The sequence below is a fragment of the Doryrhamphus excisus genome, chromosome 6 (genome assembly GCF_030265055.1).
Source record: "Doryrhamphus excisus isolate RoL2022-K1 chromosome 6, RoL_Dexc_1.0, whole genome shotgun sequence".
Taxonomy (NCBI): Eukaryota; Metazoa; Chordata; class Actinopteri; order Syngnathiformes; family Syngnathidae; genus Doryrhamphus; species Doryrhamphus excisus.
In genome coordinates, this window is record NC_080471.1 from 23,916,547 (window position 1) to 23,971,307 (window position 54,761).

At 44.0% G+C, this 54,761-nt stretch overlaps 2 protein-coding genes and 1 long non-coding RNA gene across 6 annotated transcripts in view; all 3 read left to right on the top strand.

Annotated features, from left to right (window-relative positions):
• Positions 1–3,783: 3,783 nt before the first annotated feature.
• Positions 3,784–16,257, top strand: siah1 (siah E3 ubiquitin protein ligase 1). The gene is made up of 5 exons (XM_058076258.1): positions 3,784–3,979; positions 10,291–10,347; positions 13,122–13,303; positions 13,751–14,047; positions 15,211–16,257. The coding sequence occupies exons 2-5, from the start codon at positions 10,338–10,340 to the stop codon at positions 15,580–15,582; spliced, it is 861 nt and encodes a 286-aa protein (XP_057932241.1). The 5' UTR covers positions 3,784–3,979; positions 10,291–10,337; the 3' UTR covers positions 15,583–16,257.
• A 22,296-nt stretch (positions 16,258–38,553) lies between these two features.
• Positions 38,554–45,038, top strand: LOC131131531 (uncharacterized). 2 transcript variants are annotated; one of them, XM_058076293.1, is made up of 8 exons: positions 38,554–39,107; positions 39,980–40,228; positions 40,893–41,075; positions 41,485–41,548; positions 42,642–42,729; positions 42,826–42,890; positions 42,962–43,016; positions 43,099–45,038. In XM_058076293.1, the coding sequence occupies exons 2-8, from the start codon at positions 40,047–40,049 to the stop codon at positions 43,221–43,223; spliced, it is 762 nt and encodes a 253-aa protein (XP_057932276.1). In that variant the 5' UTR covers positions 38,554–39,107; positions 39,980–40,046; the 3' UTR covers positions 43,224–45,038. The 2 variants fall into 2 exon arrangements, with proteins under 2 accessions (XP_057932276.1, XP_057932277.1); XM_058076294.1 differs by having other exon boundaries at positions 38,554–38,978.
• Positions 45,039–49,719: 4,681 nt separating this feature from the next.
• The window catches only part of LOC131131145 (uncharacterized), a 5,996-nt gene continuing 954 nt past the window's right edge, over positions 49,720–54,761 (top strand). Inside the window, exons 1-5 of one of the 3 annotated variants that reach the window (XR_009130155.1) lie at positions 49,720–50,120; positions 50,390–50,552; positions 50,633–50,745; positions 52,524–52,767; positions 53,557–53,634. This is a non-coding gene — a long non-coding RNA (uncharacterized LOC131131145). Of the gene's footprint in view, positions 50,125–50,389; positions 50,553–50,632; positions 50,746–52,523; positions 52,768–53,556 lie in introns of all 3 variants that reach the window. The other 2 variants (XR_009130156.1, XR_009130154.1) reach the window with 2 other exon arrangements.

A 54,761-nucleotide genomic window follows, 5' to 3' on the forward strand; every position in this document is an offset into this window, starting at 1 on the left:
TAATACAGTTTTTTTCATTCATTCATTCATTTTCTACCGCTTTTCCTCACGAGGGTCGCAATGGTGCTGGAGCCTATCCCAGCTGTATTCGGGCGTACACCCTAGACTGGTGGCCAGCCAATCCCAGGGCACATATAGACAAACAACCATTCACACTCACATTCATACCTATGGACAATTTGGAGTGGCTAATTAACCTAGCATGTTTTTGGAATGTGGGAGGAAACCGGAGTACCCGGAGAAAACCCACGCATGCACGGGGAGAACATGCAAACTCCACACAGAGATGCCCGAGGGTGGGATTGAACCCTGGTCTCCTAGTTGTGAGGTCTGCGCTAACCCCTAGACCACCGTGCCGCCCTACAGTTTTTTTTTTGTTTTTTTTATTTATTTTTTGAATTTTTGTCCCGTACCAAAGTACTCGGTGATATGACCATCCCATGACATGATGTGTACCATAGTAAGTGTCCACATAGTGGACAGTTGTAAATTTGCTCCACAGCTGGGCGGCAGTAACTCGTGCTTAGTTTCTGCACATGCGCTCTGTGACGGGTGTGCCGGATTCAGGCAGTAGTACACTTATATCAATAACGTAAATTTACAACAATAAAGTGGTACATTTCCGAGAAAAAGTGTGAAATTTATAAGAAAATTTTGCACATTTCCGAGAATAAAGTAGAAAATGTAATTCTTAATTTTCGTCACTGTAGCCCTAACACTCGGTCGTTCCATGACAACTTTTATGTTCAAATTTGTTGAGGACAATCATTGGTAAAAAGTCAAATGAAACCGAAGTAGCTCAGCAGGGTGCATTCAGTCTGCGTGTCTGAATTGCTCCCTACATTTGATGTCAATTTTTGAATGTTGTGATGATGAATTGATGACGTCATTTGGCGGTGGGAGGGAACAGATGTGTTACCGCTGCTCGCCGCTGTGGGGCAGTATAGGCTTGCAAAGCTCTTGGCAACTCTAAAGCTTTCCACCCTACACTCATTCAACTATATTGTTGTACATATTTAGTTACTTTTTGTTTATACTTGGGAGTTACATGAATTGGCTATTTAAAGACCTTCAATAGCATAAGCAATGTATCATTATAAAGGAATATGATTACAACACTGACTACACACTAGTATACGTACAAAACAATACTTTATTTGACACAACTTCATATCCCACAAGGCTGTCAGGGAAGCCTGCTCGCACACTTCCCTAACATGAAGCTACCCAGCATACCTTGCTGGTTATTGATGTGTACGAACTAGTATTTTTTTGCCATGATGGTAATCCATTGACACTGTTTTTCAAAAATGTATTACTAAGTCATCACTAGCCACCGCAGGAAGTACTGTACAGAAACTGGAAGTAAAAAGGGGTCGCTCCCATTGCTAGCATCTTATGTCTACGATATTGGGTAATAGGAATGTAAAGGTGAGAGTATGCATGTACAGGGGACTCTAACAATGCTTAAAAACATATTTATTTTATATTTATAACTACAAAAATATGCCCTTCCTAGCTATTTCATTTTTCCTTTGCTGTACTTTTATCAACGGTGCCATCAGACTGACAACTCTCACATGTTACTCAATTTCGACATTTCCTCGCCGCTCATCACCTTGCCCGACCAACTACAATGGCAGCCTGGGACTGGCCGTCGTTTTCCATCCTCAACACCTCAAGCACGAGATCATCGGAGGAAGTCACGTATGCTAAAAGTTACCATGTGACGATGTGTTCCCAGATGAAGGCTTTGTTGATGATTGTGATTTGTGAAGAGGTGGATTCATGCCGTTAAGCCGCCACCGAAGCCCCAAGTCCCGAATGCTCCGCCCGCCGCTGCTGTCTAGGAGCGGTAAGGAGCGAGTAAGATCCGGGTTTGGGAGTTTGTATTGTTCTTGTATGAGCTTCTGCTGCCAAACAGAGTTATGTGTGGAATTTGCTGACGGCGGTGGGAACGGTCCTGCCTCTCGGCCATCTTCTCACGCTTGTTGCTGGTCACGTCCACCCGATCCTCCTCTCTGTACATGAAACATCTCAGTCAGGGATGAGAACAGCTACAACTATGGATGTTCTTATGGCGCATCACAAAGTTCTATTCCAGTATGTCCCAACAGCTTAACATTCTGGGCTTGGGTCTCTTCACCTTTGGCCTGTCCCCCTGAGTACTGGGGCCACAATGAAAAAAAAAATACAAATCAAAGAGAAGAAAGAAAAAAAAGTAAATGTGGAAAAAAGGGCTAAATTTACGAGAAAAAAGTCATACATTTACAAGAGAAAAGTGGTAAATTCATGAGAATAAAGTGGTACATTTATGATAAAAAGTCGTAAAACTGTACAAGAAAAAAGTTGTACATTCATGAGGAAAAAAACTAAAATTTGCAATGAATACGGTAGTACATTTATGAGAATAAAGTTGAAAATGTATGAGAATTTTTTTTGTAAATTTACAAGAAAAAAGTGGTGAATTCATGAGAATAAAATTGTACATTTGTGATAAAAAGTCTTAAAAATGTACAAGAAAAAAAGTTGTAAATTTACAAGAAAAAATGGTACATTCGTGAGGAAAAAAACTACAATTTGCGGTGAATACGGTTGTACAATTATGAGAATAAAGTTGAAAATTTATGAGGAAAATTTTTTTGTAAATTTACAAGAAAAAAAGTGGTGAATTCATGAGAATAAAATGGTACATTTATGATAAAAAGTCGTAAAAATGTACAAGAAAAAAGTTGTAAATTTACAAGAAAAAAGTGGTACATTTGTGAGGAAAAAAAACTAAAATTTGCAATGTATACGGTTGTACATTTATGAGAATAAAGTTGAAAATTCATGAGAAAAAATGTTACATTTATGATAAAAAGTCGTAAAAATGTACAAGAAAAAAGTTGTACATTCGTGAGGAAAAAAACAAAAATTTGCGATGAATACGGTTGAAAATTTATGAGACAAAATGTTGTACATTTACAAGAAAAAAATTGTACATTTGTGAGTAAAATTATTATTTTATATATTTTTATATATTTTTAATATATTCATATTTATTACAAATATATCATAACTTTACAACCATGAAGTGGTATAGTATATGAGAAAAGAGAGCATAAGGTCGTAGATTTACAAGGAAGGTTGTAAATTTGAGAGACATTTACGTACATTTACGGTAAAAAAAAAAAAGTCTTTAAAAAAAAAGTGAAAAATGGTTGCCTCCAGGGAGTAGCTGGGGGCTGGGGGCTGGGGGGCTTGACTGCTTTAAAGGAATAAGATAAGTGTCACATAGACTGTATTCCCCTGAAGTAATCAGTGAGTTTGCACACAAGTAAATCTGATAGCGTTGATGGAGCACAGCTGACCTCATCTTGGATCTCATACAAACCAACACAGAACATCTATATATTAAATCATTACATGTAATATTATATATATATATATGGGTGTGTGTTAGACGTAATCAATGATATACTATAATGGTGTTATATATATATGATTAATTATATTGCATATATGGTAATGGTAATTGTTTTATTTCATTTGAACATGCATCAGATTACAATTGAGTGCATCCCATAATTAATTATAAAATATATGAAATTAAAATGCAAAAGTGTCCTTCAAGGTTGCCTTAAATGACTAAATAAATATCAGGTTCCCAGTAGTGTTAAAATGTGATCCGTGTCCTGGGGGGCATGATAATAAGAATAATGTAAAAAATCCTAAATGTAAAAAAGAACCACTGGACTGGGACGCGTGAGGAGCGCGCCCCCGAGGCAAACTTCAACAACTGTGCGCGTCCCCGAGCGGCTGCTACTTAAGGCCTGGCGTCTCGCCTCTGCTTGACGAGCAGTGCGAATGTGTGTCTATGTAGCTACCTAACTATCTAGCTAGCCGAGGAAAGACGGACTACGGTCGGCCCCCGTCGATCCCCTCTCCGTGTGATCGCGCTTGCGTCTGCTGCCAAATAAAGACTATTTCGTCCGAGGTAAGACGGCCGTGCCATGGATGGTGAAACGGGGGTTTTTCGAGTGAGCGTCCCCGGGTCAAAACAACAGCCCCCTGCTACAGCGGACGTTAGCTTGCCGTCATTAGCCACATGCTAATGTTAGCTAGTCGTGTCGCTAACTTGTTTGCTAGCTTCTCGTGTTACCCAACACCGCCTTGTGTGGCGTTTAAACAAACTATTGTTGTTATTGTTTGTGTTACTTGTGTTACTTCCACCGAACGGTGCTTGTAAACTTGCATGGTTAGCTCGGTAGCAGACACGTTAAGCTAACGCTAACCCTCCATCGGTACATGGAGCTAACATATTACGGCTCCTGCTCCCCGTCACGATAAGGCCTAGTATGTCTTTAACACGGTCGCTAGCTTGGTCCCCCTGGAAAGCTTTTCCTCTGAATTCGCTGCGGGTGACATCCGTCGACGTAAGCGTGTTGTCCAACGTGTCGGGGTGAGTTGCTGTTTGAGTTGCTTGTATGACAAGAGAGCAAATGATCAACATAGCGACTGTGGTTGCTGTGAGGGTCTTGGCTCCGAGCGGAGGCTTGAATGTCAGCTTTTAGCTCCGATGGAAGTGAAATCCGGATTTGAAGTCTACATGATCTTTTTAATCGGGTCTTGTAATTACGACCGATCGTAACACGCATGTGTAAAGATGAAGTCTAGGAGTCAAATGATATGTTCCAGTTGTCGTAAAGGTTGCGTGTATGAGTCCGTGAATGCACTTAAAGCAAACTCCAACTGTATTGTCCGTTCTTTGAGGCTTTGCTGAAATTATAATCATTTTTTTTGGTAGATGTTCTTTACACTGAAGAATTCTAGAGGTGGAATGTATCCGCCACACTTAACTCCACTTCCCTCGGTGTGTAACTGTCGAGCAGGGTATCTTGTTGCCATAACAACGGCGACTGAGCCAAGCATCAACAGAGGCGCTTTAACGCAGATGGAAGTGCTTTTGAGAGCAAACCCAAGTTAGAACGTGAACTAAAAGTGCATCACAACAGGTTGTTGTTTTGGTGGTAGTTGTTGTACTAGCATCGGTACCGGAGCACCGTGATCCTCTGTCGCCAGTTGTCTTCTCTTGTGACGCCCTGCAAGCGTGTGGCGTCTCTTTTAAGGCGGCACGGAGTTGTTAATAAGGCTGCAGTGTCGGTGTTGATTGCATATCATGAAAGTACAGGGAAATTGTCAATCTATAGATAGACTTTCTTTATTGTCACTGCACAATTCACAGCAGTGAAATTGCCAACGAAATGTTACTGCCTGGCTCCCGCATAATAATAAAAATAATAATTAGTGTTGTGCTGTCCGCCACCTATAGATTTGCCAGTGCCTGTTTGCCCTCACTTTATAATGGGACTGTCTGTGATGGAGGAGGCGATATGGATCCTAACCTGGCTTAAGACACCTCATACTACCTTCGTCTGCCAGAGAATAGGAAGGCATAGCGCCAAGGATCAAACGTTGTCACCACTGTGGCGAGCTCAGGTCTCACAGGAACTAGGAAGAGGGGCGCTCCAGCTTGCACAAGGACGTGGTCTTTACTTGCAGCTATCATCTAAGCCAGGGGTGCTCACACTTTTTCAGCATGCGAGCTACTTTTAAAATGAGCGAGTCAAAATGATCTACCCACTACAAAAATGCAAAACATCTATTTATTTTCAAATGTATTGAGGATTATTTGTACGTACAATGTATGTTGATGTACCTTACATAACCAAATGAGCCAATATTGCAAAACACACATAATTAACTATTAACATTTTTTGTAATTACCTGAGTTTACTTTGATGACTTGCACTGAATTGAACCAGCCAGGGATGCATAGTCCGGACAGTAGCTGCTGATAGCCAGCCTCAAGCACACTTCCAAATGTTTATCAGTCATGGATAATATCCGTATCATAATATCCGTATAATATTCCATATCCGTATGGAAGTGATATGTTTTTTGCCTTTTTACTTGGTCCAGTTTTTGCCTTTTTACTTGGTCCAGCTCCTTCACTCATTTTAGTGACCATAAACTTTAGCGAGGGCTTTAAAATCTGACGCAATTCGCCGACTAGCTTAGCACTTTGCATCGTTGTTTACGCATGAGCGGTGACCTAAAGGTCAAAATTCAGTTGTCATCTGACTGGTTGTCCTGTATGTCAATCAAGTAACGGGGATGGATGATAGGCTGACATCGTAAGTTCTGCTGCACTTAGAGACGTTGTTTGATTTGATTGGTCGCCCGAAGGGCAACATTCAGTTGTCATCTGAATGGCTGCCCTGTATATCAATCAAGTGACGGCATTGATGCTGGGATGATATTTTTTTAATGTCACGCAGCGATCGACCAGCGATCGACCAGTACCACCTCCGCGATCGACCGGTAGCTCGCGATCGACTTAATGAGCACCCCTGATCTAAGCAAACGCTCAACAACGCGGCACAGAGCGACAAGAGGGCACTCGCAGTGCGAACAACAATCACAAGACATGTGGAACACATTACGCAACCCCAAAATAAACACCTACACTATGCGTGAACATACACCAAAATGGTATGTCTATCAACACGCCATGAGCATGTATTGCTCTTCTCCATGAGCAGCAGGTCACCGTGTTGGTTCCTACATTTCATACAGACACGACCGAATGGGACTTTCTCAACGTGCAGTTTGTTGAGGCGCTTTAAATGAACGCATGTTCTATTTCCCCGGCGCTGGATTGTCCGAGTCAACACGTTGCATCCATGCGTTTTTTTTTCTCTCCACTTGGACAGCATATCAAGCGTGTCCCAAAGCATTCCATGCATGATCGTCTTCCTCTTTTGGTTTGGCGGACTCCCAACAAACTAGAGTGCGAGTCGGGGAAAGCACAGCGTCTGTACGGGGCAACCATGAGATCGTGGTCACAACTGGTAGAGAAACACTTTTGATGATATGATGACAAATGTTACACTTTTACACCAGAAGCCCTCTGACAGAAGTGCTACACTTTAATACGACGTCTTTTAAAAGGTGATACGTGTGTGTGTGTGTGTAATTTGTGTGTGTGTGTGAGAGAGGTGCTCAGATGTTGGGACAGAGCCTATCGAGTGACCTCATGTGCCCTATTGATGGGGCTTTGTCATCATTCTTCTCCATTCAGTCTCCTCTCATTTATTGTCTTGCACATCTGAATTGGATTGCATCTCAAGTGCTGTTGCAATTCATGTGTTTCCACATTCACAGACATTTAGGTTTTGATGAGGATTTACTTATTTTTGACAAATAGACATTTGTCAGATGCTGCACATGCGTCCATGTACGAGATGGACATCAATTGGCTATGTAAAACATAGCGTCACCCTTGGACTTGTGATGGTTTTTACTATGGGTGTCCCAATCTGATATCACTCATATCAGTCCAATATCAATGGAAAAAAATGTCATCTGATTGTATCAGCCTGAATCTAAAATCTCCTATATTTTGTACTCTGATACCAGCAGTGCATTCCAGAGTATGGGTAGCACTTCTGTCCAAAAGTACATTTAAAAAGTACTATTAAACACACCCCAGAACATGCAGAGCCGCCGTAACTAGCTTGCACTCAGGCGCCGCCATCTTGAAACATGAGACGTCCGCATCAAATCCAGTTGATCTCGATATGAACCATGTGCTTGTTTTTGATGGCAGAATCTCCTTGTGCAGAGACTGAATAGAAGCTAGCAGGGGTTAGCTTAATTTAGGATGGCAAGTAGTTGTGTGCGTGTGCGACTCGGGCTCAATGAGTATATTTCCATATGCAGTCGGAATTGCATGGGTGACTACATCTTCCTTAATGACGAGCACAGGCATTCCAGTTAGTTGAAGATTTAGTAGCAAAGTGCAGTGGCAGACACCCCATTAGAAAACTTAGCTAGTTTGTTACCAATAAAGAAATGTGCTTGACAATTTCAGACATGTGTACTTAAGGTTTGTAGCTTCTTTTTTTTTTTACGAGACTCGGCTGAATTTAAATTTGATACAGTCTTATCATCATATCTTGATACTTCCCAAAAATATCGTGATATATGCTAAGGTCCATATTGCCTAACCCTATCGCCCAGCCCTCACGTGATTTACGATATCACCTCAATCCATATCACCCAGCCCTGTTTTGATTTTGTCGACAATAACATCTTTAATCAAGGTTAAAGTGACGTCAAAGTGAAGGGTTCGTTTATCCCCTTATTCAACATTTACATGAGTTTCTATACATTGCAAATTGGTTTCTGCATGCAAAACTATAAATGTGTTACATCTGTTTGGAACACAATATGATATCAAATTTGCATTATTTCTCACAGGAAACATTGATTGGGTTTGAGTTGGACCTTCTGGAACGAATAAATGACTATAACAGAGGTTTCACTTTGGAATGGCAGGCTCGCTCAGATAAAGGTCAGAGGTCATTGGTGAAAAGTACTTCATTTGTAGTGCAGGTTTTCTAAACTGCACGTCAGGGGTTGTAATGGAGGAACGCGGCCATGTGGATGCAAAACAGGGTTTCAGTTGAGACGTGGCGTCACGATGCCGCTAATTCAGTTTGCCACCTCATCTTTGTATTTGTGGGCTGCTAAAATAAGCATGTGGGTGTTTTATGCGTTTTGGGTTTCCCTTTGGACAATTTTTTTTTGAACAAATATGCTTGCTCGGCTTATGTTTTTCCAACATACACCCACTCATCACCATTCCAGTTCAACTAGGTTTTCCTAATTCGAACCCGTCCCACAATGTTACGCTGATTATTTATGTTTGACCGCAGAGAGGAACATGCTGGGGAAATAATTAGCAACTTTGTTGGGGTAGACGATGTCTACCGTCATGTTAAAGTACTTTGTCCCTGTGTTCCTCTCCTCTTTCCTTTCCTTTTGTGATGTTGGGCATCGTAAACTAAAGGCATGCTTACAGTACGTACCAATGACCTAAAGTTTAGTTTAGTTTTAGTTTAGCTCTAGTGTTTGTGATGAGATTCCGCCACAATTGAATGGTCCTCCAAGGAGATGCGTCCCCACATAAACGGTCCCCCTCCTCACGACGACAGCATTTCATCCACATGATGTCCATTTCCACAAGATTCCACATTTAACAGTAGATGCCGGTTATATTGGCCAATTGCGTTTCCGCGGACATAAAGCCCTACAAATGAATGCACAGGTAACATTGAGTCAATAAACTGTGTGCTTTTTCTTTAGCCATTGTGCTTCTTTTACAAAACCTTCTACTTTGAGATTTTCAAAGAAGTTTAAGGCCCCGTATCAAATATATTTCAGTAGTACAGTTTTCAGTCAGACCATAGCGACAATGTGACAGAAAGCCCTCTGTGATATTGTTTTACCGTCTTATCTTCTCCCCTGATACGCAGTGGCCTGATTTGATGGATAAATGCTCCACAGAAAGGATGTCAGTTGCTGATGTGGGAACATGGAAGTGCGATGGCTTGTTTGTTCCACCATCTCCTCCACTTGTGAGTGGGAACAGCCGGCTGTCGTTTGTTGCGGCTTCTGTTGGATCCTAATGCATGTTTCCCTAATGGGGGAGCCAGTGGAGTGAAACCCGATCCTCCAGCGTTGTGGTGTGTTTAGAGCGACTGTAGCAAATGTCAACATCGCTAAGGGGTTTCCATGGAGAAAGTGCGAAGTGACGAGGAGCTCAAATGTTTTACCGCAACTTCTTTCGTCCAGGGGAAGTTGAGTTGCATATCACTCCATATCCCGACTTGGACCGCCTTTTTCAGACCGTGTCAGTGTGTGGCCACATAGAACAGGAAAGGGCCTAAGTGTAAACCGCTTGGTGTGTCTTACAAGGGATTTGTTCTCAACTTTTGACATTTGCAAATGAAATAACTGTAACACTAGTTATGTTGCATTTAAAATTAAGATTAAGATATGCCTTTATTCGTCCCTCAGTGGGGAAATTTGTAAATCCAACTTAAACTACATCCTGTCCAGCCCAACCCATCACTTCAGAAGTGAGGATTTGCCTCCCAATTTACTCATTGTGTCCTCAGTGCATCTGTCGGGTATCATCGTAGAGGAATGTAGTGTCAAGCTCCATTTCCTGTCAGTCCAAAAATGTCATTCGGGATGGGCATTGGATTCAATACACATTGCTTTTTGTTGATCAGACATTTTGTTAGTGTTTTTGTTCTGAGTGCCGTCGTGGTTCTCTTGCTTCCAGATTTGATTAACGTTGTATTTGACACAATCTATTCTGGCCAGTCGGTTAATTGATCACAATACCAAGTTAATCCAGACGATCACAATTTGTCTTTCATTTCTCCTTTTTAGAGGTCACCACATTTCAAGAGAAGACGAAAGCCTTATTTGGAAATCTTATGGACGAAGGTGAGTGTTTAGTTTTTTTGTTATTTTTTATGCCATCATCAGAAATGAGTGAAATCTCTAGTGTGGGAACTGCAAAAAGTTCAAACTGACCAAGAAGCACTGCTGAAAGTTAGCTGAAAGCCCAAACTCTGAAGAGCAGAGAAGGTTTGCCTGAACAAACAACTTAACCATTTCTTCTAGGGATGTCCTGATGCGGCCTTCAGGATTGGGATCGGCTGCCGATCCGTTGTATTTTGAAGATCGGATAATATCGGCTTCTGTCATGAGATGGGGCCGATCCGGTTGCCGTATCACATTCATAACAAAGGGCCCCGCGCTAGCATGCTCCAACATGGCCACCTGCATGAGTATATCTTCACCCATTTAATGTATAAGCGGTGTTTCATAATGCCGGATGACGGGACAGATTCTGAGTGAAGACGGGAAGTACGTTTATTCTTGTAACCAACTCGTCGTACAAAGGTACCGAGGTTTGTTACAAAAGCCAAATGTTGTTGGTCATGCGGTGTAATCAAAAAGTACATTCAGCAATTCTTTTTTTAACACTTTAAAGAGCTACTTTCATAACCACATTCAATTCCACAAAGGCATGTTTGTAACAAAGCTTATTATTATCATCATCATTAATATTATTGCAAAGGGGGGAAGAATGTCGGTATGGGATTGGATCGGCAAGACTACCAAAAAACTCTGATGGCAAGCCAAAACACGTGGAGCGAGACATCCATAGTTTCTTCTTCTCGCCCTGCTGCAACAACCACCTAAACGCTCTAATTTGGGGGAATAAACTGCTTAACTACATTTGTAAAATAATAACCATCACAAGGAAATCCACTGTAAATGTTCATAATTGAATACAGGTTTGGGTATAAACATTGAAATCATGATAAAACCTCATCTTGTTTTGGATTACAGACTAAATGAAAACTAATCTGCGTGTCCACCCTAGCGTGCCTCCTAAACAAACAGGATATTTACTATATTTAGCCACCTAGCACATGCTCTTAAGTGCGGCGTGCTGTTTAACGGACTATTGTAGTGCCCGTTAGCCAGTTAATTTGTCTTCCTAACTACCAAGCTGGGCATAGAAGATGGATGGACGGACGTGTGCAGAGGCTGAAAAGTTACATCTGGTTATGACAAAATGTAAGGATTTTTTTCATTTAATTGAGGGACATTTTGTTCACAGTCACAAACAGCACGCACGCCACCGCGGTGAAATAAGTGTAAAAGGTAAAAAAAACTGATTGACATGTACACTTGAGTATATAGCAGGTACTGTAGACTGCAGACACCATTGACAATGATCACATATTCAGTGTTTAATGGATGAGGTTTTATCTTCAGTCATTGAGTCATCTATGCCATCAGTAAATGCTTCAGTGGAAGCCACCTGGCTTAAATGAATAGCCAATAAAAGGGTGGCCCTCCTGCCACCCCATCAGGTCGTAGCATTGTTCTTAAGGCGGATTAGTCGGTGCCCGCAAGGAGCTGCCTTCGCCGGCTCCATCAGTTGTGCATGCTAGCTGACTGTGACCCTGGCCTTGGCCCAGCTCCAGCTCCATGTCCTGTGCTAATTTAGTCCCATTGCTATTGCGTCTGCTACCGCTGCTGCTAGTATGCTTGGCAGCTAAAAGTGCTATTAATAGTTGCTAAGGCATTATCCTTATTGCAGCAGATGTGCAAGCGTAGGGATGGTGTGTGTGCATGTGTACACGCATTAACCTTGTCCACACAGATGCAGCCTGAAACCCAGATGTAAAACCAGATCTGTGCATGTCATGTGTTGCCTGAAGGCACTGGGTTACCCTGACTCCTACTGCACCAGTAGGCCACCCCTTTTGGATTTACATATTCTAATCCTGTCATCGAAGGATGCAAATATCTGCTTTTACGTTGACCTGTAAGAGTCTTAAAGTGGTGGGTGATTGAATCCTGCAGCTTTGGACCGCAAGCTTCCCTTGACTGTCGGTGTATGCTCTCCATATAGCCGTGCTATAACATCTCCAAATCTTTCCTTTCCACACATTTTCCATCTCCACATTTAATCTCTCCAGTGTGGCTCTCCTTGTGTTGTCCAAGTGTGGGCAGGGCTATTAAAGAATGAGCTATGCAGGGTCGCAGTTGTGTCCCCACTTAATCCTCTCTATGCCTAATTGAAAATTGTTCATTCCTTTATGTCTGTACATTAGCAGTACTTGGACTATGCATCTTCCACTGTGATAATGGGGCAGTCTAAGAGGACGCGTCCCAGGGCCAACTCATAAATAAACTGAAATATTTACAATTAATCCGTGTATCGGAATGGGCAGCATAGAACCCTCATTGGAGCACCTCTGACAGGAATGTAAAAACGGGAAAATGGTGGCAGGCATGGAAGAAATGCCATGCTAATAGCGGTGGAGGTAGCAGTGGTGTTCAGCATCCCACCATAAATGATGATGATGATGGCTGGGTTTGCTTGAGAGATGAGGCACTTTTGAAGCAAAGGAGCCTCTTGATTCTTGATAGGTAGCACCAACTCGTTCTGTGGCGGCCCCCCAGAAATGAATATCCATATACATTGCAAGAGCATGGCAGTAGTTCTTCCATCATTGTCATGGAACATCTGCCTGGGCCTGCCAACCTCAGCTTCTTCCACAACAGAGTTATACTTGGGAACTTTGATGTCAGCGTCGGATGCATGCAGCCTTGGAGTTATAAATAGCACGGAGAAGGAAGGTCTTTGATTGGTGACCCCCCCCCCCCCTTTTCTCTCTCTGACTCTCGACCAGAAATGAGTCGCCAGACTGCCACCGCGCTGCCCACAGGAACCTCCAAGTGCCCCGCCTCCCAGCGCGTGCCCACCCTGTCAGGGACCACCGCCTCCAACAGTGACCTGGCCAGCCTGTTCGAGTGCCCGGTGTGCTTCGACTATGTCCTGCCCCCCATCCTGCAGTGCCAGTCGGGACACCTGGTACGTCATCGCCAGTTCCTTGTTTGACAGGCCACATTGGGTGTGATGGGAATAGGAACAGTTCTTCATTCAAGATTTTGCTGCATTAAATATTTTATGGATGCATATTTCGGCCCGATGCTGTACTTTCAAAGTTTTGGATTTACACTGCTAAAACATAAAGTTTTTTCATTGTAAGCCCCATGGGGTGTCCTAACACTGACCAGGATCAGGACAATAAAACTACAAGGAATCCAAATATTAGGGGTGTAACCATTTATTTTAATAACCATGCGATTGGTATCGCAGTACGACTCAAGGGCGATACTGATTCATTTAGAACGATACCACGTGAACCGATTCAGTAACTTCTTAGCCCAAAATTCAACCGGAGCAAAAAAATGACTTGTGGTATTAAATGTAAAATATTCAGCATCCTCAACTATAAAGTCTGTGTGCTTATGTCAGGTATGCTCCAACTGTCGGCCCAAACTCACCTGCTGCCCCACGTGCCGAGGGCCGCTGGGCTCCATCCGGAATCTGGCCATGGAGAAGGTGGCAAACTCTGTCCTCTTCCCCTGCAAATACGCCTCGTCGGGCTGCGAAGTCACGCTGCCGCACACGGACAAGACGGAGCACGAGGAGCTGTGCGAGTTCCGACCATACTCGTGCCCGTGCCCTGGCGCCTCCTGCAAGTGGCAGGGCTCTCTGGACGCCGTCATGCCTCACTTGATGCATCAGCACAAGTCCATCACCACACTGCAGGTCAGCATTCAACTAGCCACCGTCCACGACGTCCCGACATTCGTACTGGGACTCATTGCAACTCATTCCAAGAAGGTTTCCATACTTTAGGTTACTAGTGGCGGTCTACCAGGAATACATTTGGACCGCCACAAGTTGCTGAAGACTTTAGGAGTGTGATTTCGTATCTACAGGGCAGGGCTCTCAGCATTTAGAAAGTCAAAGGGGAGTTCTATGCTCTATAATCAATTTATTCATGAAATCCATATCACACAAATTCATTTATCGCAGTTGGGTCTGGAACCAATTAACCCCAACGAACGAGGCATTGTGTCAAACATCTCTACTTGAAGATCTTCTAGTTGTTCTCAAGGGTTTAATGGGACCCCTGCTCTCAAACGGCAAAACGTAGGACATTGACTTTGTGCTCCTCCACCACTTTGATCATTGAAAGGCAGGCTTCTTGAGACGGGATCGGATGCGTGGTTCCCTCAGCCGTTACCTAAAGACTCCTGCCACGGGACCAAGATCAATACTTGCCACTCCAGCATAAGCACCGTGTTTGCAGGCGGAGTTGGGTATCGATCAGGCCAATATGGACTCTGCAGTGACTCTGCTCCTTGCAAGTTGTTGTTGTTGTTGCCATGTTGCATCATCGTCGTTCGCATAACGTGACGAGTGCTGCACGAGGGCCTCGATTCCATCTCTGCGTCTATGCCCTCACAAATGTAGCTCATCCTTTTAAAAACTCTAGTGGAGAGTTCCCAAAACTGAGGCTCGGTGTTTGTGTGTGGACAAGCTAAAAGTGTGCGTCATACCATACGTGTACCATATTAGCATCTTTTGACCCTTGCTCAACAGAACTAAAGTTAATGACTTGGGGGTGTTTTAAAGCCAAGGTAGGCGTCTTTTTTTTTTTTTTCTCTCTTCATCTTTATTTTGAACATGAAAAACATCCAAAGCACCACAAACCAACCAAAATCAGTATAAATAAAAATACCTATTTATATCTAAACGTACACATGTTGGAAAGGGAGGGTTCATTGAACGCCACATCGTGATGAACCGACGTGGGATCAGGTTTCCAGGCTTTTGATTGGCCAAAAGGTCCATGACAGACATGTGTGACGATGTGTGTCAAGTGAAGCCTGTGGTCTAAAATAATGTGTTGTGGTTTTTCCCAGGGGGAGGACATTGTGTTTTTGGCCACCGACATAAACCTGCCGGGCGCGGTGGACTGGGTGATGATGCAGTCCTGCTTCGGCTTCCACTTCATGCTGGTGCTGGAGAAGCAGGAGAAGTACGACGGCCACCAACAGTTCTTTGCCATCGTGCAGCTCATTGGGACTCGCAAGCAGGCGGAAAACTTTGCGTACCGGCTGGAGCTGAACGGCCACCGGCGCCGCCTGACCTGGGAGGCCACGCCGCGGTCCATCCACGAGGGCATCGCCACCGCCATCATGAACAGCGACTGTCTGGTGTTCGACACGTCCATCGCACAGCTCTTTGCCGAGAACGGCAACCTGGGCATCAACGTGACCATCTCCATGTGCTAAGAACTCGCCAGAAGAAGCAGGGGGACATGAAGTTCCATATGGATTGGGGGCATTTTGGGGGGGTGAGATCGCTCCCTTTCTCTCACTCTCCGTGCCGCACCCCTTGAAGACACTATCCAGTTGACTGTCTGGTCAGGCAGCCACCAGGCCAGGGGCGTGTGGGAGGGGCATGAGGATATAACCGTAGAGATGGCCGTAGCCTTATAAACGCAACACCGACTCCTTTATGTGGGATTCACACGGACAGCCGCAGTCTCACCGTATCCTTGGAAACATGCTCTCCTTGTCTGTTTGTCCCCCACCCCCCACCCCCGTCGGGCATCTCCTCACACTACACGACTGCCGCTCGATCTCACCACGGACGCCCTGCTCTCCGCTAGGCAGCAAGCTAGCCGCCTCGCCACACCGTTAGTTGTACCAGGCTACCGGGGCCGCGTCCCGCGTGATGGAAGTTATGGAGCTCCCAGGACGCCGCCACGCCACTCATGACTCTTGGATTGCCCCCCTCCCTCCCGGATTTGCCAATGCAAGTGATCACTATGGCAGACACCTGTGTGTATCTGGAGCTGTGTGTGTGTGCGTATCAAAGAAACAACGTGGGGGGGGGGGGGGTGCAACGACATTTCAGTTGAGTCAAGTTTAAGTAGATTTTTCTATGGGTGTACGCGTGCGTATGAATGAAAGAACGGTCAACAATTGGCCTGCCCCCCCCCCCCCCCCCCCCCCCCCCCCAATCTGAGCATCCAAACTGGACTCTGCCAAGGATGCTACCATCGTTATTCAATGGAGACGATCCTTAAAACTGTTTGGGTTTTTTGTAATGACTCTAAAACACGAAGGCGGTTGTAAAACTTGTGGTTAAACTTCGGTGTTTGTAGGTTAAAAAAAAAAATAGCAAGTTGTTTTCATCTTCATCCTCCGCCCGATTGGATGGTTCTTTTTCTTTCCTCCCCTTCATCTATTTGTAAAAGTTGTCGTCTTTTATTTTATACGTGTGAGCAAGGCGGGGGCGTCTCCCTCCCCCCCCCCCCCCCTCTCTCTTCATGTGGAGTCTCAGTAACCTTGCTGCTGTCCCTCAGCTTGACCCTCCCCGTGACCTTTTCTTTTAACATCGTTAAATAAATTTATCTTTTTCATACCTGGAGTTTTTTCTTTGGAAAGCTCAGCTGGATCCCAGCGGCTACATTAGCATATTTCGTTATTCTCAGGTCCCCTTTGTCGTCTGCAATATTCCGTTCCATCACCAACTAATGGTTGAACCTTATTTTGTTAAACGTGTTTCTATTCCAACAGATGCCAAGCTTGAAGTTTTCATACCAACACGTGCTGAGCTGCGTTGGTAAGTCTTTTTTTTTAATCAAAATGTCTATTCCAGCACAGGAGGCAGCTGCTTTACCTTGTAGTGTATCATGTCATGTACTTTATGCATACAAAGGAGCTTTATTGCTGTCCCATACTGTCCCATAAGCAACCCTGCTTTTGCTGCCCCCTCCTGGACAGACCGGAGAACTGAGTCTTTAAATGCTTGTTTTTTTTAAGTACGATGAAGACCTAGTGGACCAGCCATTTGTATTTTATATATTAATGTGCCAAGCATTATGTTTGGACTGTGGTAGGATAACTTATCGATAAAAATACTTTTATTTTACTGACGACGTGCTTGACGTCACATCCGGTTGGTCCCTTCCCTATTGCGTCTGGAAAGAGTGGAAGACCATTGCAGTTGTGCTTTGTTAGTCTGCTGCCATCCAATGTGAAGCATCATGGAGACTATGCTTATAGATATTTGTCTACAAGATGTTTGCCTCATGTATAAAAACATAACTCGTGCAGCTATGTTTTTAATAACTGCGTCGATTTCTACACAATGTACCAAATGATACGAGGCGGCTGTCGCCCTCTGCTGGAAATTCATAGAACTGCAGTATGAAAAGTAATAGAAGCGATTTATTGTTGTTTTTTTTTTTTTTTTTTTTTTTTTTTACATGTGCTGACAACAAAATCATGTGAATGTGGTGGAGGTAAGGCTTCTATTATATTACTGAAATTCATTTGAAAATGAACATGATTGTGTTGGAAGACTCCGTACACACGCTTTTAAAGACGAGGCTTGAATCCTTCTATGATGACGAGAGCAATATTTCTGCTCAGCCACAAGAGGGCGGCATCTTACAGCCAGTGGTGGCTTGTTGCTCGTTATACTGTATGTACTAATACCAACCATATACAGTAGGTTGGTAGAACTACAGTTATTGTACTAATACCAACCATATACAGTAGGTGGGTAGAACTACAGTTATTGTACTAATACCAGCCATATACAGTAGGTGGGGACCACTACAGTTATTGTACTAATACCAGCCATATACAGTAGGTGGGTAGAACTACAGTTATTGTACTAATACCAGCCATATACAGTAGGTGGGTAGAACTACAGTTATTGTACTAATACCAGCCATATACAGTAGGTGGGTAGAACTACAGTTATTGTACTAATACCAGGCATATACAGTAGGTGGGTAGAACTACAGTTATTGTACTAATACCAGCCATATACAGTAGGTGGGTAGAACTACAGTTATTGTACTAATACCAGCCATATACAGTAGGTGGGTAGAACTACAGTTATTGTACTAATACCAGCCATATACAGTAGGTGGGTAGAACTACAGTTATTGTACTAATACCAGCCATATACAGTAGGTGGTACCACTACAGTTATTGTACTAATACCAGCCATATACAGTAGGTGGGTAGAACTACAGTTATTGTACTAATACCAGCCATATGCAGTAGGTGGGGAGAACTTGAGTTACACTCAAGTTACACTTGGACTTTGAAGGTAACACACGGTGCATTACTTTAGTTCAGTAAACTCAACCCCTCCATCTTGTATGCATACAGACGGCCTATGATAATATCAACAATGGCAGCAAATACACTTTCATAATCAGCCCAAGCCCACACACCAACCATAAGCAGAAGGATCCCTTTCAAAGTAAGAGTCCCCACATAATCCTGGAGAATTCTTACCAAATTGATCTGTGGCGGTCACTATCAATTAGCGACGGGCCTCAATGAATGTCTTTTGTGGCTTTTGGCCCCAGGAATGGCAGATCATCCATTTATCCTAAGAGTACGACTCTGAGCCCTTTGGCAAAGAACGTGACGCCGCCATACCAAATCTCGCCAGGGAGGCGGGGGTTGAAGTGACGCTGTGGATTTCACACATCCTCTACCATCTGGACCAGTAAGTGTCCGTTTTAGCACGGTGGTAACCGCCATGTTTGCATTGAGGCGGCGTGTTGTTTCCTGTTCTAAAGGATCATCCACGTTCATGGCGGTCAGCCTCCTCTCACATACGAGCGCTTCCGGGCCCTCGCCAACTGCATGGACGCTGTGGACTCGCCTGCGGAGGCAATCACATCGGAGGTCCTCAAGAGCTGTGCCGCACCATTTAGAGAGGACCATGACGAAAAGTTTGGAGTGCCATCACTGGAGGAACTCGGTATGACTCTGGCGTTATTCACACCTACTAATTACTACTTTCATGAATGGAAAGTCAATCAGGTATGGACCAGCTGCAAACAGCGAATGAACCCTGCCAAAGGACTGAGCTCTTTTTGCTTCCTCCTCAGGTTTTGAGACAGAGAAACGGAAGCATTCTTGAGACTAGAGAGACACCTGGAGAGGAAGGTACAAGGACCACGTGGGTTATGTCGTTTCCAGGAAATGGCACCTTTCTCCCATCCTCTTCTAAATCTAACCCCTGACTTTGATGACCACACGCTATGCATGTACGCCGTACACCGCTCCATTGCGTCATTATCATGTGATACAAAGCAAGTCTCTTTAGTGAGGGTTCAATTCCATAGTCATTTATTGAATACACTCCTGACCACAATTTTAAGACGGGTTGAAAAATTGCATAATCTACACGAGGCACTGCGGCTTCTTATGGACGTACCAAGTAGAGCTTGGAAATACAAAATGAGCAAATGGACAAAAAATGTTAGCAATTTATTCCAAATTAGCATGAAAGTCAATTAGGCTGCTTAAAAGGCAGAAATCTTGGCGCAAATGTGGATTCACTCTCAAAAAAACCTCAGCAGCCCTGAGGTCCAGGATTCCATTGGCTGACTGTGAAGACACGGACCATCCTCGGCCCGAATGAAGGTTGTTACTGGGGCGGAGGTCAATAACCCAACAACCCTTTAAGAAGAATAAGAGGTGAAGGAAAGTTGGCTTGTCTGATGAGAACAAATGTAAGATGGCCCTGATGGTCTCCAACGTTACTGGCATGACAAGGAGATCCCACCTGAGATGTTTCCCGCACGGCACAGTGGAGAGGGGGGGGGCATCATGATCTGGGCTGCTTTTTCCTTCAGTGGACCAATGGAGCTTCAGGATGTGCAGGGGTGTCAAATGGAAGCATGCTACGTGGATGTGTTGCAGGGGGCATCCCTCGTCTGCGTGGTACTGGGGAGTCCACAGTAACTACTCTAAATGTATGTGCATTGGTTCCCCAGTAACTACTCTAAATGTGTGTGCATTGGTTCCCCAGTAACTACTCTAAATGTATGTGCATTGGTTCCCCGGTAACTACTCTAAATGTGTGTGCATTGGTTCCCCGGTAACTACTCTAAATGTGTGTGCATTGGTTCCCCGGTAACTACTCTAAATGTGTGTGCATTGGTTCCCCGGTAACTACTCTAAATGTGTGTGCATTGGTTCCCCGGTAACTACTCTAAATGTGTGTGCATTGGTTCCCCGGTAACTACTCTAGATGTGTGTGCATTGGTTCCCCGGTAACTACTCTAGATGTGTGTGCATTGGTTCCCCGGTAACTACTCTAGATGTGTGTGCATTGGTTCCCCGGTAACTACTCTAGATGTGTGTGCATTGGTTCCCCGGTAACTACTCTAGATGTGTGTGCATTGGTTCCCCGGTAACTACTCTAGATGTGTGTGCACTGGTTCCCCGGTAACTACTCTAGATGTGTGTGCACTGGTTCCCCGGTAACTACTCTAGATGTGTGTGCATTGGTTCCCCGGTAACTACTCTAGATGTGTGTGCACTGGTTCCCCGGTAACTACTCTAGATGTGTGTGCATTGGTTCCCCGGTAACTACTCTAGATGTGTGTGCATTGGTTCCCCGGTAACTACTCTAGATGTGTGTGCATTGGTTCCCCGGTAACCACTCTAGATGTGTGTGCATTGGTTCCCCGGTAACCACTCTAGATGTGTGTGCACTGGTTCCCCGGTAACCACTCTAAATGTGTGTGCACTGGTTCCCCGGTAACTACTCTAGATGTGTGTGCACTGGTTCCCCGGTAACTACTCTAGATGTGTGTGCATTGGTTCCCCGGTAACTACTCTAGATGTGTGTGCATTGGTTCCCCGGTAACTACTCTAGATGTGTGTGCATTGGTTCCCCGGTAACTACTCTAGATGTGTGTGCATTGGTTCCCCGGTAACCACTCTAGATGTGTGTGCATTGGTTCCCCGGTAACTACTCTAAATGTGTGTGCATTGGTTCCCCGGTAACTACTCTAGATGTGTGTGCACTGGTTCCCCGGTAACTACTCTAGATGTGTGTGCATTGGTTCCCCGGTAACTACTCTAGATGTGTGTGCATTGGTTCCCCTCAACTGGATAGTCAGGACACCCTTCCCCCGTAGCAGTTGAGACCTCCTGTGACCTAGGGAATTCCTAAATAAAAGGCAAGAGAGTGAAGGCTGTTTCAGAGTTGATTTGGAGGTTGTTACTGAGCAGACTTCAATCACTCTCCTTGCAAGTAAAACTATCCCAGTCTCTTTGTCCTCTTTGAGCAGCTTGCTTTACAGATGTTTGGTGATTAAACCTGACAAGTAGAATGGTGTGAAAGCGTCTTCTGTGGACATTAGTTACGTCGTTTGACACCATCCCGCTGACTAGCATAACAACCAACATTCCGCTTTCCTTCTTTTAGCCGTGATGTAACTTTAATGACACATTCTCGTGCCGAGCGATGACAGTATCGTGCTCCTTCGTGCCGCTCCTCGTAGCCATCTGCCCCCCCCCCCGCCCCCGCCCCCTTCTCTCCCTCCGTCTTAGTCTTCATCTACCGATCTCACCTCATGATGTAGTTGTGTTCATCTATGGTGGCCCCGTAGCCGGCCCCGCGTAGGTTTCCCGAGTTCCCCACCACGGCGCACCGCAGGCACCGTCCCGGATCCCACGAGCCATAGGGGGATCTTCCGGGAATCACCTTTTGAGAGAACATTTTTATCAAAGTTGTGTTCTTTGTCATTCACCTGAGCTGACTTGAAATCTAGTCGAGTAAAAACGAGACAATAAGTAGAGTAGAATACCTGGAACAACCTTAGTAGAACCTGTTGGATGCTGTGGGGTTTAAACTGGGGCTGCAGCATCTAGAGGGAGAGGAACATACGCTTAGGAGGTTATTCATCATTGGAGCCCTCCAGTCCTGACATAGCACCCCTATAGTCACCTTTACACTTTACACAGGAAGCTGCTCTAACTGCTGGTTGTGTGTACTAGGCACCATCAATAAATTACGTTTTACGTTGATGAGCATTTGGTTAAAATGAATGCCTCCCTCACTCACGGTGCGACAAAAGATAACGTGGAACAAATAGTGTAAATGCACTACGCTGACTATGCGGGTATTGTTGGAATGTTTTACAACCTAAATATGGTTATTCATCATTGGAGCCCTCCAGTCATGACATAGCACCCCTATAGTCACCTTTGCAATTTACTGTTCATCATTAGAGCCCTCCAGTCCTGACTTAGCACCCCTATAGTCACCTTTACACTTTACTGTTCATCATTGGAGCCCTCCAGTCCTGACATAGCACCCCTATAGTCACCTTTACACTTTACTGTTCATCATTGGAGCCCTCCAGTCCTGACATAGCACCCCTATAGTCACCTTTACACTTTACACAGGAAGCTGCTCTAACTGCTGGTTGTGTGTACTAGGCACCATCAATAAATTACGATTACGTTGATGAGCATTTGGTTAAAATGAATGCCTCCCTCACTCCCGGTGCGACAAAAGATAACATGGAACAAATAGTGTAACTGCACTACGCCGACTATGCGGGTATCGGTGGACTGTTTTACGACCTAAATATGATTGTTCATCATTAGAGCCCTCCAGTCATGACATAGCACCCCTATAGTCACCTTTACACATTACTGTTCATCATTAGAGCCCTCCAGTCATGACATAGCACTCCTATAGTCACCTTTACACATTACTGTTCATCATTAGAGCCCTCCAGTCCTGACATAGCACCCCTATAGTCACCTTTACACTTTACTGTTCATCATTAGAGCCCTCCAGTCCTGACATAGCACCCCTATAGTCACCTTTACACTTTACTGTTCATCATTGGAGCCCTCCAGTCCTGACATAGCACCCCTATAGTCACCTTTACACTTTACTGTTCATCATTAGAGCCCTCCAGTCCTGACATAGCACCCCTATAGTCACCTTTACACTTTACTGTTCATCATTAGAGCCCTCCAGTCCTGACATAGCACCCCTATAGTCACCTTTACACTTTACTGTTCATCATTGGAGCCCTCCAGTCCTGACATAGCACCCCTATAGTCACCTTTACACTTTACACAGGAAGCTGCTCTAACTGCTAGTTGTGTGTACTAGGCACCATCAATAAATTACGATTACGTTGATGAGCATTTGGTTAAAATGAATGCCTCCCTCACTCCCGGTGCGACAAAAGATAACATGGAACAAATAGTGTAACTGCACTACGCCGACTATGCGGGTATCGGTGGACTGTTTTACGACCTAAATATGATTGTTCATCATTAGAGCCCTCCAGTCATGACATAGCACCCCTATAGTCACCTTTACACATTACTGTTCATCATTAGAGCCCTCCAGTCATGACATAGCACCCCTATAGTCACCTTTACACATTACTGTTCATCATTAGAGCCCTCCAGTCCTGACATAGCACCCCTATAGTCACCTTTGCACTTTACTGTTCATCATTGGAGCCCTCCAGTCCTGACATAGCACCCCTATAGTCACCTTTACACTTTACACAGGAAGCTGCTCTAACTGCTAGTTGTGTGTACTAGGCACCATCAATAAATTACGATTACGTTGATGAGCATTTGGTTAAAATGAATGCCTCCCTCACTCCCGGTGCGACAAAAGATAACATGGAACAAATAGTGTAACTGCACTACGCCGACTATGCGGGTATCGGTGGACTGTTTTACGACCTAAATATGATTGTTCATCATTAGAGCCCTCCAGTCATGACATAGCACCCCTATAGTCACCTTTACACATTACTGTTCATCATTAGAGCCCTCCAGTCCTGACATAGCACCCCTGTAGTCACCTTTACACTTTACTGTTCATCATTAGAGCCCTCCAGTCCTGACATAGCACCCCTATAGTCACCTTTACACTTTACTGTTCATCATTAGAGCCCTACAGTCCTGACATAGCACCCCTATAGTCACCTTTACACTTTACTGTTCATCATTAGAGCCCTCCAGTCCTGACATAGCACCCCTATAGTCACCTTTACACTTTACTGTTCATCATTAGAGCCCTCCAGTCCTGACATAGCACCCCTATAGTCACCTTTACACTTTACTGTTCATCATTAGAGCCCTCCAGTCCTGACATAGCACCCCTATAGTCACCTTTACACTTTACTGTTCATCATTAGAGCCCTCCAGTCCTGACATAGCACCCCTATAGTCACCTTTACACTTTACTGTTCATCATTAGAGCCCTCCAGTCCTGACATAGCACCCCTATAGTCACCTTTACACTTTACTGTTCATCATTAGAGCCCTCCAATCCTGACATAGCACCCCTATAGTCACCTTTACACTTTACTGTTCATCATTAGAGCCCTCCAGTGCTGACATAGCACCCCTATAGTCACCTTTACACTTTACTGTTCATCATTAGAGCCCTCCAGTCCTGACATAGCACCCCTATAGTCACCTTTACACTTTACACAGGAAGCTGCTCTAACTGCTGGTTGTGTGTACTAGGCACCATCAATAAATTACGATTACGTTGATGAGCATTTGGTTAAAATGAATGCCTCCCTCACTCCCGGTGCGACAAAAGATAACATGGAACAAATAGTGTAACTGCACTACGCCGACTATGCGGGTATCGGTGGACTGTTTTACGACCTAAATATGATTGTTCATCATTAGAGCCCTCCAGTCATGACATAGCACCCCTATAGTCACCTTTACACATTACTGTTCATCATTAGAGCCCTCCAGTCATGACATAGCACCCCTATAGTCACCTTTACACATTACTGTTCATCATTAGAGCCCTCCAGTCCTGACATAGCACCCCTATAGTCACATTTACACTTTACTGTTCATCATTAGAGCCCTCCAGTCCTGACATAGCACCCCTATAGTCACCTTTACACTTTACTGTTCATCATTAGAGCCCTCCAGTCCTGACATAGCACCCCTATAGTCACCTTTACACTTTACTGTTCATCATTAGAGCCCTCCAGTGCTGACATAGCACCCCTATAGTCACCTTTACACTTTACTGTTCATCATTAGAGCCCTCCAGTGCTGACATAGCACCCCTATAGTCACCTTTACACTTTACTGTTCATCATTAGAGCCCTCCAGTCCTGACATAGCACCCCTATAGTCACCTTTACACTTTACTGTTCATCATTAGAGCCCTCCAGTCCTGACATAGCACCCCTATAGTCACCTTTACACTTTACTGTTCATCATTAGAGCCCTCCAGTCCTGACATAGCACCCTATAGTCACCTTTACACTTTACACAGGAAGCTGCTCTAACTGCTGGTTGTGTGTACTAGGCACCATCAATAAATTATGTTTTACGCTGATGAGCATTTGGTTAAAATTAATGTCTCCTTCACTCACGGTGCGACAAACGCAAACGTGGAACAAATAGTGTAACTGCACTACGCTGACTATGTTTATGGTGGTGGACTGTTTTACGACCTAAATATGGTTGTTCATCATTGGAGCCCTCCAGTCATGACATAGCACCCCTATAGTCACCTTTACGCTCGTATTTCGCAAAATCGTCCACATAATAAGAGCGTGTAAGTAAGCCATTTCAGATATAAAGAGGACTGGTGCTTGTGTGTCTTACTATATAAATGTATTCCCCCTTCAGGGACCAGAGTGAGGGACGGACAGGAAGTGAGGTTGCAGCTTTGTGTTGTGTGTTTGTGTTGGAGGTGAACATGAAGCTACTCAGGGGGGTTTGGGGGCGGGGTTTAGAGGGGGGGCAGGTTTAGGTCCCATTTCACACGGGCACAAACGTCGCTTCTTACATCTCGAAGACTTACGTACATTCTCATCCTTTCTGTTGTTTTCCCTCAACAATTGTTGTTTTCGCACCCTCACCCACCGTCGTCCTAGTTTAGCTTCCCCTCACATTTCCATTCATGCGTCTTCCCCGGCGGTCTGCGTGCCCTCGTGTTTAATTCCTTCCTTTTAACCCCCCCCCCCCCCCCCCGCTCCCCCTTTGTTTCTCCCCTCCTCTTGTCTTTCTCCAGCTCTCTGGGACGGCTGAGCGCCACGCAACTCATCAGCGCCGATCACAGAGCACTAAATCTGTCTTTTACCCCCCCATTAGCTCTCTCGCTCCCCAGCTGGTGCCTCCTCGTCTCTTCTTCCACACGTCTTCCTGCATCTTTCTTTCTTCATCCCGCCATTCTTCTCCGATGCTCCGTTGCCAGATCCAGCTTGGCAAAATTTGCAGCTGTTGTTCCGAGACCATTAATCTTCCTCTAAGCTGACTACTAAGGTACTATAAGATACCTGGCAACAACTTCTAACATGGTATTGGGAAACAACACACACACAAATATTACACTAGGGGTGTAAATATCGTTTCGGCGATATATCGCGATACTTTGTTCCATGATACTGTATCGATATTAAAAAGTACGATATGGATATTTTTAGGCATTTATCATAGATACATGTATATAGTACAAGGCTGAAGTGTGGACACGTTTTGGATTTCTACACAAAGTAGCACTACACAAAGTGCAGAAATTACACAAATTTGTTTTTCACATTTTTTTCCATCTAAAATCTTATAAATAAATAAATAGATTTCCTGATTATCCAAATGCTATATAAATTATGTTTTGTTATGTTATGTCGTTGCCGGCGTTTACCTGTTTGTCGGTTTATGTTCAAAAGAACTAGGTGTTAGCTTGTCAGCATTGCTAGCATGCTAATATTAGAATACTAGCATTTTTAGCTATTTTCATGGGTAGACACATATACTGCGTAAACACTTAGCTCTATCATTCCAGGCGTCAGCGTGTTAAAGGTAGCATTTTAACATTGCGAACATGCTAATATTTGCATAGTAGCATTTTTAGCCATTTTCTTAAGTATACAAATATGTTAGCATGCTAACATTAGAATACTAGCATTTTTAGCTATTTTCATGGGTAGACGCATATACTGTATAACAGAAAAGTGCATTTTGAGCAAGTTGAAAAAACTGAAAAAAACGACATACTAACCCCTTACGTTTTTTTTCAAAAATTGACGCCCTAAAATGTTGGCATTTTATGCCATTTCTGGATGCTCCTGGGGCCCCTGTTGAGTGTGTGTGAGGTTTCCCGTGTTTATTTTAACAGAAAAGTGCATTTTGGGCAAGTTGAAAAAACTGAAAAATTTTGACATTTTATGCCATTTTTGGATGCTCCTGGGGCCCCTGTTGAGTGTGTGTGAGGTTTCCCGTGTTTAATTTAACAGAAAAGTGCATTTTGAGCAAGTTGAAAAAACTGAAACAAACGACGTTTTTTTTTTTTCAAAAATTGACGCCCTAAAATTTTGGCATTTTATGCCATTTTTGGATGCTCCTGGGGCCCCTGTTGAGTGTGTGTGAGGTTTCCCGTGTTTATTTTAACAGAAAAGCGCATTTTGAGCAAGTTGAAAACACTGAAAAAAACGACATAATAACCCCTTACGTTTTTTTTCAAAAATTGACGCCCTAAAATTTGGGCATTTTATGCCATTTTTGGATGCTCCTGGGGCCCCTGTTGAGTGTGTGTGAGGTTTCCCGTGTTTATTTTAACAGAAAAGTGCATTTTGAGCAAGTTGAAAACACTGAAAAAAACGACATACTAACCCCTTACGTTTTTTTTCAAAAATTGACGCCCTAAAATTTTGGCATTTTTTGCCATTTTTGGATGCTCCTGGGGCCCCTCTTGAGTGTGTGTGAGGTTTCACGTGTTTATTTTAACAGAAAAGTGCATTTTGAGCAAGTTGAAAAAACTGAAAAAAACGACATACTAACCCCTTACATTTTTTTTTTTTTCAAAAATTGACGCCCTAAAATTTGGGCATTTTATGCCATTTCTGGATGCTCCTGGGGCCCCTGTTGAGTGTGTGTGAGGTTTCCCGTGTTTATTTTAACAGAAAAGTGCATTTTGAGCAAGTTGAAAAAACTGAAAAAAACGACATACTAACCCCTTACTTTTTTTTTTCAAAAATTGACGCCCTAAAATTTGGGCATTTTATGCCATTTCTGGATGCTCCTGGGGCCCCTGTTGAGTGTGTGTGAGGTTTCCCGTGTTTATTTTAACAGAAAAGTGCATTTTGAGCAAGTTGAAAAAACAGAAAAAAACGACATACTAACCCCTTATGTTTTTTTTTTCAAAAATTGACGCCCTAAAATTTGGGCATTTTATGCCATTTCTGGATGCTCCTGGGGCCCCTGTTGAGTGTGTGTGAGGTTTCCCGTGTTTATTTTAACAGAAAAGTGCATTTTGAGCAAGTTGAAAAAACTGAAAAAAACGACATACTTACGTTTTTTTTCAAAAATTGACGCCCTAAAATTTGGGCATTTTATGCCATTTCTGGATGCTCCTGGGGCCCCTGTTGAGTGTGTGTGAGGTTTCCCGTGTTTATTTTAACAGAAAAGTGCATTTTGAGCAAGTTGAAAAAACTGAAAAAAACGACATACTAACCCCTTACGTTTTTTTTCAAAAATTGACGCCCTAAAATTTGGGCACTTTATGCCATTTCTGGATGCTCCTGGGGCTCCTGTTGAGTGTGTGTGAGGTTTCCCGTGTTTATTTTAACAGAAAAGTGCATTTTGAGCAAGTTGAAAAAACTGAAAAAAAACGACAACTAACCCCTTACGTTTTTTTTCAAAAATTGACGCCCTAAAATTTGGGCATTTTATGCCATTTTTGGATGCTCCTGGGGCCCCTGTTGAGTGTGTGTGAGGTTTCCCGTGTTTATTTTAACAGAAAAGTGCATTTTGAGCAAGTTGAAAAAACTGAAAAAAACGACATACTTACGTTTTTTTTCAAAAATTGACGCCCTAAAATTTGGGCATTTTATGCCATTTCTGGATGCTCCTGGGGCCCCTGTTGAGTGTGTGTGAGGTTTCCCGTGTTTATTTTAACAGAAAAGTGCATTTGAGCAAGTTGAAAACACTGAAAAAAACGACATACTAACCCCTTACGTTTTTTTTCAAAAATTGACGCCCTAAAATTTGGGCAATTTATGCCATTTCTGGATGCTCCTGGGGCCCCTGTTGAGTGTGTGTGAGGTTTCCCGTGTTTATTTTAACAGAAAAGTGCATTTTGAGCAAGTTGAAAAAACTGAAAAAAACGACATACTAACCCCTTACGTTTTTTTTTTTTCAAAAATTGATGCCCTAAAATTTGGGCATTTTATGCCATTTCTGGATGCTCCTGGGGCCCCTGTTGAGTGTGTGTGAGGTTTCCCGTGTTTATTTTAACAGAAAAGTGCATTTTGAGCAAGTTGAAAAAACTGAAAAAAAACGACATACTAACCCCTTACGTTTTTTTTTCAAAAATTGACGCCCTAAAATTTGGGCATTTTATGCCATTTCTGGATGCTCCTGTGGCCCCTGTTGAGTGTGTGTGAGGTTTCCCATGTTTATTTTAACAGAAAAGTGCATTTTGAGCAAGTTGAAAAAACTGAAAAAAACGACATACTAGCCCCTTACGTTTTTTTTCAAAAATTGACGCCCTAAAATTTGGGCATTTTATGCCATTTCTGGATGCTCCTGGGGCCCCTGTTGAGTGTGTGTGAGGTTTCCCGTGTTTATTTTTACAGAAAAGTGCATTTTGAGCAAGTTGAAAAAACTGAAAAAAACGACATACTAACCCCTTACGTTTTTTTTTTTCAAAAATTGATGCCCTAAAATTTGGGCATTTTGTGACATTTCTCGATGCTCCTGGGGCCCCTGTTGAGTGTGTGTGAGGTTTCCCGTGTTTATTTTAACAGAAAAGTGCATTTTGAGCAAGTTGAAAAAACTGAAAAAAAACGACATACTAACCCCTTACGTTATTTTTTCAAAAATTGACGCCCTAAAATTTGGGCATTTTATGCCATTTCTGGATGCTCCTGGGGCCCCTGTTGAGTGTGTGTGAGGTTTCCCGTGTTTATTTTAACAGAAAAGTGCATTTTGAGCAAGTTGAAAAAACTGAAAAAAACGACATACTAACCCCTTACGTTTTTTTTCAAAAATTGACGCCCTAAAATTTGGGCAATTTATGCCATTTCTGGATGCTCCTGGGGCCCCTGTTGAGTGTGTGTGAGGTTTCCCGTGTTTATTTTAACAGAAAAGTGCATTTTGAGCAAGTTGAAAAAACTGAAAAAAACGACATACTAACCCCTTACGTTTTTTTTTTTCAAAAATTGATGCCCTAAAATTTGGGCATTTTATGCCATTTCTCGATGCTCCTGGGGCCCCTGTTGAGTGTGTGTGAGGTTTCCCGTGTTTATTTTAACAGAAAAGTGCATTTTGAGCAAGTTGAAAAAACTGAAAAAAAACGACATACTAACCCCTTACGGTTTTTTTTTCAAAAATTGACGCCCTAAAATTTGGGCATTTTATGCCATTTCTGGATCCTCCTGGGGCCCCTGTTGAGTGTGTGTGAGGTTTCCCGTGTTTATTTTAACAGAAAAGTGCATTTTGAGCAAGTTGAAAAAACTGAAAAAAACGACATACTAGCCCCTTACGTTTTTTTTCAAAAATTGACGCCCTAAAATTTGGGCATTTTATGCCATTTCTGGATGCTCCTGGGGCCCCTGTTGAGTGTGTGTGAGGTTTCCCGTGTTTATTTTAACAGAAAAGTGCATTTTGAGCAAGTTGAAAACACTGAAAAAACGACATACTAACCCCTTACGTTTTTTTTCAAAAATTGACGCCCTAAAATTTGGGCATTTTATGCCATTTCTGGATGCTCCTGGGGCCCCTGTTGAGTGTGTGTGAGGTTTCCCGTGTTTATTTTAACAGAAAAGTGCATTTTGAGCAAGTTGAAAAAACTGAAAAAAACGACATACTAACCCCTTACGTTTTTTTTCAAAAATTGACGCCCTAAAATTTGGGCATTTTATGCCATTTCTGGATGCTCCTGGGGCCCCTGTTGAGTGTGTGTGAGGTTTCACGTGTTTATTTTAACAGAAAAGTGCATTTTGAACAAGTTGAAAAAACAGAAAAAAACGACATACTAACCCCTTACGTTTTTTTTCAAAAATTGACGCCCTAAAATTTGGGCATTTTATGCCATTTCTGGATGCTCCTGGGGCCCCTGTTGAGTGTGTGTGAGGTTTCCCGTGTTTATTTTAACAGAAAAGTGCATTTTGAGCAAGTTGAAAAAACTGAAAAAAACGACATACTAACCCCTTACGTTTTTTTCAAAAATTGACGCCCTAAAATTTGGGCATTTTATGCCATTTTTGGATGCTCCTGGGGCCCCTGTTGAGTGTGTGTGAGGTTTCCCGTGTTTATTTTAACAGAAAAGTGCATTTTGAGCAAGTTGAAAAAACTGAAAAAAAACGACATACTAACCCCTTACGTTTTTTTTCAAAAATTGACGCCCTAAAATTTGGGCATTTTATGCCATTTCTGGATGCTCCTGGGGCCCCTGTTGAGTGTGTGTGAGGTTTCCCGTGTTTATTTTAACAGAAAAGTGCATTTTGAGCAAGTTGAAAAAACTGAAAAAAACGACATACTAACCCCTTACGTTTTTTTTCAAAAATTGACGCCCTAAAATTTGGGCATTTTATGCCATTTCTGGATGCTCCTGGGGCCCCTGTTGAGTGTGTGTGAGGTTTCCCGTGTTTATTTTAACAGAAAAGTGCATTTTGAGCAAGTTGAAAAAACTGAAAAAAACGACATACTAGCCCCTTACGTTTTTTTTCAAAAATTGACGCCCTAAAATTTGGGCATTTTATGCCATTTCTGGATGCTCCTGGGGCCCCTGTTGAGTGTGTGTGAGGTTTCCCGTGTTTATTTTTACAGAAAAGTGCATTTTGAGCAAGTTGAAAAAACTGAAAAAAACGACATACTAACCCCTTACGTTTTTTTTTTTCAAAAATTGATGCCCTAAAATTTGGGCATTTTATGACATTTCTGGATGCTCCTGGGGCCCCTGTTGAGTGTGTGTGAGGTTTCCCGTGTTTATTTTAACAGAAAAGTGCATTTTGAGCAAGTTGAAAAAACTGAAAAAAAACGACATACTAACCCCTTACGTTATTTTTTCAAAAATTGACGCCCTAAAATTTGGGCATTTTATGCCATTTCTGGATGCTCCTGGGGCCCCTGTTGAGTGTGTGTGAGGTTTCCCGTGTTTATTTTAACAGAAAAGTGCATTTTGAGCAAGTTGAAAAAACTGAAAAAAACGACATACTTACGTTTTTTTTCAAAAATTGACGCCCTAAAATTTGGGCATTTTATGCCATTTCTGGATGCTCCTGGGGCCCCTGTTGAGTGTGTGTGTGAGGTTTCCCGTGTTTATTTTAACAGAAAAGTGCATTTTGAGCAAGTTGAAAAAACTGAAAAAACGACATACTAACCCCTTACGTTTTTTTTCAAAAATTGACGCCCTAAAATTTGGGCATTTCATGCCATTTCTGGATGCTCCTGGGGCCCCTGTTGAGTGTGTGTGAGGTTTCCCGTGTTTATTTTAACAGAAAAGTTAATTTGAGCAAGTTGAAAAAACTGAAAAAAACGACATACTAACCCCTTACGTTTTTTTTCAAAAATTGACGCCCTAAAATTTGGGCAATTTATGCCATTTCTGGATGCTCCTGGGGCCCCTGTTGAGTGTGTGTGAGGTTTCCCGTGTTTATTTTAACAGAAAAGTGCATTTTGAGCAAGTTGAAAAAACTGAAAAAAACGACATACTAACCCCTTACGTTTTTTTTTTTCAAAAATTGATGCCCTAAAATTTGGGCATTTTATGCCATTTCTCGATGCTCCTGGGGCCCCTGTTGAGTGTGTGTGAGGTTTCCCGTGTTTATTTTAACAGAAAAGTGCATTTTGAGCAAGTTGAAAAAACTGAAAAAAAACGACATACTAACCCCTTACGTTTTTTTTTTCAAAAATTGACGCCCTAAAATTTGGGCATTTTATGCCATTTCTGGATGCTCCTGGGGCCCCTGTTGAGTGTGTGTGAGGTTTCCCGTGTTTATTTTAACAGAAAAGTGCATTTTGAGCAAGTTGAAAACACTGAAAAAACGACATACTAACCCCTTACGTTTTTTTTCAAAAATTGACGCCCTAAAATTTGGGCATTTTATGCCATTTCTGGATGCTCCTGGGGCCCCTGTTGAGTGTGTGTGAGGTTTCCCGTGTTTATTTTAACAGAAAAGTGCATTTTGAGCAAGTTGAAAAAACTGAAAAAAACGACATACTAACCCCTTACGTTTTTTTTCAAAAATTGACGCCCTAAAATTTGGGCATTTTATGCCATTTCTGGATGCTCCTGGGGCCCCTGTTGAGTGTGTGTGAGGTTTCACGTGTTTATTTTAACAGAAAAGTGCATTTTGAACAAGTTGAAAAAACAGAAAAAAACGACATACTAACCCCTTACGTTTTTTTTCAAAAATTGACGCCCTAAAATTTGGGCATTTTATGCCATTTCTGGATGCTCCTGGGGCCCCTGTTGAGTGTGTGTGAGGTTTCCCGTGTTTATTTTAACAGAAAAGTGCATTTTGAGCAAGTTGAAAAAACTGAAAAAAAACGACATACTAACCCCTTACGTTTTTTTTCAAAAATTGACGCCCTAAAATTTGGGCATTTTATGCCATTTCTGGATGCTCCTGGGGCCCCTGTTGAGTGTGTGTGAGGTTTCCCGTGTTTATTTTAACAGAAAAGTGCATTTTGAGCAAGTTGAAAAAACTGAAAAAAAACGACATACTAACCCCTTACGTTTTTTTTCAAAAATTGACGCCCTAAAATTTGGGCATTTTATGCCATTTCTGGATGCTCCTGGGGCCCCTGTTGAGTGTGTGTGAGGTTTCCCGTGTTTATTTTAACAGAAAAGTGCATTTTGAGCAAGTTGAAAAAACAGAAAAAAACGACATACTAACCCCTTACGTTTTTTTTCAAAAATTGACGCCCTAAAATTTGGGCATTTTATGCCATTTCTGGATGCTCCTGGGGCCCCTGTTGAGTGTGTGTGAGGTTTCCCGTGTTTATTTTAACAGAAAAGTGCATTTTGAGCAAGTTGAAAAAACTGAAAAAAAACGACATACTAACCCCTTACGTTTTTTTTCAAAAATTGACGCCCTAAAATTTGGGCATTTTATGCCATTTCTGGATGCTCCTGGGGCCCCTGTTGAGTGTGTGTGAGGTTTCCCGTGTTTATTTTAACAGAAAAGTGCATTTTGAGCAAGTTGAAAAAACTGAAAAAAAACGACATACTAACCCCTTACGTTTTTTTTCAAAAATTGACGCCCTAAAATTTGGGCATTTTATGCCATTTCTGGATGCTCCTGGGGCCCCTGTTGAGTGTGTGTGAGGTTTCCCGTGTTTATTTTAACAGAAAAGTGCATTTTGAGCAAGTTGAAAAAACTGAAAAAAACGACATACTAACCCCTTACGTTTTTTTTCAAAAATTGACGCCCTAAAATTTGGGCATTTTATGCCATTTCTGGATGCTCCTGGGGCCCCTGTTGAGTGTGTGTGAGGTTTCCCGTGTTTATTTTAACAGAAAAGTGCATTTTGAGCAAGTTGAAAAAACTGAAAAAAAACCTGCCAAGTCTTATATTTTAGCATTAGGTCAGTTGATTTGAAGAAATAGAGTATTATCAATGGCGTTTTCATGTCAATAGGTCCTGATTAACCCAGGAAATGTTGTTGCACCTGGCAAAGTCCTGATGTTTGTATAACTATGCTTCTGTACTGTCTTTCGCAGTTAATTTCTTCTCTTCACCTGTGTGCCAACAGATATTTTCAGTTGGATATTGTATGCAAGTGTCCAGTTAAAGCTCATGTTTTCTACAAGTTTATTCCTTAAAGGGAACTGGCCATTGTGAGCTAAATTAGTATTTTTTCAGTGGCACGTGCCGATGCACACACTACAATGAGACACAGGCCCGTTGAGTCAGCCGTAATGTTTTCACAGCATAAAAGCTTTATTTATATTCATCACGATGGCGGCATCTAGTGGACAAAACGAATACCGATTTCGTTTACATAAGGCAATTCCATGTCAGCCCATTCACACAAAGGTCAATAGTTCAGTTTTATCTCATGGAATGTAAATTTTTAACATATACGAATAAATAGTCACACAAAGGTTATAAGTTACATAAAATTACAAGAAAATATTAAAATAGACTCCTATAGCTGCTCCTATAACTGTCGTATCTCGGAAACCGGAAGTCGTAGATCGTTGGCGGTGGTCTCGACAGAAAGCTCGGGGTGGAATTAGAGTCGGTGGAAGTGGGTCCCGTTTAGATACAAGCTTCCGTTGGTGAGTAATAGGCGAAAAAACGCATCCTCCATTGACATTGCATGGTTGGAGTTGCAGTACATAGGAATGACCAGAAAGTGTCGGTATTCGCCTGCAGTACATTTAATTGACCACCAGATGGCGACACAGTATTAGGTGTAGGTATAGGGGTGAAGGAGGTCTTGGTAGCTCGTACCAAAACCAAATAACTCGAACGGTACATCCTACGGCATTTTTCCCGAGGACGACCCCCCCCCCCCCCCCCCCATAAGTGGGCTTTCTTTTGGGACCACCCCTGACTCGTATCGAGACAGACACTTGAAACTTAGCACACAGGTCAGCGGCTAGCCCCTGATACACATATCAAAAAATCAGGATCCTGGATCAAAGGGTCCGAGATTTGTGGGAAAAAAGAGGGTTTTTTGGAGGGAAAGCAGTTTTTCACGCCCTGCGAGGCCCATATTGACCCCAGCGACCGCACATTTTTCAGTTTTTGTCTTTCCAGCCTCGTGAGACTCCAATGAAAGAAAGTCAGTCCATTTTATTTCAGAAAGGGGTGACCTTTGACCTCAAGCAGGCCTCAATTTAGTGGGTTTGCAGGTCTAGCCACGCCCCCTTTTGAGCCAGACACTTGAAACTTGGCACACAGGTCAGCGGCCAGCCCCTGATACACATATCAAAAAATCAGGGTCCTGGATCAAAGGGTCCGAGATTTATGGGAAAAAAGAGGGGGTTTTTGGAGGGAAAGCAGTTTTTCACGCCCTGCGAGGCCCATATTGACCCCAGCGACCCCATATTTTTCAGAGGTTTTGTCTTTCCAGCCTCGTGAGACTCCAATGGAAGAAAGTCCATTCATTTTTTATCATAATTTTATTTTCCAAATCTGGCTGAAATGGCCACAAAGGCTCTGAGAGTCATTGTCGTGCTCTTCAGACCTGATCCGCAGAAATCTTTTTTCCAGACAACGCAGAGGTCTGAAATTCGAGTATGTTGTTGGGGGCCTCCAGATGAGTGGATCGACATCAGTCGAGTGTCGGTCGGACATGTACTTTTCGACCAGCGGGCATCGGAATTTCGTTGTTTCCTCATGTTCACGCCCCCGCCGATCGGACAAAAAATGTTCAAATGTGTCAAAAAACGCAACAGAACATCTACAAAGAATATAAAGCAAGTGTGCACAGTTTCACATCTGTGCAACCTTTGGTTAGCTACTTAGCTTTAGGAAGGTTGTATCGAGCTGGGACCAATATCTTCCTAATTGATGGGATACTGTCTGCAACATATTGAAAAATGAAAAAAAAACTCCAAGAAAAAGTGTTTCTAATTTCAACAAATTGATGGTGACCTATGACCTTTGAGCAGTCTGTTCGATTACTAGGCAAGGTTCCTTTAGAGCTAGACTCTTGAAATTTTGCACACTCGTGCAGAATAATTGTCTGATGATATGGTGAAAAATTGGTGGACCTAGCTCGATGCTTGATGAATTTATTAAAGTTTTGTTTTTTTTAGGGCCTTTGACCGGCTTTGTGGTCAATCTATTTGGGAAGAAAACATTTTTCCTGTTGAGTCCCGTCCCTGAAATTTTGCACACTCGTGCAGAATAATTGTCTGATGATATGGTGAAAAATTGGTGGACCTAGCTCGATGCTTGATGAATTTATTAAAGTTTTTTTTTTTTTAGGGCCTTTGACCGGCTTTGTGGTCAATCTATTTGGGAAGAAAACATGGTTCCTGTTGAGTCCTGTCCCTGAAATTTTGCACACTCGTCCAGAATAATTGTCTGATGATATGGTGAAAAATTGGTGGACCTAGCTCGATGCTTGATGAATGTATTAAAGTTTTGTTTTTTTTAGGGCCTTTGACTGGCTTTGTGGTCAATCTATTTGGGAAGAAAACATGGTTCCTGTTGAGTCCCGTCCCTGAAATTTTGCACACTCGTGCAGAATAATTGTCTGATGATATGGTGAAAAATTGGTGGACCTAGCTTGATGCTTGGCCTCAGGTTCCAACCCTCGCCTCCAGTTTGCCCACCGGCCGGCCACCGTTTCCAGTTTTCACGCAAGCCAGCAGCTGACAACAGATTGCCCGCCGGCCGCTGCAGTCTGCGCCCTGCCGCCGGCTTCATATTGCTCTTTATGGCGCCGGCGGCCGCAGCCTTCATATTGCTCTCTAGTCATCGCCGTCGCCATCAGTCCACTGTCCCGCAATCTTCAGCAGAGTAAGACAAAGCTTACATTAGCCACGACTTTACCGTTGAAAAAACACAGTATATGATTGCCCAGCATAAGGATTACAGTCACGGTGTCATGAAAAAAATCCCATCAAACATCAACACAATAGATAGATTTAGAACAGACTTGGTCAGTCGTGTGCAAGAATAACCTATTTACGTTGCTTAAAACAAGTAATTTAACAGCTATTTCTTTCATAGACAGTACCGCAAAGCACGCTGGGATGTGCGCCTATCGGCTACATTATGAAGAGGAGAAGGAACTGCTGATTATGATGCGGGCGAGGGAGGATGTCAATTAAGGGCCTCAATTCCTGAATTTCTTCTCCTTAAAAATCACTTTTATGCAACTCTTGGCTATGTTATCTGTATCATGTGTCATTTGTGTGATTTCAACATATACTTGTTAGTCCAAAATAAAGTACACTTCAAAAAGACGTTTGTGTGTTTTCGAAGTGGCCACAGGGAGGCGATAGAGGCTTATATCATCTATGTATGTCCGTCACAGGCCACCGTACTGATCCGCCAGTAAGTGGTGACATTACGTGAAATCCAACAAATTAAATACTGCCTTGAAGCGCCGGAGAACTGGAGTCGGAGGCGGAGTGTCAAATTTGGGAGAAAACTTTATTTTTCTTGCCAACATCAACTTGCACTCTCTTGCTACGTCAAAGCCTTTTAGCAACACGGCCACCACAGGAACCGGAAACCCCCCGTCCCTCACGCTTACGCCTCCAGGTGGCAACACCTTCCCTATCGATAGTTCCGGGGTGAGTTATGTCCCGGTAACCTACCACTACAGCCTCCTTTTTTACAGCACCCTACGAACAGTGCCCAAGGTGCTTCAGGAGTATAAAGTATAAAGTATTATTTCTCTTGTTATAGTGTGTAAAATCATTGTGAAACACGACGTCACATCTGCTCTGTAACTTCCTGTTTGCACTTCCTGGTTTCGTCCGGAACATGGCGCCGACGATCCCAATTACGCTGTGTCAATCTGTTGGCAGCCAAGCTGAAGTATTTTAGAGGGAATGCCGTCTACTGTTTGTAAAACTAAGAGCGTGATTGTTGAAACTCTTTATTGAAAATGCTTTAGAATATATTACTTGTATATTGCTTAATTTTTTGAAGTTTTCAACGCTGTTACAGGCATGTGTTTGGCCAGCTATGTGGGGCGGGTTGAGCGTGAACAAGGAAGTGCGGGGATCTCGTGCGCGCGCGCGCTGTTCTGTAGTTGCTGGCTCGTCGAAAAAAAAAGTTGACCGGAAGCAGCAGGCAACCATCTGTCTTTCTCTGACGAAGTCAGGCCGCCCCTTACCACGGTTTGGGGCTGAAAATAGTGACAGTTAACACCGCCACGACCGTGGAGAAGTGCCGAAGTAAACGGTTTGTCTTGCATCAGCATCGTTTTCATTGGCGCCAATGTAATTCGGTATCGAGTCGGCTTTCCAACACCCTGACGGAGAACACTGGAGTTGCCATGTAACTCAGACGACGCACAAGCAATGCTACAAGGTCAGGATCAAAGTTTTAAGTCACGTTGAGCGTGCAGAATGCTCGAAATGACGGAAGCAATTGTTTCAACCGGTTCATTTGCAATCCATAACATAATGTGAACGACTTTGGCCCAAATTGACAACGATTTTTTTAAAAGTATGTTTCGCTACCCTCGTCATAGTCAATGACAACTGAAGCTGAAAGTGGTTTAATTGGAATTATTTCGTTTGACGTGAAAATCCCTTGATGTCCTGGTTACGTCGCGTGCATGGCGTGTTAAGTTTGTGTCGGAACTTGTTGCCATCAGAGGCGAGGCATCTGTTAGGTGAGTGTAAGCCGCTGATTTTATCTTTGAGCATCATTGTGACAACGGAAGAGAAAGCACACTCATAACCCTTCTCCCTTATTCGGTCTATTTTAATGGCGACTAAAAAACTTCTGTACACCGCATCATTACAATAACCAAGCTCCGAACCTGGGGAGACAGAGCCTTCTCCATCGCTGCCCCCACCCTCTGGAACTCTTTGCCCCATTCACTCCGTGCTTGCTCTGACTTTCCCACCTTCAAAAAACAACTCAAAACCCACCTCTTTAAATCAGTTTTTAATGTCTAACTTTTTTATATCTGACTACTGTTCCCCGCCCCGCTTTTACTCATGTTTTAACTGTGTATTAACCAATGAATGTTGTATTTTGGTGTGTCTTCTATTCTGTTTACTTACTTTATTCAACTCCATTCATCTGTAAAGTGTCTTTGAGTATTTTGAAAAGCGCTATACAAATAAAATGTATTATTATTATAAGTATTCAATGCAGGAATGAATTTTATAAAACTGAGTATTTCATTACAGCAAAGGAATAGCAGCTAATCTTCCAACTTCTTCTTACAGATGAAAAGCCGCTTGTCGCTTAACAGCCCGTGGGATCCCTCTGCATCCATCTCAACATGAGCTCCAAATGGGAGCGTCATCTGATGCCATAGGTTCTCCAGTGGACTGTTTCACCTATTGCACGCACAAGACGGCATTTTCTGGCGCTTCAACCTTTTGCGTCCATCAGCAGTCTGTCGGCCCCCGGGGAAGGACTCATGTAATCGTGTCGGCAGACCATCAACAACATGGCGTCGGCGTTCTTCACAGGTAGGAAGACTTGTTCAAGTAAATGACATGATGGCCTTCATACATGTAGCACAATAACACAGGATAAATGAATAGATGACAAAAAATATGCAATTCATACACGAGTGCCATGACTAATGCTTTGGCTGTAAAGGTTGCTCCGGCTGTTACAGTACAATGTTAGCCGGCCACATGGAGGTCATTATACAGCGGGGAAAATAAGTATTGAACACGTCAACATTTCTCTCAAAAAACATATTTCTAATCAAGCTATTGACATGAAATTCTCACCAGATGTCGGCATCAACCCAAGTAATGCACACATACAAAGAATCCAAACATTTATGTTCATAAATTAAGTTATGTGTAATAAAGTGAAACGGCACAGGGAATAAGTATTGAACACATGAAGAAAAGGAGGGGTAAAAAGGTCTGGAAAGCCAAGAAAGCAGCTGGAGTATGTCAGTATTTAGAAGGTTAACCTGTCCCCTATTAGTGCAAAGTAATATCAGCTGGTTTAGTCCTGATTAATGCCTTTTAAAAAGGTTTCTCACCAGCAAGGTGTTAGACAAGAAGCATTGCATGATGGGTAAAAGCAAAGAGCTGTCCAAAGACCTACGCAGCCTTATTGTTGCAAAACACACTGAAGGCATTGGTTACAGGCGCATTTCTAAACTTCTGAAAGTTCCAGTGAGTACCATTGGGGCCATCATCCGGAAGTGGAAAGAACACGGCATTACCATAAACCAGCCACGGCCAGGTGCTCCTCGCAAGATTTCAGACAGAGGAGTCAAAACAATCATCAGAAGGGTTCTCCAACAGCCCAGGACCACTCGTGGAGAGCTTCAGAAAGACCTGGAATCAGCAGGTACCGTTGTTTCAAAGAAAACAATAAGTAATGCACTCAACCGCCATGTCCTCCATGCACGCACACCACGCAAGACTCCATTTTTGAAGAGGAAGCATGTTGAAGCTCGTTTGGAGTTTGCGACACAACATTTGGATAAACCCATGACATTCTGGGAGAACATACTCTGGTCAGATGAGACCAAAATTGAACTCTTCGGATGTCATAAGACACAACATGTTTGGAGGAAAAATGGCACTGCACATCACCCCCAAAACACCATACCAACAGTCAAGTTTGGAGGTGGGAGCATCATGGCGTGGGGCTGTTTTTCAGCATGTGGTACCGGTAGACTTCATATCATTGAAGGAATAATGACTGGAGAAAAGTATCGAGACATTCTTGATCAGAATCTGCTGTCATCTGCCAGGCTGCTGAAGATGAAAAGAGGGTGGATCTTTCAGCAAGACAACGATCCCAAGCACACAGCCAAGGTAACACTCAACCGGTTGAAGAAAAAGAAAATAAAGCTGCTAGAATGGCCCAGTCAATCACCAGACTTGAATCCAATTGAAAATCTTTGGAAAGAACTGAAGATCCGGGTTCACAGAAGAGACCCCCGGAACCTTGAAGATTTGAAGGCAGTTTGTGTGGATGAATGGGCCAAAATCACACCTGAGCAATGTATTCGACCGGTTTCTCCATACAGGAGGTGTCTTGAGGCTGTAATCACCAACAAAGGTTTTTGCACTAAGTATTAAATAAATTTCAGTACGCGTGTTCAATACTTATTCCCTGTGCCATTTCACTTTATTACACATAACTTAATTTATGGACATAAATGTTTGGATTTCTTTGTATGTGTGCATTACTTGGGTTGATGCCGACATCTGGTGAAAATTTCATTTCAATAGCTCGATTAGAAATATGTTTTTTGAGATAAATGTTGACGTGTTCAATACTTATTTTCCTCGCTGTATTACAGATTTATTTCAATTTGATCTCTTTGTTAGAAAATGACTTAAAGTACTTATCCAAACGTGCATAAACGTACATGTGAGCCTTGTGTTCTCTGGACATCGTCATGTGACCTTACCTGGGAGGTAATGTCACCTCACACAACACGCTGATGTCATGTTCCCACTTCCAACGCTCGCTCAAATGTGATGACCATGTCGGAGGTTGTCTATGTTTTTCATCATTTCTACCGGTCTAAGTCATTTTCTTTCATTGGAAGAATCTATAGCGGTACCCTGGATAAAGGTCTCGTTCCAGTAGTGCAGACTTGGTAGACCATTAGACCTGCTGATCATGAGAGAGTTGATTTATTTATTGAATCAACATTTACTTTATTTTCCAATTGAACAAACCTGATGTTGTGGTGTGTGTGTGCGTGTGTGCGTGCGTGCGTGCGTGCGTGCGTGCACATGTACCTATGTACGTGCGCACATCAGGGTCTTCCAGGGAAGTTCCGGAAACAGTTTCAGCAGTTAGAAAGCATTGCTGTGAGGTTATTTTTCTTCACTCAATGTTGTTTTTGTTTTTCGTCCCTCGTCTGATGTCTTCTTTTCTTTTGTAAAACCTCAGGATCCTTCCAGAAACCACAAGTCCTACAGAGACCTGATCACCAGTCTGAGACCTCCACTCATCCCCTTCACTCCTCTGCTGCTTAAAGGCATGCACACGCACACGCACACGCACACGTACACGCACATGCACAAGCACACTGAGGTGTGGAGTACCAACATTTGTTCTTTTGTTTCCTTGTCAGATTTGACTTTTCTTCATGAGAGTTGTAAGACTTTTCACGGCCAGCTGGTCAATTTTGACAAGATGGTAAAAAAAAAAAATGCTTTGCAGTTGTTGGTACATGGTGGCATTTACCTTTGGCCATTTTTTGTATTCAGCACAAAGTTGCCGACATGGTGCGAAGCATACGAAGATACCGTAGTGGACAACTGGGTAACACACACACACACACACACACACACAGACAGACACACATACAATATAAATGCTAATGAAGTTTTGACACCTCTGGTAGCCATGGATATGGAGACGTCGCCATCCCACCTGCAGACCAAAGCGTACGTGCGACAGCTGCAGGTGATCGACAACCAGAACCATCTCTTCGACCTGTCCTGCAAACTGGAGCCCAGAGACACGTAGAGATGCCAGGACGCGTCCCACCTCCTCTTCCTCCCTCTCAGCGAACACGTTAAAAGCTTCTTAACAGGCAGCCAATCAGGCGAAGCTTGGCAGCCATCTTGTCTCCTTCCTGACCATAGACGACATGTAGTCGCAGTTTGACCTCCACCCAGCTGATGAGGTGAGCCTAGTGATGGATGATTTATCTCTTCAAAGGTCAACCTCTGACCTCAGGGGCGTGTCTTTCTTCTTAATGAATGAGGAGGACAGCAGAGAAGTAAACAAATGTTTAGTCATTTCTGTCTGGGAAGGTGTACCGTGACACTCTATGGGCGGCGCTTGTGCAATAACAGGAGGCGATGCACGTCTGGTGTCAACCAAGCATGTCGACGACGCTCAGGGCTCCCAGGTTTTGTGTACTTTTTGTGATGATGATTAAGACTTATTTTTCTTCTTTCCCTTGTTGTCTTTGGATCATTTCGATCAACAAAGACAGAGGGATATTTTTTTAAACGTTGTCTCATTGCAACGCTAAATGACATCACACGTCTGCTAGTTGACACCTGGCGGGGCTCTGCTGCGGCCAGTCCTGGATTCAAGTCATTCATTTCCAAATGTTAAACAGGTGTCTCAAAAGATGACAAAATTCCAATTCCAAAATACACATGACACAGGGTATGAATGTTGGGCTGCGCGGCGGATGAGTGTTTAGCATGTAGGCCACACAGCGAGAAGATCCGGCTTTGATTTTCTGCTCGGGCATCTCTTTGTGGAGTTAGCATGTTCTCCCTGTGCATGGCTTTTCTCCGGGTAATCCGCTTTCCTCCCCAGTTCCAAAAACATGCTAGCTTGATCGGCCACTCCAAATTGTCCATAGGTATGAATGTGGGTGGGAACGGTTGTTTGTCGATACGTGCCCTGTGATCGGCCGGCCACCGGTACAGGGTGTACCCCGCCTCTCGCCCCCAAAGACAGCCGGGATAGACTCCAGCATACCCCCACCACTATAGTGAGGATAAGCGGTGTAAAAAACGGATGGCCGGACAGTATGAACTGTTTAATCTTGAGTCCATGAATGAAAGAAATGAATCAGTAGATGAATTTACCCGCTGACTAAAATATCTGTCGGCGAGCCAGGGCTGATAGTGAGTAACAGCGCCTCCCGTATGCTCAAAGTGTTAACCAATTAGCGTTGTCATATTGAAACAAGATCGGCATCCTTGTGTTTTCAGATCGATTTAGAAGAAGTATTTTGACCTGTTAGCATCACAGGTAGTCTCAGGAAACTCGCTGGGTGTTGAAGCCTCCTGCCGGACAACATAGAAACATTCAAAGTAGACGTGAACGGCCGGTCTTTGCTGTAAAACTCAGGCGTGTCCGTTTGTAAAGGTCGCGTATGGAGTGGCTGACCTTGAAACATGTACATAGTGTGAGTGTGTAAATACTTCCAAACGAAAGGAGAATCTATTTTAAAGATGTTTGTTTCACGTAGAGATGAGATTTTATTCACGTGTGTTGTTTACATTGTGCCAAACCGTGAGCCATGACAAGTAAAGATCCACGTTAGCATGACGATGGTATTTGTCAAGGGTCGAGGAGCGAGCTACACGAGCTGGCAGTGCTGTAGCATTTGCGCTTTCAGTCGTGAACTTGTAACTTTGTTCTCTGAAATGTAACCAAGAATTTGTATGCTTTAAAAGTATGGAGACAACCACCAATATTTTTCCAACCTTTTTCTTTGTAATGATTTGGCACTTTAAGATGGCATTCCTATTTTGAAACGATGCATCACAATGTTGTTTCCTGCAGTTGCTCAAATAAACCTGATGAAGGCGACATTGTGCTCTTCCATTGTGTCATCACGCCCGGCATCACACGATGTGTGTGATGGACGGAAATCACCCCCTGGAGTGAGGCGTGTAGGGCCGAGTGCCCACGCCTCCTCCAAGGGGCACCAGGGAATGCACTCGCCCCATCCAGTAGGGAATGTCACTCCCGAGGGACAAGTCTCCTGTGTTGGATCATGTGAGTACGGGCGCGGCGCGTCCCGTATGGCACCGATGTCCAACCCCCTTCAGTCGGGTCCATATCGGTACACAGAATTATAATTTGTATATATTTTTTCATATTTGAGTGTTTTGTATTTTGTCCCTTTTAATTTGAGATGTGTATATGTGTGCATATGTGTCTTTTTCTTCTTTTCTTTCTGCTTTTCCCTTCAGGGGTCGCCACGGCAAATCAGCCGCCTCCATCCAACCCTGTCTTTCGCATGTGTCTTTCTCACACCCGCTACCCTCATGTCCTCCTTCACTACATCCTTAAAGCTCCTCTTTGGCCTTCCTGTACGCCTCCTACCCGGCAGAATCCTTCTACCGATATATTGACTATCTCTACTCTGGACATGTCCCAACCATCTCAGTCCGTCCTCTCTGACTTTATGTCCAAGGTCTCTAACATGTAATGTCTTTCAGATGAACTTGTTCACGATCCTATCCATCCCAACGAGAACGTCAGCATCCTCATATCTGCACCGGGGGTGGGGGGGCGTAGCGGCAAAGGTGTTTGATGAGCGCAATGCATAATTGTGTCTTTGGATGCAGGAGTGCGTGGCCTCTGATGTTTCCCCCTCCAGATTTCCAAAGACACAATGCAGCTCCCTCCGACCTTCTCTGTACTTCTCTATGAACATTCTCAAAGCAATACAGCATCTGTAGTACTTTTTTTTTTGGCATGAAACCCTACTGCTGCTCCCACATGGTGACCTCTGCCCTTAGCCTAGCTTCAAGTAGTCTATGCCATAACTACCATCTGGTGCCTTCCTACTCTTCATCTCTTTTTTCTCACTTCCTCTTTACCAATGTTTGGTACTTCCAGGTCCACAGCAGATACCTCTTCTACTCTTCCTTCTTTCTTGTTTTCCTCATTCATGGACTTTTGAAATGTTTTTTGTCCATCCTCCCAACCCATAACCGGCATCTGTCAGTACACTTCCATTCCTATCCTGGACCACTCTAACCTGCCGCACGCCCTTCCCGTGTCCGTCTCTCTGCCTCGCCAACCTGTAGGGATCCATCTCTCCCTCCTTACTGTTCAAGCTAGCGTAGGAGTCATCATAGACCTCTTGTTTTGGCTTTCCTACCTCTACTTTCACCTTAGCATTCATCTCTCTGTACTCCCCCTCTACTCTCTTCAGTCTTCTCCATGTCCCACTTGTTCTTAGGTAACCTTTTTGGCCGTATACACTCCCGCACCTCCTCATTCATGGTCCAGTCATCCAGGAAGCACCTCCCGACCATCCAGAGCGTGTCACAATTTCTGCCTAAAAGTCCTATAACACTTTTGTTTCAGATTTGAGCATTTGGTCATCTGCTCTGCCTTTGCCCTCTCGGTCTTCCTCACCGTGAGGGTTCTTCTACACACCACCGTCTTATGCCGTCTGGCTACACTTTGACCTCCCACTACTTTGCAGTCACGATCTCCTTCAGATGACAGCGTCTACACAAGATGTAGTCTACCCGTGGACTCCTACCCCCGCTCTTACAGGTCACGCTATATTCTTCTCTCTTCCGGAAGAAAGCATTCACTACAGCCATTTCCATCCTTTTGGCAAAGTCCACCACCATCTGTCCTTCTGCGTTCCTCTCCCGAATAGCTAACCTGCCCATCACCTCTTTATCATCTGTATGTCCTGCACAAACAGGTCCATTCAAGGTTGCCCCGATGACAACTCCTTCCCTTCCAGGAATGCTCTGTAAGACTTCATCGGCGTCCAGCCAGTTTTTCTCTTTTTCCTCCAACTCCCATCCCGCTCATGGGACATACCCGCTAACAACATTGAACAGCGCACCTTCATTTTTCATCCTCAGACTCATCACCCTATCTGACAGTGTTTTTACCTTCCCAAGCAACTCCTCCTACTCCATCGGTCTTCCATCTCAACCATGATGGAACAAGTTGAACTCCGCCCCTATAGGCAGTCAGACTAGACAGTTTGTTCCATCAGAGGTGTCCAGAGGTTACAAACATTCATTCATTTCCGTTTGGTAGATTGTTGAGTTGAGGGATTAGCAACCATTAAAGATACAAGAAATCATTCCGATTGCCATGATGATGGCTGTCTGTCTTAACCATAGCGGTCGGAATTCTTATATTTTAGCATTAGGTCAGTCGATTTGAGGAAATGGAGTATTTTCAATGGTGTTTTCATGTCAACAGGTCCTGATTAACCCGGGAAATGTTGTTTCACCTGGCAAAGTCCTGATGTTTGTATAACTATGCTTCTGTACTGTCTTTCGCAGTTAATTTCTTCTCTTCACCTGTGTGCCAACATAAATTATCAGTTGGATATTGTATGTAAGTGTCCAGTTAAATCTCATGTGTTGTAAAAGTTTATTCCTTAAAGGGAACTGGCCATTGTGAGCTAAATTGTTAAATTTTTTTTCAGTAGGACAGGCCGATGCACACACTACAATGAGACACAGCCAGTTGAGTCAGCCATAATGTTTTGACAGCATCAAAGCTTTATTTGTATTCATCAGTATGGCGGCCTGTAGTGGACAAAAGGAATAACGATTTTGATTACAAAAGGCAATTCCATGTCAGCCCATTGACAGAAAGGTTCAGTTTTATCTCATGGAATGTAAAGTTTGAACATATACGAATACATAGTCACACAAAGGTTGTAAGTTACACCAAATGACAAGAAAATAGTAAAATAGACTCCTATTAAGGACACTACAGTCGCAGGGCTACCTATAGTATTTGTCAGCCTTTTGTGGTAGAAGGTCTGCAAGGATGTTAAGACCTTGCCATTCAATGTGACGCAACTTTGCAGTTTGGGTTGATGAAATAGCTTGTGGCCTGGCGCCCAGCTGCACCGGCCACGCCCCGAGGATCCCACACGCTCACGGCCCCGCTGCCACCGGCGGCCCACGGAGGCCCCGCCCTCGCTGGGGTCCCGAGACGGCTCAAGCCACGCCTACCCGGCGGCCAAGCCACGCCTCGGTCCAGGCCGCCGAAGGCGTCCCCGCCTCCCGCGGCGGCCCGGCCGCGGCCCGGGCCCCGCCTCCCGCGGCGGCCCCGCCTCCCGCGGCGGCCCCGCCTCCCGCGGCGGCCCCGCCTCCCGCGGCGGCCCCGCCTCCCGCGGCGGCCCCGCCTCCCGCGGCGGCCCCGCCTCCCGCGGCGGCCTCGGCCCGGGCCCCGCCCCGGGCCCCGCCCCCGCGGCGGCCCCGCCCCGGGCCCCGCCCCCGCGGCGGCCCCGCCTCGGCCCGGGCCCCGCATGGGCGGCCCCGCCTCGGCCCGGGCCCCGCATGGGCGGCCCCGCCTCGGCCCGAGCCCCGCATGGGCGGCCCCGCCTCAGCCCGAGCCCCGCTCCGGCGGCCCCGCCTCGGCCCGAGCCCCGCTCCGGCGGCGGCCCCGCCTCGGCCCGAGCCCCGCTCCGGCGGCGGCCCCGCCTCGGCCCGAGCCCCGCTCCGGCGGCGGCCCCGCCTCGGCCCGAGCCCCGCTTCGCCGGCGGCCCCGCCTCGGCCCGAGCCCCGCTTCGCCGGCGGCCCCGCCTCGGCCCGAGCCCCGCTCCGGCGGCGGCCCCGCCTCGGCCCGAGCCCCGCTTCGCCGGCGGCCCCGCCTCGGCCCGAGCCCCGCTTCGCCGGCGGCCCCGCCTCGGCCCGAGCCCCGCTCCGGCGGCGGCCCCGCCTCGGCCCGAGCCCCGCTTCGCCGGCGGCCCCGCCTCGGCCCGAGCCCCGCTCCGGCGGCCCCGCCTCGGCCCGAGCCCCGCATGGGCGGCGGCCCCGCGGACACCGGCGGCCGCCACCCGGCGCCGCCCCAGGTTCCGTTCCTCGCCGGCCGCTGCAGACTGCTCGCCGGCGGCCGCCGCCTTAATAACGCTCTTTAGTCGACGGCGGCCGCCGCCTTAATAATGCTCTCTAGTCGCCGGCGGCCGCCGCCTTAATAATGCTCTCTAGTCGCCGGCGGCCGCCGTCTTCATAATGCTCTCTCGTCGCCGTCGCCGCCGTGTTCATAATGCTCTCGCGTCGCCGTCACCGTCGCCGCCGTCTTCATTATGCTCTCTAGTCGCCGCCGCCGCCGCCGCCGCCGCCGCCGCCGCCGCCGCCGCCGCCGCACTCTTCAGCAGAGTAAGACAAAGCTTACTTTAGCCACAACTTCACCGTTGAGAAAACACAGTATATGATTGCCCATCATAACGTTTAGGGTTAGGGTGTCATGAAAAAACCCCATCAAACATCAACACAATATATCTATTCTATATATATCTACAACAGACTTGGATAGTCGTGTGCAAGAATAACCTATTTACGTGGCTTAAAACAAGTAATTTAACAGATATTTCTTTCATAGACAGTCCCGCAAAGCACGCTGGGATGTGCGCCTATCGACTCTACATTATGAAGAGGACAAGGAACTGCTGATTATGATGCGGGCGAGGGAGGATGTCAATTAAGGGCCTCAATTCTTTCATTTCTTCTCCTTAAAAATTATTTGTATGTCAATCTTGGCTATGTATTTGTATCATGTGTCATTTGTGTGCTCTCAACATACACTTGTCAGTCCCAAATACAGTCAACTTCATCTATGTATGTCCGTCACAGGCCACCGTACTGATCCGCCAGTCAGCGATGACGTTACGTGAAATACAACTAATCAAATAAAAACTCTTTTTTCACAGCACCCTACGAACGGTGCCCAAGGTGCTTCAGGAAAGTATTAGAAAGTATTTAAGTACTTAGAAAGTATTATTTCTCTTGTTATAGTGTGTAAAATCATTGTGAAACACGACGTCACATCCGCGCTGAAACTTCCTGTTTGCACTTCCTGGTTTCGTCCGGAACATGGCGCCGACCATCCCAATCACGCTGTGTCAATCTGTTTGCAGCCAAGCTCAAGTATTCTACAGGGAATGCCGTAAGTACGTGTTTATTTCATGTTTTGAGATGTCAAAAACGCTGCAGCATCGGTGCCGTGTTAAAACAACCGACGATGTATATGTTCAAGCTAAAATGCTAGGCCATAGTCGTACCTCCGTTGGACATTCATCGACTACTGTTTGTAAAACTAATAGACGTGATTTTTGAAACTTTTTATCGAAAATGCTTGAGAATATATTGAAAATGCTTGAGAATATGTAACATGTGTATCGCTTTGTTTTTTTCAACTTTTCAACACTGTTACAGGCATGTGTTTGGCCAGCTATTGTCGGCCGGGTTGAGCGTGAACCAGGAAGTGCGGGGATCTCGTGTGTTCTCTCGTTGCTGGGTAGTCGAAAAAGAAAGTTGCCGGGAAGCAGCAGGCAACCGTGTTTCTTTCCCTGACGAAATCAGGCCGCCCCTTACCACGGTATGGGGCTGAAAATACTGACAGTTAACACCGCCACGACCGTGAAAATGTGCCCAAGTAAACTGTTTGTCTTTCAACAGCATCGTTTTCATTGGCGCCAACTTCATTCGGTATCGAGTCGGCGTTCCAACACCCTGACGGAGAACACCGGAGTTGCCATCTAACTCTGACGCCACACAAGCAATGCTACAAGGTCAGTATCAAAGTTTCAAGTCACGTTGAAGCACGAATAGTGGCGTTTCGCTCCGACAATAGGACAATACACAGTACATAAACGATGTCGAAGTTGACGAGCTGAAGCCGAGGCCGTCATTTTGTGGACATACAGTCCCTGACAAAAGTCTTGTCGCTTATCCAAGTTGTAGGAACAACAAATAATAACTTGACTTGTAGTTGCTCAATTGGAATCAGAAATGACTTATATGAAAGGCAAAGCCCTCTAGATTATGCTTTTTATATCAAAAGAAAGTTTTGTACCATTCATTGAGTTTTATCATTTCATTAGGACATAAAGGTCAGATTTTGCTTGGACAAAAGTCTTGTCGCATACAAAAAAATGTAGAAATAATACATATACTTAATTTTGAATACACAAATATGCTACAATAACATCAGAACATAAAGTCATTGGACCTTGCAAAAAGAATTAATATTGTGTATGGCTTCCATGAGCTTGGAGGACTGCATCCATACATCTTGGCAATGACTCAAATAACTCATCTGGAATGGCCAAGAAAGCAGTCTTGCAGGACTCCCAGACTTCATCAGGATTTTTCGGCTTCATCTTCCAAGCCTCCTCCTTCATCTTACCCCAGACACGCTCAATAATGTTCATGTCTGGCGACTGGGCTGGCCAATCCTGGAGCACCTTGACCTTCTTGGCTTTCAGGAACTTGGATGTGGAGGCTGAAGTATGAGAAGGAAGCAGAATTTGCCCTTTCTTGTGGTTTGGAATGTAATGGGCAGCGAGAATTTCTTGATATTTCAGGCTGTTGGTTGTTGATGAAGGAGGAGGCTTGGAAGATGAAGCCGAAAAATCCTGATGAACTCTGGGAGTCCTGCAAGACTGCTTTCTTGGCCATTCCAGATGACTTATTTGAGTCATTGCCAAGACGTAAGGATGCAGTCCTCCAAGCTCATGGAAGCCATACACAATATTTATTCTTTTTTCCAAGGTACAATGACTTTATGTTTTGATGTTATTGTAGCATATTTGTGTATTCAAAATTAAGTATATGTATTATTTCTACATTTTTTTGTATGCGACAAGACTTTTGTCCAAGCAAAATCTGACCTTTATGTCCTAATTAAATGATAAAACTCAATGAATGGTACAAAACGTTATTTTGATATAAAAAGCATCATCTAGAGGGCTTTGCCTTTCATATGAGTCATTTCTGATTCCAATTGAGCAACTACAAGTCAAGTTATTATTTGTTGTTCCTACAACTTGGATAAGCGACAAGACTTTTGTCAGGGACTGTAATTGGCGCGCAGCATGCTCCAAATAACGGAAGCAATTGTTTCAACCGGTTCATTTGCAATCCATAACATAATGTCAACGACTTTGGCCCAAATTGACACCGATTTATTAAAAGTATATTTTGCTGACAACTGAAGCTAAAAGTGGTTTATTTTTAAATATTTCTTTTGACGTGAAAATCCCTTGATGTCCTGGTTAAGTCGTGTGCATGGCGTGTTAAGTTCGTGCCTGTTGCCATCAGAGGCGAGGCATCTCTTAGGTGAGTGTAAGCCGCTGATTTCATCTTTGAGCATCGTTGTGACAACGGAAGAGAAAACACTCATAACCCTTCCCCCTTATTCGGTCTATTTTAATGGCGACTAAAGAAAAAACTCACTTCTAAACACCACATCATTACAATAAGTATTCAATGCAGTAATGAATTTCATAAAACTCAGTATTTCATTACAGCAAAGGAATAGCAGCTAATCTTCCTACTTCTGTTACAGATGAAAAGCCGCTTGGCGCTTAACAGCCCGTGGGATCCCTCTGCATCCATCTCAACATGAGCTCCAAATCGTCATGTGATGCCATACGTTCTCCAGTGGACTGTTTCACCTATTGCACGCACAAGACGCCATTTTCTGGAGCTTCAACCTTTTGCGTCCATCAGCAGTCTGTCGGCCCCCTGGGAAGGACTCATGTAACCGTGTTGGCACACCATCAACAACATGGCCTCGGCGTTCTTCACAGGTAGGAAGACTTGTTCAAGTAAATGACATGATACATACACACATGTAGCACAGTAACACAGGATAAAAGATATGCAATTCATACACGAGTGCCATGACTAATGCTTTGGCTGGAAAGGTTGCTCTGGCTGTTATAGCACAATGTTAGCCGGCCACATGGCGGTCATTACAATGGCCTACATTTCTTCCCAGCTCTGACAGCTACTCTCTTCTTAATCACCACTTGTACTCTTTGTTAAAGCTTAAGGATAAACCAACTGTAACACTTGTCTACACGAGGGGAGCATCTGTTGACAACAATGGAAGTATTTTGCAATCATCTAGTCATGTTAGTACTTACAAAAAATGTCACACTTTGTATAAGGAATGTTTTTGCAGTATTTATGGGTTACAATCGCTCCACTTGTTGTGTACTTTTTTGGACCTTTAAAAGCATTTGTTTCTATCTTTTTTTTTTCTCAAAAATTGTATTTGTAGTATTTTAAATGCATGCTAGTGACCACTATATGGCGGAATTTCCAAAGAATATTAGCAGTACCTAAAAAAAAAAAAAAAAAAAAAAAAAAATCCCAAGTACAGTCGCAGTAATTTTAAGTGACCACTAGATGGCGGAAATTCACAGTTTCAGTTGCAGTAATTTAAAGTGGCCACCAGATGGCGGAAATTCCCAAGTATAGTTGCAGTAATTTGGAGTGGCCACTAGATGGTGGAAATTCCCAAGTATAGTTGCAGTCATTTTAAGTGGCCACCAGATGGCGGAATTTTAAATTTTAAGTTTCACTGCTTTTAGGTGACCACCAGATGGCGGAAATTCCCAAGTATAGTTGCAGTAATTTCAAGTGTCCACTAGATGGCGGAATATCCCAAGGTAAGTTGCACTGCTTCTAAGTGACCATCAGATGGCGGAATTTCACATGTTAAGTTGCAGTACTTTTAAGTGACCACCAGATGGCGAAATTTCACATTTTCAGTTGCACTGCTTTTGGTGACCACTAGATGGCGGAATTTCACATTTTAAGTTGCACTGCTTTTGGTGACCACTAGATGGCGGAATTTCACATGTTAAGTTGCAGTACTTTTAACTGACCACCAGATGGCGAAATTTCACATGTTAAGTAGCACTGCTTTTGGTGACCACTAGATGGCGGAATTTCACATGTTAAGTTGCAGTACTTTTAAGTCACCACTAGATGGCGAAATTTCACATGTTAAGTTGCACTGCTTTTGGTGACCACTAGATGGCGGAATTTCACATGTTAAGTTGCAGTACTTTTAAGTCACCACTAGATGGCGGAATTTCACATGTTAAGTTGCAGTACTTTTAAGTCACCACTAGATGGCGGAATTTCACATGTTAAGTTGCAGTACTTTTAAGTCACCACTAGATGGCGGAATTTCACATGTTAAGTTGCAGTACTTTTAACTGACCACCAGATGGCGAAATTTCACATGTTAAGTTGCACTGCTTTTGGTGACCACTAGATGGCGGGATTTCACATGTTAAGTTGCAGTACTTTTAACTGACCACCAGATGGCGGAATTTCACATGTTAAGTTGCAGTACTTTTAAGTCACCACTAGATGGCGGAATTTCACATGTTAAGTTGCAGTACTTTTAAGTCACCACTAGATGGCGGAATTTCACATGTTAAGTTGCAGTACTTTTAAGTCACCACCAGATGGCGGAATTTCACATGTTAAGTTGCAGTACTTTTAAGTCACCACTAGATGGTGGAATTTCACATGTTAAGTTGCAGTACTTTTAACTGACTACCAGATGGCGGAATTTCACATGTTAAGTTGCACTGCTTTTGGTGACCACTAGATGGCGGGATTTCACATGTTAAGTTGCAGTACTTTTAAGTCACCACCAGATGGCGGAATTTCACATGTTAAGTTGCACTGCTTTTGGTGACCACTAGATGGCGGGATTTCACATGTTAAGTTGCAGTACTTTTACGTCACCACTAGATGGCGAAATTTCACATGTTAAGTT

Excerpts from the sequence above, each read along its gene's own strand:
- LOC131131531 (XM_058076293.1), top strand. The coding sequence starts at position 40,047 with ATGGGAGCGTCATCTGATGCCATAGGTTCTCCAGTGGACTGTTTCACC. Across the intron at positions 41,549-42,641 it reads ATCCCAAGCACACAGCCAAG|GATCCTTCCAGAAACCACAA; the intron begins GTAACACTCAAC and ends GTAAAACCTCAG. Across the intron at positions 42,730-42,825 it reads CACTCCTCTGCTGCTTAAAG|ATTTGACTTTTCTTCATGAG; the intron begins GCATGCACACGC and ends TTTCCTTGTCAG.
- siah1 (XM_058076258.1), top strand. Across the intron at positions 13,304-13,750 it reads AGTGCCAGTCGGGACACCTG|GTATGCTCCAACTGTCGGCC; the intron begins GTACGTCATCGC and ends TGCTTATGTCAG. Across the intron at positions 14,048-15,210 it reads AGTCCATCACCACACTGCAG|GGGGAGGACATTGTGTTTTT; the intron begins GTCAGCATTCAA and ends GGTTTTTCCCAG.